The 72089-nt window shown below is 39.1% G+C and overlaps 1 pseudogene; it reads left to right on the top strand.

Annotated features, from left to right (window-relative positions):
• Window positions 1-31173: 31173 nt before the first annotated feature.
• LOC131489142 (nuclear receptor coactivator 7-like) lies at window positions 31174-56624 on the top strand (annotated as a pseudogene).
• The last annotated feature ends 15465 nt before the right edge of the window (window positions 56625-72089 follow it).

Raw genomic sequence — 72089 nt, 5'->3', positions numbered from 1 at the left:
TTTCCTACCAGTTCTTCAAGATTCCTTTTCCATGAACTTATTCATTTGGGTATTTATTTGAGTTAAGATCTGAAGGGAGTCAAGAGGAAATGATGAGGGAACAGATCAGTCCATGAGAAATGAGTTCAAAGGTGGGCTGAAACCAGAGAAATTAATGCGGGCAATGTCAGCAAAGCAAGAGAATGTACTGCAACTTAGATAATATCACACACACACGCACAAAGGTGTACGGAGAGAACAGAACGGGCCCAAGGATGGAGTCTTGATACTTAAACATTTAGAAATCTCAGAAAAGAAGACGTAGCCAGCAGAGAGATTGAGGAACAGCCACAACAACAACAACAACAACAAATGAAAAGAAACAAAGAGCAAGTAGCAGAAAAATGTGAATTTGGTCTGCAGGAAGGCAAGAAAGCGATTCAAACATGAGGGGGCAATCTCTTCGGTAGAAAAGACTCACTACTTTTGACGGGGTGAGAATGAAGAAGAGGTCCACTGACCACTGGAGCCGGTGTTTTGAAAATCACTGGCTGAGTGCAGACAGTTGAGTGAGCAGGGACCATGCTTTTGAATCAGGCACAAGTTACGCGTAACTTCCCCTCTGCTTTGCCTTTCCTGTTTCGTGGGTCTTGGTCTTCGATTATCCACAGCTGCCACCGCCAGTGGTCACGGTCCTCTGGCTCATTTTCCAGGGGTAAGTGCCATGGGCAGCAAAGGTTCCCTTCAGTCCTGACGCAGAGCGAGCCAAAGTGAGGCTGTCACCCTGACCCTACCTGAGAGCTGAACTGAAGGGAGTGACCTGGGCTCTTGCCATTGCTTTGGATTCAGATGAAGTCTCACACTTCAGGGCATGACATCTGCCTCCCCAGTAGCTTTCCAAAGGTCCAGGTAATGGAATACAACATATGGAATTAATGACCTGCGATACCAATCTTGCCCCGTGAGACAAGGGACATGTGAGGGAACCCCGTAGATAAATTCATCCCCCATGGTTCCCAGATAGGGTCTTTCTTTTTGGCCCGCTGGAGACAGAGCATGCAACTAAGCAAGCAGCTATGTTTCTGCATTAAGTGGCTTGATAATACATAATCTTATACCTGGTTTCCCTCCTCATCCTTGCCTGAGATTGCACGCTCCACGAAAGACTAGCCCTTTAGCTTTGCTTCAGTTTCCATTTTCTAGAAGGTTGTGACATCTTCCAAAGAGAGCAGAGAAGTGAATCATTAGCTTGGCAGGGACATGGAGGCTTTTGTGTATTCGCACGCTGTGATTGTGAAGGGTATTGAGCCCTATGTGTTCACACATGTAATGATCCAGCAGATACGTGAGAATATTCACTCGCAGAAGCAACCTTTCTGAGTGGGTATGACAGGAGCGCCAGGGTGGCTTAGTCGGTTGAGCGTCCGACTTCGGCCTAGGTCATGATCTCGAGGTCCGTGAGTTCCGGCCCCGCGTCAGGCTCTGTGCTGACAGCTCGGAGTCTGGAGCCCGCTTCGGATTCTGTGTCCCCCTCTCCCTCTGCCCCACCCCTGCTTGTTCTCTGTTTCTGTCTTTCAAAAATGAATAAACATAATTTTTTTAATTAAAAAAATATAACTAAAATTCTCTTAGATAAGAATTGGCCTTATTCCTAATACACTTGGTGGGTTATACAGACATTTTCCTTCTCAACAGGAACCTGCCACTGTTTCACTGGTAAAAATTAAGAATTGATTAAAAATATAAGAAGAAAGAAAGAATTGAATACTGACATTATTACAGATGAATCATATGTGCTGATATATACTGATCAGAGCTTAACAGTGGAAACAGAATTGTTTTCATTTTAAGTGTCTTCCCCAATCCCCCCCCCGCCCCCCAAACTCCCACAGAAACGTAACTCTTGTTTCCTAAGCTAATAAGACATCTTTGGAATCTCGTGATTATTCAGGGTTAATAATCAGACACATTTTTTTTTTCTGAGGCAGAACCAATATCATAATGGGGAGTGTATGTAGTTATGTTCCGATTATCAATTGTTTGTTACCGTGTTGAAAATAATTATTTTCAAAATATTTTTTTCTGGCATGTATATTTTTGCAAATGAATATACCAGTGCCAATGAGGGAGGGATACAGAAGTCCAGTAATTACTTTCAGCGGCTTCTGGGTATATTGGAGTCTCCGTTCCTCTCTGCCAACAGCCCTGACATAACCTTGCTTAATGAATGGCTACAGATACAAAGACACTATATTCTTGCAACATCAGCCCTCTGCTGACATACCTTATCATTGCAATTTGTCTCACCTTTCCTTGTGTGTACTATCTTTCTGAAGTTTTATCTAGTCGACTGCCATAAGCTGCTGTTCTCAAACACATTTTTCAAATCTAATGAGAAAGGTGATTTTGGGAAAGAAAGTTAATGGCCTCTGGTGCTGTCGGCTTCCCGGCCTCCAATCTGCACCGCTGTAACATCAATTGTCTTGAGATAGATGTAGCTGATCTCATGTTTGCTGGGGAACCTCGGAGCTAGTGCAAAGTGCGAGCCAGGCTCGGAGCGGAACAGAAAAGGTAGAAGTATCATTTGGAAATTTGGAGAGAAGGAAGGACTAACGTCACCACTGAGAGTATACATAACTTGCACTTAGGTCCTACATGTGGAGGGTAGTGATCTTTAAAGATGTTTGGCGGAAGGGGAAAAGTGTGGGGGACGGTCCGATAGGAGGAAACTACAAATCCCCGTGCTTTGAGCGCAAAGGGTGCACGGACAGACCAAGGGACAAACACGTGCGTCCTGGCTGTCTTATCCGTGTCTCCTCCCTTCCTTACGAGCAGGCAAAGGTGGAAGGTTTAACAACAGAGACCTGGAGCGCCTGGGTGGCTCAGTTGGTTAAGCATCTGACTCTTGGTTTCTGGTCAGGTCATGATCTCCTGGTTTGAGTTCGAGCCCCCCATCGGGCTCTGTGCTGACAGTGCGGAGCCTGCTTGGGATTCTCTCTCTCCCTCTCTCTCTGCTCCACCCTGTTCGTTCTCTCTTTCTCAAAATAAAGAAACTTAAAAAAAGTAAAAACAGAGACCCATTTTGGCAGCATTCGGTTCCTAGACCCGATAATACATACACCTTGTCATTCATCAGAATTCTTTGCGGCCCCGAATTTCTACTTCGTGATGCTGAAGAAGCCACTGTGCTTATGTGGTCAACACCCAGAAGCCTTCAGAGGGCATGGCCACCCCGGCAGGAAGGCGATCCCACTCCCCCACCTCAGCAAAGACTCAGCCATGGGTTCCCCTCTTCTTGTCCTGCCTGCCATGGTGAGGCACAGCCTCGTGTCCCGACTTAATGAGCCCTTCACGCTGAGAATTCCTCAGTGAGATATAGTATTGGAGCCTTCGTCTCCGATGTTTTATCCCCATGCCTTTATGCTATCTCTGTCACTTATCTTTAATATTCTGACTAAGCCCAAGGAAAAATTAATGGCTTTATTTGGCCTTAAGAGTGCTCCCAAGGGGCGCCTGGGTGGCGCAGTCGGTTAAGCGTCCGACTTCAGCCAGGTCACGATCTCGCGGTCCGTGAGTTCGAGCCCCGCGTCAGGCTCTGGGCTGATGGCTCGGAGCCTGGAGCCTGTTTCCGATTCCGTGTCTCCCTCTCTCTCTGCCCCTCCCCCGTTCATGCTCTGTCTCTCTCTGTCCCAAAAATAAATAAATAAACGTTGAAAAAAAATTAAAAAAAAAAAAAAAAAAAAAAAAAGAGTGCTCCCAAGGGTCATGTAAACAGTGAATGAGCCATCACACAAAGTAGCAAAGTAGATATCGGAGTGTGGTTTAGTTTCTCGAAGTGCATCATTTTTTCCAGAGAAAGCAGGATCTCTGTTAATCATGGTTTAAGTGTCTGTCCACCGGGTTTTGATCTTGTCAATTTTCTTCCTGGGACATGAACGTGACCTTGGCTGTGAGGAGAAGTTTGGGGCATAGTTTTTGTTTGTTTGTGTGTCGTTTAGATTAATTAAATGATTAAGTGTTTAATCGTATCCCTGCAGGAATCCAGTAGCACAATTTAAGGAGTGTTTTTAATGCTTGACAAATGGTAATCGACTCTATAAGACAACCTGGTCAATTACTATATAAATGAGCTACTGCTGAAGACTCTGTGGGAGACATTCTTTTCCAAGGCTGGGGAGAGTCACCAGCTTACGTGGGTTTTTATCCATTCTGCCACCACCAGGCAGCAAAGTTTTCTCACCATAGGGCAGAAGGATCAAACCACGTAGTCAGAAGAATATCCATAAAAAATAGAGACTCTAAAGTCTTAGAAATGGCTATCATTTCAAATAGGTACTGTGATAAAATAGATATTTTATTGAGTATTAACAATAAATTGATAATAATTTATAGAGTAATAAAATAGAGTATTTTACCTTGAAGTAGTATTTCTTTCTTCATTTCTCTCTCTTTCTTTCTTCCTTTCTCTTCCTTCCTTCCTTCCTTCTTTCCTTCCTTCCTTCCTTCCTTCCTTCCTTCCTTCCTTCCTTCCTTTTTCTTTTCTTTCACATCTAAAGATAAAACATGCACAAAGAGTAAGTTCTGTTGGCTCTGGTAGTATAGTTGGCTCTGGTAGGGTAGTATCTACTCTTTTTTAACCTGATTTCCTAATCTCTCAATGGTGTTTTTCAATTTAAGCTTCTCGACTCTCTAAATTTGGTGAATTTGCTATTGTTCCACGCATATGCATTGAGATAATTCATTTTAATTAGTGATCCAACGGCTCCACATAGAAGTTTGAAGAATAATCAGAAATTCCTTACTTCTTCTTGAGAAACTGCATCCTGCGTTCCAAATGCCTGCTACATATTCCATCTGAGTACCAGGCAAATGCCCCAAGTTCACTGTGCCTCAGATAAAAAAAAAAAAAAACCATGAGGTTCTGAGAAGAAAAATGTGTCCATCTCGTGACTTAACACTTTTGTCAATAATTTCCCTCAGCCAGAGGTGTTCTGTGTTTTAATGTTTACATTTTGGATACTTTTACTTTTGTTATTGATATGAGTGTAGACAGCCAGGAGGGACTTAGTTAGGGGGTGTTATGGGGTTAGGTGAGGCAGTGTTGAAGGCTCATCCACCCTCGCACATTTACCAGATTGCATTACTGAGTTAGGAGCAGAGGTTTGGAGTGAAATGACCCTGAGCTCGTTTGGTTCCAGCACTTTCATTTTCTTATTTATTTATTTATTTATTTATTTATTTATGAGAGAGAGACAGAGAGACAGAGCGCGAGCTGGGAAGGAGCAGAGAGAGAGAGGGAGACACAGAACCTGAAGCAGGCTCCAGGCTCTGAGCTGTCAGCACAGAGCCAGATGCGGGGCTCAAACCCATGAACTGAGAGATCACAGCCTGAGCCGAAGTCAGACCCTCAACCCGACTGAGTCACCCAGGCACTCTGGTTCCAGCACTTTCTTAAGTCAAGTTACCCAGAAGAGGCCCTGTGTTGACAGTTCGTGAGGAAGTGACTTATTGAGGAATTTCTCCCAAGTAAACTAGCAAAGGAGAGAGGCAGAAATGAAGGGAGGAGGGGAGAAAAAGATGGCCGCCACCATGGCTCTGTGCTCAGGTAAAAGTATTGGTTCAGTTATTTCATTAATTTTCTTCTCAGATTTCAAAGTAAACCAAAAGCACATAGCACCATTCCTGGCACACGGTAAGTGATAACTTTTGTTAAGGAGCAGAGGTTACCAAAAAGAGTCTTAGTTTGGTCTTTTCCCGCTCCTTTCTTGATATACTTCTTCCCTGGTTAACGCCTTGGGAGTTTTCCTTTATAATGTTGTCAGACCCATCCTTCCTTCCCATTGCCATAGTCTCTCAGGCTGAGGTACAATCTTGACCTCCTGCTTCGATGGACTTAGAACCTTCCTATCCCATCTCCATGTGTCTGATACCTGCTTCTCGAATCCATCTTCGGATCCGTCATACGGCCAATCTTATACCCCGTAACCATCCATTTCAGTGATTAATTTCCACATTAACTTCCCAAGTCACACAGTCCCTTACAGCCCTTGGTGTTGAACATCAGTCTTTTCCCAAGTCTGGATGGACTAAAAGTATGCAAAGTATTTCAAGTTTTCAGCCTCAATTTTCCTCAGCACTAAATCGATGTTCATCTCTTGCCTACACCCAGGATCTTTGTTGTCTAAGACTCTCTCTGCTCTCTTTGGCAAATGGCTCTGTATTCTTTTCATCTCAGCTCTCCATTTTTGATCTAGAGATGTGTCTTGGAACCCTTGTTTTGTGTCTGGAGGTCTGCTACCTGCATGATAGCTTTCCTGACTTATCTGTGCAGTGACAGGATCAAGTTGAACTTCACATAAAATGAGTATCTCATGGATGTTGTCTATTCTTAGATATGGCTCATGAGCTGCCCTGCTTCACCCATCAATGCCATCCCGTGCTCCACTTCTTCAGCTTCCTACACCATCCTGATTGCTCCTTCTTCTGCAGTCTGCTTATCTTGCTAATTTGGCTTAAATCATGTTTTCTCTTGACTTTATTCTTTAATTTGGGACCTTTCCGGACTGCATTGCCTAAGCAGGCATGTGTGATTGATGAGGACTCATGTCTCTTCCTTAACCGGATATTCTACAACCGGTCTTCAGAACCCTAATGGGCAAGGCCAAGAAATAAAATGATCACTGCATTGCCTTTGCCCTCTTGGCGTCCGCAATTGCCCCCATGCTTAGAAGACAAGGAGGAAATGAGCTTCGAAAACTGTATTTGGATTTGGTGGGAAAGAATGACTGTCACTCTAACATAACTCTTCTTTCCGCCAATCCACAGTCCCACTTACCTGCCTGCCTGCCTCGCCCATTGCTTAGTTCCCAGAGGTCAGATGGCACATGGTAGGATCTCAATAAATATTAATCCTACTAATAATTGATTAGTTTCTCCATACTGCATGGTCCCCAATCCTGATAGCGCTCTACTTCATGGACTGCTCGGACATCTACCTCTTCATGTTTGGAAGCCACTTAGCTCCCCACCATCTGACTGGGGTGCTCTGTTTCCGTTACTATAGCGTTTTCCAATGATCATTCTTGTGTGTTTGAGGGAGGCATCTTCATTACCTTAAACCTAAGCCAGGGGAAGCTCTTATGGCTTTAGGTCCTTATGAACCCTTGAACATATGAAGATTCTGGCCTCTTTTGATGTATTCTGTAGATACCAACCAGTGCTCTGAACCTAATAGGACCTCATTCTTGGCTTTTATTTTACGTGTTTTTTTTTTTTAATTTTTACTTTATTGGTCACTTTTATCCGGAATAAACCTTCACTGCAGCCAAATTTGCTTTGTCACAACTACCTCGACATGCACATACGTCCATCTCCACAGTTTTGGACCAGGCACTGTATCAGCATAAAAAGGTTTTCTGTTCTTCATGCAACCAACTCATATCAAGTTCTTTTTTCAAGGGTCAAATAAAAATGTGCTTCCTCTGTGACAAGTTCCCTTACCCCTGAATCGTACAACGATGTTTCCTGCCTCCTGCTTTGCAATTCTATCTTGTTTTCTAACATTAAACTTACCCTTGGACACTTCTTCTTTATTCACTGGTTTATACTTTCATTTAAGAGCAGGACCCATGGAGTTACTTTTTTTTTAATTTATTTTTTAATCATTCACTTGTTCAGTGCATGTTGGTAGGTCCTCAATAAATATCACTGTGTGAATGAATAAATTAATGAGTTATCTCCAAATATGCTAGCAATGCAAAATATGGGAAGGATCTTATCCTTGAGATTAGAGGTAATAATATATTTCTTTTTTCATTAATTCTTTTTTTAATGTTTATTTGTTTTTGAGGCAGAGAGAGAAAGAGCATGAACGGGGGAGGGGCAGAGAGAGAGGGAGACACAGCATCCAAAGCAAGCTCCAGGCTCTGAGCTGTCAGCACAGAGCCCGACGCGGGGCCCAAACCCACGGACGGTGAGATCATGACCTGAGCCGAAGTCGGACGCTCAACCGACTGAGCCACCCAGGTGCCCCGGTAATAATATATTTCTTGACTAAAAGGTACCAGAGTTTTGAGGCAAAACTTGCAGTCCAGCCAAAGGGATCAAGATCCACTTTGCCTGGCTGTGTCGCAGTTTTGAAAATTTTGGTAGGACCAACAAGAGTGATGATCTTACCCTGAGAGAGGTGTCAAGATCCTGGGTGGCTCAGGTAGCAAAGCGGATTCAGGTGATAGAAGAGTGTTGCCATTTGTGTAAGAGAAGTGGATTTGCATCCTTCAATGAAGAGTCGTCTGCTCTTACGGTTTTGCCCTTCTCCTGCTCCTTCACGGGATTCAGCCTAGTTGAATGGACTACTCAGTTTCATCCCATGCTCTGCCTAACAAATGTCATAGCCATTTTGTCAGGTTTAGGAAAAACGTGAGTAGTCCATTTGTGAGCAGTAGCAGGGATGTAGGTATAAATATCAGTATGAACCTAGGGAACCAGGCAACTCTGCAGGGGGTGTTTTTACCACACAGCTGAACCGTTGGTTTATGTGTTTGTTTGTTGTCAAGAATTATAGTCTATTGACACATACAACAGCTCAGCACACTGATTTCAAGTTTCATTCAGCCTAGTTTTATTACTTTAATCAATTCTTACTTAACCCTGTTGCTCTAATTTTCTTTTCTTTTTTTTTCTTGTTTCAGTGATCGCATGGTCTCACGCTTTGTGAACATCTTCTTGAATTCTGTTCTCGTTTCGGATTTACCACATTTTTCCTTAGTCATTGACTCAACTATTAATTAGCTATGGCTGCAATGATGCTGTGTAACAACCATCATGAATCTGAATGATTTTGGATGGTGAATATTTGCTTCCTAATCATGGACCTGCAAGTGGGGTGTTGTTTAGCTGACCTAGGCTGGGGTCTGTTTATTGGCTCTGCTATAGGTTATAGGTCACCTGAGCTTGCTTACAAGCTTCCCCTGGGTTCAAATTATATATATACGTATATATAATATACATATATATATATGTAATATGATATATATATAATTATATTGTATATTATATACATACATATGTATGTATACATATAATATATATTATAAACATGTACAAAATATATATACATAATATATTATACCCACACCTTAAATGTATATAGACCTCGTCAGAGGTCTTGCCTATTTCCAACTCTCTCTTTATCCTGTGAGCCTCACATGGACATGACAGATGGCTTTACTGTCTTTGATGAGCTTATTTACATATATGAAAAGATTAGCAGCCACTCTGCAGGCTTTTAATGCCTACTAGATATTAAAGGGGGAAAGAACCACAATAGCACTATATTTGTTTCCGGTGTTAAGAATGGGAGATGTGTCAACATAAATTTAAACTACTGATCCTACAGCCACCTGTTGCCAGCACTTTTGACGCACTGTTTCACTTTTGAGTGGAACAGTTCTTAACATTTATTTTAAGACAGCATTGGATGTAGTTTCCAAGATTTTGTCAGCAGAATATCCTGCAGAGTAAGCCTGAACTGTTTGCTTGTTTATCCTGATGATTAAAATTTATTAAAGAAATAAACACATTGTTTCTTTCAGAGGTAAACCTACAAGCTCTTGGAACAGCCCTGTGACACATTGTCCCGAGGGTATATTGCCCTATTACTACTAAGTTCTACTCTCTTCTGGACCATGTACCCAATACAGCACTGACTCTCATGACACTTGTGAGAAATTTATGCTTCTAAATCCCACAATTCCGACACTGGAGTCAGTTAGACAGAGGCCAACTGAGTTGACTCCTTAGGTATCGATAAGATGTAGCAACTTCTCAGTATATTCATCTTTTGGGAAATGTCTTATGTAGAGTTTGACTACATAATATTATGTTCTAGAAAAGGTCAGTTTTATTTTTAATAACATTTTAATGTATATGTATTTATTTTGAGAGAGGGTGAGAGGGAGAGAGGCAGAGAGAGAGAGGGAGAGAGAGAGAATTCCAAGCAGACGCCTCACTGTCAGCCCACAGCCTGACGTGGGACTCGATCTCACAACCTCAAGATCATTACCTGAGCTGAAATCAAGAGTCAGACTCTTAACAGTCTGAGCCGCCCAGGCACCCCTAGCCAATGTCAGTTTAAATCGAATGTTTTGACAACAGTCACAATCACTGGCCCGTACAGTATTATTTCAAGAAAATATGACCATATTTACCTGTGGACCATTGCCATTTATTTTCACATCATACATAATAAAATTCCTGTTTAGCAGAGAGTAAATAAGACAGAAGGCTACATTTGTGTTCTTTCCAAGTCCACACATCCTGAGCTAAGAAGGGGGCTCTGTGGTCTCAATCATCCTGCAGCTACTTATTGTGTATAATTTCTCTTGGGAAAATTCTTCTAACTTTAAATTGTTCACAGTCTCTCCCAAACCATATTTCCTATTTCTTCTTGGCATTAAAACTTCATGATGGCCTCCTGGGATATCCTCTCCTGCTCTCTAGGTGTTTTATTTTCTATGCCTAACCAAATACTATCCGCATTCAAATTCATGTGAATTGCATCCTAATCTTTGAGATTTTCTCCGTTCATAATAGTCTGCCATGACTACTGCTCCTTTGATGTTTCCTGGCAATACATCTCTCTCTCTCTCTCTCTCTCTCTCTGGTCATTTCTGTGACTTTACTGTATTTATGTCATTGTGGTTGCCTTGTTTTGTTTTTGTTACTCCTAGGGCAAAGCTTCATTTAGTTTAGTGTGTGTGTGTGTGTGTGTGTGTGTGTGTGTGTGTGTTCATCATAGCATTTAACGTAGTTGTTGATTTTGGTTTGGATTTTGGTTATCAACCAAACTATTCCAAAAAGAAGATTTTTATCTAAACTCTAAAAGTGATAATGACACAATTTCTGGAAAACATGTTTTTTCCTCTGGCAGAATGAGAACATGGTATACAATTTTTTTCTTGAAACATTCTTCTAAATATTCATGAGTGACCACAGTCCTGTATTTATAGCAGACTGTCTTCATTTCAAACTACAAGCTCCATTGACAAATTCTTACTGGAGATTACAAGTCCTTACTGGACATCTCCTTTAGATGGTCACTTGATACTTCAACTAAAGTCAATCCTTATATGACATCTTGCAGTTTTCTCCCCTCTGGCCCAGTTAAGTTAATTTTCCTTAATCTACTTGGAAAAGATAAGTCATTGCTCACGAAAAAATCTCAGGGGTCATAAAGTCTGTTTAATTCCAGTTTCTGAATACTTCATAAATCAATTCTCTCTTTTCCTTCTCTGATACCACCGTACTGACTCAGACCCAACTATTTTAACCTTAATCCAAACGAAATCTCCATTTCTGGGGCTCCTTATTTCTAGAACATTTCCCAGTGACCATCACATTTTTTAATATAAATCAGATCGAATTGTGTGTATCACCAGCTTTAATTTTTAAAATAAATATTTAGGCAAATCTTGTTTCACCTGTTGGTAAAGCACTTTGGAACCTACATTAGTTTGCTAGACCAACTGTAATGAAACACCAGAGACTGGGTGACCTAAGCAACACATTTTTTTTCTCCGTACTATTAGAGGTTAGAAGTCCCAGATCAAGATGCCAGTAGGGTCAGTTCCCTCTGAGGCCTCTCTGTGCCTTCCTCAGGCAACTCAGGCAACTGTGGCTTTCTCAGTCCAACTGACACTTCCTCAGTTCCTTGGATGACCACACATTTAATCCCCAAAGGCTCCCCATTTGGTCTTTGCTCTCCAAGGAACATCCTTCCAGTCACCCTTCACTTAACCAGATCTGATCTTGTATATATATGATCCCTTCTTCAATACAATCTTTTCTATGGTCCCAATGTAAATTAATGTCCTTATTTTGTTAACTAACAGCAACCTAGACTTTTCTACCATATTTTAATGGTTTTCTAACATTTTTAAAATTTTCTACCATCGCGCTCATCGTATTTATGAAAGTAGTTGTGTAAAGTTTATTTTTTTTCCATTAGATTGGTAGATCTAGAGGGAAAGCATGTTCTTTTTTTCTAAACTCCGTATCACAGCACAGAGCATGCACAAAACACTCAACGGATATTGTGGAATAAAAGAAAGTATGGTCTCCCTCCCATCACTTCTTGGTGAATTAACAAATAATCTCCAAGACTCAGACTAAATGACTCCTGCATGATGCATTTCCTGATTTGTCAAGGTGAGTTAGATGCTTCCTCCCCTACTCCTGACCACTTGCATCCCGGTCCTCCTCATACATCAGTTGTGTGGGAAAGAAAAGCCTTCCAAATGGATGGGAGAATCACATTCAGGCAAAACAGACCTTTAATCACCTCATTTTGTAGAATAAGTGTCCATTCCCTAGATGTGCATTTGGTCATTGTTCTGTTGTTGTTCCCAATTCCAATGCCCAGCTCAGGAAGAAGATAGGACACAATCTCACTGGGCCTTTAGGAATAACCAAAATGTCTATGAAAGTGCATGGTAGACACTGTCCTGGGCATTATACTTCCTCTTCCCATCTCATTCCATACCCTCTATGGAGCTGTTTGGGAAGATTCTTTGGGACTGGGTTTCTGTAAATTTGAAATGTATGCAATGAGAAAATCGTTTTTCAAAGTCTTTGCTGTCATCTCAGTCTCAGCCCTATGATAAAATGGCCTAGAAGACACAAGTTGTAAAGGAATTTCTTTGTCGTGAGTATTACGGAGATGACATCCATCTTAGCTGCTTGGTGTTCTTTAGAATGCCTGCAAAATGGGGCTTCCATGTTTCTTTCATATCTGAAGGCAAACACTAAGCCCTGCATTCCAAATATTGTGGAGAACCTGGCTCCACTCCTGCAATAATAATAATCATAATAATAGTTTTGAGAAATCTCACATATTTCCTGGTCAGTCTTGACTTTGATCTCTTTCCCATGGTGACTTATTGATCTCTGTTAATAATGAATCTACCTTTCCTCCATAGCATCTATCGGCACAGAGAGTTTTCCCAATATCTTGGCTCTATATAGCATGGTGTGACAGCGAGAGGGAAATTGGATAGAAGTGTGATTATGTGGTGACCCCATGTTAAATTTCAGAATTAGGTATCCTCTCTCTGAAGAGTCCCTTGATTATTTTTTTTTACTATAAATTTCCTGCAGGAAATTTCTCTCTCTCTCTCTCTCTCTCTCTCTCTCTCTCTCTCTCTCTCTCTTTCTCTCTCTCCCTCTTTTTTTCTCTTCCCCAGCTCTCCTGTACCCCAGGAGAAGATCATAAACTCTTTTACTGTCATTCCTCAAACATATATCTTTCTCTTTTTCTTACCTCTAATAAAAGTATATGCTTCCCTTGGTGCACCAAACTCGCATTAACACATACGGCTAAAGAAAACTCAATTGTTTGGTACCACAAAAGATGTGGTCACTAATTCAAACTTAGGTCCTATGTTTGTTTTAAAACCATCATATTATCAGTCATGGCCTCAATACTAGCCAGGCTTCTTAGTTGGGAGCAATGAAACAGTTTAGGTTGATTGAAGAAAATGATCTTTGGACAGCACTCTATCACAAGAAATAGCTGGAGAAGCAGGTTCAAAACCAAGTAGGAGCCCAGGGAAGCTTTGCAGGCAGAGGCACCGCCAAAGTCAAGCCCCGAAATTAGTTCAGTGAGATAATGGTTGCTTTTTCTGCCCAACTCTGGGTATCATAGGTTAACTACCATTGCCATCGCCACAGGGCACTGGACCTCATCTCCACACAGATTTTGTGACAACATTTCGGCTGACTACATCCCCATTTCTGTCATCATGGCTGCTGTAGTGTATCACTAGATTCTTCTTTGACATCCTGGGCAGAAGTGCCTGCATGGCTGAGCTTAAGTCATCGTCTGGCGCCTTTTCTCGTGGGAGCTGGCTCTGCACCCCCAAATACTCAAAGTAGGGAAGTTCTCCAGTGAAGGAACAGGACTCCAAGTCCAGGGACAGAATACTAATAATAATACAACTACTACTAATAATAATGGTAATAATACTAAACATCTATCTCCTCATTCACACATTCGCTGTAAGCAGACTTAAGCCAGATGGAGATTTCTTCTCCAACATGTCTGAACCCTGTCAAGCCCCTTAAAGGGAAGGAGGGGCTGCTGCCATGAACATTTTGTGTCTTCATTGGCTTTAAACAGAAAATGTCCTTCATTTCCCTGTCACTGTCATTATCAGACATTTGGGGGTAAAACAGAACTACTGTTTTTAGGCAATGACTTTTTTGAGTGATCCTCATGCATCATTTTATAGCTTCCATTTTGTTTTCTCTGTTCTCTGACTTTTTGTATTAAATAGGCTAAAAATGTGGCAACCAATTAATAATGATTTTATGAAAAATGTCTCGATTCTTTTAGATCTTCAGGGAGTGGGAATGATGGGGAGTGGGCGAGAGAGATTACATATTTATCTCCATGAGTGTTACTGCTTTTAAAAGAAACAAAAATTTAAAAAAAAAGATCCAATTTTGTATTTATATTATTTAATTTAAATTATATTCATCTATGTTATATTATGTATTTATATTTATGCTAGGTAGGTGGATTTGGAGACGTTTTCTCACACAAGAAATATGCAATAAATACATTGTTTTGGTTGCCATCAGAAAGTTTGGTAAATTACTATTTGGTTGACATTTTCAAAGGGGTTATGAAATTTTTTTTCTTTTTTTAATGTTTATTTATTTATTTTGAGGAAGAAAAGAGCATGCACCAGTGGGGAGGGGCAGAAAGGGGGAAAGAGAATCCCAAGCAGGCTTCCTGCTGTGAGTCCAGAGCCTGATGCAGGGCTCGATCCCACAAACTTCAGGGTCATGACCTGAGATGAAATCAAGAGTGGGAGGTTTCACCAACTGAGTCACCCAGGTGCCCCAGAATTTTTTTCTAATAATACTAGACTAAGTCATTTATGATTTTATATTGTCAGGCCTGAAAGAACCAATAATATATAAATATTAAGCTCTAGAGTTAAGAAATAATTTATAATTTTATTCTTCAAAATAAAGAAAATATTTTACTATATAATATTTATATTTAAATTTGAACTCAGCCACCTTAATCCTGAAAATAGTGACAGTATAGGTTGGGTAAAATTCAAACACCTAAATTTGCAATGATGACAGTCAACCAGATGAAATTATGCCATTCTCTAAAATCCAAATCAAATTACCTGAAAGACGAAAAAAAAAAAAGCTTTAATAATAACTTTACTGAGACTTCCAATTTCAGCTCTGATGTGTGAAGAGATTGACCTGACCTTATAACAAAGAAAAGAAGCTGCAAAACTCTGAAGTGACCTTTCTTGGTCTATCAAAGGGGTGAGTTCCGAGGGCAAGGCACCACTCTAGACTCTGAATAAACAGTGAATCCAGCTTCCCAGCTGGATTGAAGTTGCCCCTGGAGTGCTAAACTGGTAGGAACATTTCAGTGGCACTTATGACTCATTTCTGGAGGCTAGATGTCGTCTGACATGAAGAGGGTCTCTTTGAGGGACTCCTATATTTGCACGAGTTTTACATTCTGGGATCCCACCAGGCACTTGTGGTTAAGAGCCAAGAGAGATACCATCAGTGTTCTGCCATTAAATGTGGGAAGGAACCAGTAGGAAATATGCCCCGAATAGTCTCCAAGACAAAGGACAGTCCTCTAGGAGAAACACTAGTTGTGCCTTGTGTCTTCAGGGAAGGGTGTTCCCTCTCCTAGCCACCTCCCCATCACCAGCACCCTTTAGCCTTTTTAGCTCACCTAAGGGAGGAAGGAAGTACAAGCAATGACCCTTAAACAGAAAACATGTGTCCATCTCATCAAAAATGGCTCCAGTCGACAGCATGAACAATAATGATACTTAGATCTAGGTTTATAGTAAGTAATATTTTCCTGATTAAAGTAACCACTACATTTGATCTTAACATCTCCAAAAGATATATTTGTAGTGAGAACATAAAATACTTTCAACTGTTCATTTAAAAAAAAGAGAGAGAGAGATTTGAAACAAATCCAAATTTTCTTTTTCGCAAATTCCACTTGTAGAGCCATCTGAGACAGAGTCATGTTTCTTGTCTAGGTCCCAAAATTCATGGAGGTGTTTGCAGTGAAGGTTTTTCTGTGGAGCAGAAGAGTATATCTGTTGGAAAGTCAAGACATTCTAATTCTAGGCTTAGTGGGGACTTTAGTGTCCATAAAATACACATTCTGCACGTGTTGATGTTGATAGTGATTTACCCTGCTAGAAGAGTCCATAGTGAAATGCACCTTCTCTTTGAGGCTCTGGAGAAGAATGTAAATGCTAATTTTCTTACAGAAATAACAGCTTCACTTTATTGGAGCTTGCCCTGTGCTGGTCCCTGTGCTGAGTCCTGAGCACATTCCATGCACAATTTTATAAAAACTTCACAAAATACACATGAGGCATATACAAGTTTTATTTCCAATTCACAGGTGAGAAAACCATCTCATTTACACAGATTGTAAAGGAATATTCTGCTTTAGGAGGAGGAGCCCAGGTTCAGCCCTGGTCTTTGGACATACTCAAAATTTATGTAAGTAAAATAATGCAACCCAGGAAAGAGTTTAGAAAAGTCTCTGCATTGATTTGAGCTTGGTAGAAACAAGGTATGTGTAACTTTGAATTTGCCTGCTAATTAGAATTTGGGCAATTTTACATGTAGAGAGACATTTTTAGGTCTAGGATTCTCATTATGAATTGCTTACAATTCATATCCCAATGATTTTATATGCAAAGAGAAGCTGTCTATTGATCAAATGAAAAGAACCCAGAGATGCATTTTAATTACAAAAGCTGATTGTTAATATTGGAATTTTAATGGACTTCTGGACTGCTGAAAAAAATAATCAGAAAGATTTACACTCTTTTAATGTAACTGGATATGATGGAAGTATAGCCCTCCTTAGGATACAGGGGTGTAAAAACCAGTGTTTTACAATTGATAAGAAGGTTATAGAAACTACAAAACAGGATAACATTCTTTCCAAGACGAAAATGTCAGTGTGTGTGTGTGGGTGTGTGTGCGTGTGTGTGTGTATTTAGATATTCCTAATTCTGATTTATAGTATTAATGGTAGTAGAAAGAAATGTAGTTCTTCTCTTAGCAGCAAAGTTAATCTACCCATAAATATCTAATATCAGTTTTCAATATCTTAAGAATCACACTAAAATATAATTTGAACCTGTCTCCCGTTTTGAGCGAGTGGAATTAATTGCCCTGTGGCAGTTTTAAGAAGAGCTGGTTAGATTTCTAGATGGGTGAATTTGAAAAGACAGGGACTCTGTACTTAATATTGTATTAGCAAAATCTGTATTGCATTAAAATAAAATCTGTCCAATGGCCAAGCACATTTTTAAAAATGCTTTAAATATTTATTGTTACCTCCCAAAAGATCACAGACAAATAAAGAAATTTTAATTAAAAATCTTACAAGTCCTCTCCTGGCCTCCATTTTGTTACTTGCTGTCTTCAGCAAGGCTGTGTTGTCTCTCAACCCCCCACCCCCACCCCCACCCCCACCCCTGCATTGCCTCTCTAAAGCACAACATTGCTGGCTTTTACGCTTATCACCGGTTCCACTTTCCATACGTTTTATTTTCCAGGGGTAATTCTCTGCCTTTTCCAACAAAATCAATCAATGTGTGTTTGGCTTCCTTAATTTCTACCCTTCCAACCTCCCTTCGCCCCAGTTTGGCCAATGCACACATAACACCCTGAATAAAACTGGCAAAAATAGAATTATCTTTAATGGGGAATGAAAGAGAGAGGCTATGAAACTCATATGTGAATGTTTTTCCTGTCACACTAGATTTCATTTTCAAACCTTTGTAGCGCTGCCCTCTTAAATGGCTGACTTGGTGTCTGTCTGCCTTCTGGGCCAAAACACGGAGCCCTGAAAAGTCAGGGCCCTGCATCATGTGCACACACAGCAGGGCTCTCCCTAACCACAGGACTGAGAATGGAGCCTTCCTTTGAAGTTTCTGTTAAACTGAGCTCAGGTACTCTCTTAAGTCCTTACTTAGTCTTGATTCCCACTACGCCATAGAGAAGGGAATTAATTCGACTATCTGTGTTTCATAACAAAACCGGTGGGCTAGAGTTTGCTCATTTGAAAGTTATCATCTCTTTTTGCTTGTTTCCACTAACCTCGACTTTTCTCTAAATACAGAAAAAAACATGGCGTGGATTTCTCTTACAGTCCAGCAGATCAGGCCTAATACCGTCGGTTCTCCTCTTACTTGCTGTTTTATGCTATATGTGCAATCTCCAAGAGATGGGGATTCGCGGAGAGGGTTGAGCACAGGCATACGGACCCACTTACGAAGTTTCACACTAAATTCGTTCAGTGCTTGATCTTTCATTTCTGTAATGACATTTCTAAAAAAATTTTTTTGTCACCAACAGAATCACGGACTACAGCTGACTGCTTTTATTGCTTTTAATTAAAGCCTAAAATAGAAAGTGTCTATTAATCAGCGTGTGAAGCCATTCGGGGGGGGAGAGCTTTATGGACACCTTACAAGATGGATAGTAGTTACGTAAAGTGTCCCACCTTTGTCATCGTGGCAGGAAGACAGCCGTTTAAGTTAATTATATCATGGAGAAACACCTGTAATCTGGAAATTTGGAACGCCACACCTATTTTGACAGGCCAGCTACCTTCTTTTTTTTTTTTTAAAGGAGCAAAAGATATATTTAAAAATTCATCATTTTACGATCACCGTATTCATTTCACAGCACAGTCGGAGAGAGAATGGGGAATGATTTTTGCGTGTGTGCTTCTGAAATCAGGATATAATCAGCTAATCACTGACAATGAATTGAACAGGTCAACTGTTCTCTCCTCCTCCTTCTTCTAATATATTTTAAATTGGCTTGATTTTTTTTTCACATTTCCCAATTCAGATTTACAGAATAGGAGCTTCTGATGAGAAAACTCTCAGCAACCTGCTCCCTTAGGTTTCGGAGATGGAGAGAAATGAGCCATTTTCCCTTGTCTTTCTTTTTATGGGCTGGAAAGTCTTTTCAAATTCAATTTCCATGTAATTCAGGGAAGATACATCACAGTTCGTTGGGATGATGAGAGCGCCCAATCTCGCCAATATACATAGTTGTGTGGATTGAGGTGAAAACATTGAATTACAATTCAGTGAAATTTATCTGAATCCCTTGAGAGGCTCCACAGGGCTCAACTCATTTTCAGTTGTTCCAGTGAAACAGGGCGACTGGGGCAGGTGGTAGATTAGCTTTCCAAGTTGTATACTTCTAATAATAGCATAAACAAACGCATCCCAGAGAGAGAGATGTGTGTGTCATTCTTCAGTGAAAATCACTACTCTTTAGAAATGTGGACAGCAAGAGTCTCTGGTCACACTCTATGTGGGTGGGCGGGCGGGGTGGGCTGCTTGTTGGCTGAAAGAACTCAGGAATCCAAAGACCCAGCATCAAAATGTGAAACTGCCAGGGTCTGTACAACGGATTTCTGTGCCTTTCATCCCTTTTTGCTTTGTCATGTATGTCCTCGTTGAAATACATTCTCCAAAATTCCATTCTGCCTGTCAAATCCATCAAATCATTTTGATGACTGTTTTTACTATTTTTTCTTCTTCTTCTTCTTCTTCTTCTTCTTCTTCTTCTTCTTCTTCGGCCCTTCTTTCTCTTCCCCTTCTCCATCTTCTTCACCTTCTTCTACATCTCCTCCTTGTCCCCCTTCTTCTCCTCTTTCTTCTCCTCCTCCTTCTTCTTTCTTCTCTCTCTTACTGGACCCCATCTCCAGCACCCATAGGCCATCAAGAGTTGTGGGAAGTGGGCTCCCCATGATAAAGAAGTAGGAAGACTGTGTATGAGACATGATGTTTAGGAATAGCCTCCAGCCTCACAGTGAGAGCCAGACTAGTTGTCACCACTTTGAAATCCCTCTGCAGCCTTGCACCACCTTGCCTGAGCTTAGCCACCCCCAGGACGCCCCCTGCAGTTAGAATGTACTCCTTGTCCTCTGCCAACCACTGTCTCGCAATCTATTCTTCCCAGTAGAACATGACACTATCACATCTATGCCAGGATTTTAATGTAGTTTGCTCTTGTCCTCTGCCATACAAGTTAATGCCCAGGATGGATGCTCCTCTTTTAATCTGGGTCAATGAAAGAGAAGAATTAGGGAACTGAATTACCGCATGAGGGGCAGACCCAGGCAACCCACAACTACACATAGGGTACGAGAGACACGAAGTCTGCTTCTTGTAAAACTCTGAGATTTGGGGGTTGTTCATTAGCGCCTAAGCTGACTATTACAAGTCTGTGTTTTCCACAGGGTTTTCCTTATTAAATTTGTCATATCTCTATCCATGGCCCTGGTAGTGGCCAAAAGATATCAATGATCCGGGAACTCATCAGGATATATGATCTTTTTAGCCCATTGCCCAAGCAATCTAAATCCACCCCTAGTCCCTGGAAATGCGCAGTCAAAATATGAAGTCATCAGTTTCACAGCAACTTGTGACAGCAGTGACGGTCACATCACAGAGTGCCCCGGTAACACAGAGTGTGTTTAGTTCTCATTTCAAGACAATGGGTCATTAGGCAATGGGTTCCTCTTTGAAGTTGGGCTCAACTCCTATTTGCTCTCAGTTTCATTACTTCTGGCTCATAAATTTTTGAAATATTTGAGAAGAAATGGGTCATAGAGATCACCTTATCTGGCACCCAAACTACCCAAACATCCATGCATCTCGCCTCCCCAGCGGTCACCTCCTAAATAAACAAGGAAGTGGAAACCTGGCAAATTATAGTGGACCAAGTTAGGCATGAAAGTGATAGCAGAGGCAAGATTAAGATTATGTCTTACCATCCGTTATGTGGCCAATCTCCCCCCCGCCCCGCTATAATTCTTGCTTCTTTAAAACAGTTCACACATCAACATCACCTGCAACGTTCTTTTAAAAATACACCTACCTGAGCATCATCTGATTCATTTTGTCCAATTGTATACACTGCCTCTTCATGAAAGCCGCTGTGATATGAAATGAGGAGTTACTGAATGAACCAGATTCTCTTTGTTATTCGTGATTGACGTAACCACTGCCCAGGCTCTCGATATTACCAACATGGAGTCTGCTGCTTCCTACATGATGTAATTTCAGGAAAAATCGTGCACGGACCTGGCATCAAACCATCATGTCCCCACAACATGCCGTCATATGCAACATTTCTGGTATTTTATTCATGTTTCTTGCTTCAGATATTTTACACATCTTGCTTAAATATCTTCTGTGCCCTCTATTAGTCAACTAATTAATTAGATTTGACAAGATTTTATAGACTGACCGAATGCCAGTTTCTTTCCTAGGGATAGCCCCTGCATAGATATGGGTGAATAAGTCCACTGCCTTCCCTCAAGGAGCAGAAAAACACAAAAACTTGTTTGTAGGTTGTGTGTACTCCATCTCCTTCTCCCCGGAGGATTTTCCATGCGGAAGTCCTGGCAGCCAGGACAGGTGCAGTAAGAAAAGGCCCCCGGAACATGTACCTCCTTCACAGTCACTAACTAAGGTTAGCAGGTTCAGGCCAGCGCAGCTGACCTCCTGAGAAGTTTCTAGGCATGCATCCTCAATGTTCCTGTGAGCCATGTCCAACCACGCAAGCCCTTTCTCCTTCCCTCCGTCTTAGTTTTTACTTCTGTGCAGTCCTCTGCCTAACCAATTCTTGGTACTCTGTGAGAGGACCTATCTAGACAACAAAGTACTTCTTTGATACTGTTTACCTCACCTGGGTGGCTCCCCTGCCTTCAATACCATCATTGTGAGGACAAAGACTGTCTATCAGGAGCAGGACATGTGCATCTCGTATGAACTGTGGCCACTGCGGTATTTGAGCAAACTAGCCACATGCTCAGTTCACTGGGGTGCTGGTTATTGACAGGAATTTAGATATCCTTCAGTCCCTGCGATCCTTTGCTTTTTCTTATACCTGACATCTTGATGACTGGTATACGTTTTTATGAGTTTTCTCATTTCACATATTCTAGTTTTCCTCAGGGAATGGGAGAGAAAGGTAACCCTGATGTACTTTAATTTCCTAAGGTAATAGATTATCTTGGGGTACATGGATGGCTCAGTCAGTTAAGCATCTGTTTTCAGCTCAGGTCATGATCTCACAGTTCGTGGGTCTGAGCCCTGCATCGGGCTCTGTGCTGACAGCTCAGAGTCTGGAGGCTGCTTTGGATTCTGTGTCTCCCTCTCTCTCTGCCCCTGCCCCTACTCATGCTCGCTCTCTCTCTCTCTCTCTCTCTTAAAAATAAACATTAACAAGTATTTTTAAAAACTGTAATAGATTATCTTTTTAACCATTATTACCAGGTGTTCCCAACATGTCTTTCAAAATCTTTCAATGAGAAAAACCCATTGCTGGTGTATGAGATATTCTTCTGGCCCTGATCACAAAGAAGGAAAAGTAACCAGCGGAACTACATCTGATTTTATCAGATAGAGCAGGTCAGTCATTTCCTAGCAGGACTCCAAGACAAGGGGGCAGAGTAGAGGGGGCACCTGGGTGGCTCAGTTGGTTAAACGTCTGACTCTTGATTTGGACTCAAGTCATGATCTCAGGGTCATAGGATTGAGACCCACATCGGACTCCATGATAAGCATGGAGTCTGCATAAAATTCTTTCTCTCCCATTCTCTCTGCCCCTTCTGCACTCTCTCTCAAAGAAAAACAAATTTTTTTTAAAAAAGTTTAAAAAAAGACAAGGGGCATAGTGGAGGCTAAGGATTAGAGATATAGAATAATAGTGTTAAGAGAATGACGGGTTTATGGTGGGAGGGGGTGGGGTGAACTGATCATCCTCGTGTATTGGTCAGAATGAACAGATGGACAGTCATAGATGTTAGATTTTCACAGAACAGTTTCTTTCCTGTCCAGTTGAAACACCATGTAGAATTACCTACTGCTTCTTGTGTCCTGATATAGGGACACAGAGATCTAGATATAGACAAAATGGTGGCTTTTTTCCCTCCTTTTGCTAAAGAATAATGACAATCAGTTGTGGATAATCTGTGGATAAGCACTGGGGTAACTGTTTGGACGGAATACTCAGGATGAGGCAATAAGGTATTAAAGGCCAACATCTAAACATAAATATCTAGACAAAGATCCAAATGACATATCCGGTTTGTGAATGAAAATACTTAGCACATGCAGAAGAAAACTATTTGTAAACTAGGTCTTGTCTACATAAATCTCTCCTGAATGAAGCCCTGTAGTCAATCATTTCTAAATTCTTTAAGTCAGTCTGCTGATTGGGAAATTAAGCTCAATTTAGTCACACCAGTCTATGCATCTCAAGGCTTTGTTTTTACTAGCAAAATGCAGGTAATGCTCCTCAAATCAAAGCTATTCTCTTCTCAAACAATAGCAGAGAGAAGTTGTTCTTTTTTTATTATACCAAACTCAAAAAGGGTGTTTGAAAACCCAGAGTGGTCATTCATTTGCCAATAAGACCAGAGTCCTTGCAGGGATTGTTTTCAATGAGAAAACTGGGAAGTATATGTCTGTATTTGCTGTGTCCCCCTCTTTTATTTTACAACATATTTCTCTTATAAATATCTTTCATTTCCTTTGATATATTTTGGACCATTTCAAAGGGAACATTATTACCTTGGTAAGTCCATAAAACAAGAAATAGAATGACCAGTAGAATTGACCTGGTGAATGAGTCTGATACACCAATATCTGCAAGTGTCTTAGTCATAGATATGCTATTCATTCATTCATTCATTCATTCATTCATTCATTCATTCATTCACCTGTCCACAGAATTGGCTTACTAAGTGCTAATTACTGTTCTAGACACTGGGGATGTTAATTTGAACACAACTCCTGCCCCCATGTTACTTGTGTAAGCTATGATACCCTAAAAAGATAAAGATTAAAGACACTGTCATGTTGTTTTAGAGCCCTGGGAGAGTATGCCTATGTATTGCAAATAAATAATATGACATTTACTAAGGAAACTAAATGTACCCCAATCACGGTACTAAATGCCGGAGAAAAAAAGATGGCACATTAAGGTGCTATTCTCAATAGGGCTTACAATCTATTCAGTTTAACAAACTATAATCATAGTCCAATGCGGTGGGCACAGTAATTCACCCATGTGTGTACTCAGTCCAGAGGCAGCATAAAGCGAGGAAGAAACGCAGAGGGTGTTAAGGATAGAGTCTGTTTCAGGGAAGGCTTTTCAGAAATAGACTTTTTAACATTTGAAGGATTGCTTTCCTTTAAAAAAAAATAATTATGTAATATATCTTCCTAGCTGCAACATCACAAGCAACGAACGAGTCACTTTAGAAGAATATAACTTTCACCCTGCCGCCCACTCTCATGCATAGAATTGAACTTATAAACCAAATCTGAAGAAAGTATAATACTGCTTCCTCAGACACAGTCTGAGGTGTCGTTAATATTCAGACATCTGGGTCCAGCACACACTTGCTGAACACCTGGTTGTGAGAGCTTGGAATCTGCATTTCAAACAAGTGTCCTATTTGTAAGCACAGTGGAGTCTACAACCCCTTGTCTTCCGGTTTTAGTAAGATGACCTGGGCAAAGGAGTTACGTAGCTGCATAGGGGTAGAGAGTGGTTAAGAAGACAGGCGTTCTGTGAGCTCACTTGAGTTCGGTATTTGGACGGCAGACATGCTTTGGGGAGGCAGGAAACGGTAGGGAGAAAAGAGAATGAAGCCAGCTTGCATTCTGACATCTTAGGGAGATAATTCTGGATGTTTTACGGAGCACAAATGAAGTGATTCTCTAAGTGTGAACGAAAGGGGATGAGATAAAGAGCACCCTAAAGCGGTCCAGAGGAGAGAGAGGAAGGTCTGACTCAGGGCAAAATAGGTTCCAGGCACATCACCTCCTTGACTTGTCACCAGGCCACAAAAAGTTGCCTCGACTGGAAATTGGCTGCTGGCACATCCCAACTTAAATGAAACTGTCAGAAAGCATTTAAAATTTTGGTATATGGACAGTTCTTGCAAGTCTTCTCTTCATCTACTTTTCAAAGATTAATTCATTGCTTCAAATGGCATTTTCAAAAGGCAGAAAGTGAATTATCAATCAGTAACTGTAAAATAAGCTTTTTCTTGGAAATAAGCAACTAGCATGTAGTTTCCTTTCACTCGCTGGTTCTCTCAGTAGAGAGATATGTTGTGGTTGTAATTAGGTGTCTGGAACGTGCATTTAATAATGATAACAGGTGAATATGTATTCCATAATTATATTTTTGAAAATATTATAGTATCTGCTAATATATATTAAGCTCTTTGGGCATAGAGACGTGTCTAATTTGGTATAAACTGGGTCAGTGTCCCTTTCACTTTAGACAGATTTCTTTTTTTTTAACGTTTATTTATTTTTGAGACAGAGAGAGACAGAGTGTGAATGGGGGAGGGTCAGAGAGAGAGGGAGACACAGAATCTGAAGCAGGCTCCAGGCTCCGAGCCGTCGGCAGAGCCGGACGCGGGGCTCAAACTCACGGACCGGGAGATCATGACCTGAGCCGAAGTCAGATGCTTAACCGACTGAGCCACCCAGGCGCCCCTAGACAGATTTCTTTCTAACTATAGTCTCCTGACTTCCCTTTTCTTCAAGCATTTACTTTTGAAGACTTGCAATTGCACACACTTCTCTGTCCCTCTGAGATGTGGATCTTCTACACCCCAAGGATGTCTTTCTTAAGAACTTGGAGGCCACCTCTTTGAAATGACCTCATCAAGAATGATGGTGCCGCCAGCACCCAGACTCTGTGGGTTCCAAACGTCCATAAGCTCCAGTCCGCAAACATAGCCCACCTCTCACGTCAACCAACCTTCCCTGATATCTTCCAGGACTCGTTCAGGAGATCAGCCCAGAACTTAAAACTCTCTCTCCTTTTATGTCAGTGACGCTGAGTTTGTTCCTTTTCTTCTATTCGACTAATCTTGAGTAAATCTTCCTTGCCTATGTAATTGCTCTGGGGCAATTTTTCTTGTTACAATTATGTGTGAGCACGTAGTAACAGGTACTGTAGCTAACCCACACAAGCCCCTTATGAAAAGAAACACAGGTCACTAGTTCATCTGTTTTAGAAAGGAGAAGAAATTGCACCTAAGAATCGTATTTTTCATGCTTTTTTGAATTGCAATTCATTCATTCATTCATTCATTCATTCATTCATCATCCATTGAACATTTATAGGAAATGCTATCAGGGGAAACTCAGTATACCACACACAAATGGAAATCAGTAATAAGAATATTTGTTCTGGGCATCTGGGTGGCTCAGTCGGTGAAACGTCTGACTTTGGCTCAGGTCATGACCTCGAGGTCCCTGAGTTTGAGCCCTGCATTTGAACTCTGCATTGGGCTCTGTGCTGACAGCTCAGAGCCTGGAGCCTACTTCAGATTCTGTGTCTCCCTCTCTCTCTGTACCTTTCCTGCTCATGCTCTGTTCCTCTCTCTCTCTCTCTCTCTCTCCCCCTGTCTTTCTCTCTCTCTCTCAAAAATAAATAAATATTAAAAAATAAAAAGAATGTTCTATCTTTAACATCCTTAGCCCTCACACCCCCCCCCCCCATCCTGCCACAGTTGGGAAAAGTGGAGTTGCTGTGTTATTGCCCTTTTTCCACGCCTGTTCTGGATGGAGAAGTAAAAGAGGAACCGGTCTCTTTAAATATTTCCTTCTCTTCAGGTACAGGTATCTAGGACATGTTTTTCTTATTACATGTGATTTTACTTCTATGATTTGAGGTCTTCAAATATCATCTTTAACAGTAAAACAACAACGAAAAGTCTCCAAGACATTTTAGTGGGGTATTTTTTTCTGTAGTTGCATTTGTGGATTTTTGCCCCCCCAAAGGAGGCAGGGATGCATTTTTTTTTTTTGTAAGCAATTTAGGGCCTGTTCAAAACTGAGTACAAAATTGTGCACAGGCACTGACACCCTCACCTTGAAGATGTTGACCCTCTGGTAATCTAACCCCTGATAAAAGTGAGAATTTTTATTTTGGTTTCTAATTCCTCATGATTTAAAAACAAGTCCAAGGCAAGTAGTTAAGCTATAATGGCTTCTAATGACGGTGACTTTTAAGAACAATGACCCTCTGAGATGAAACTATTTGGTCATTCATAGGTTAGTTAACCTTTTGGAAGCTCAAAGCCTCAATTCTAGCAGGGAAGGAACTTCAGAGTACAAACAGGTCTGTGCCTTTGGTGATAATTGGCACAAGATAATTTAACTGGTGACTTTCTGAAGGAAGGATATTTACTCAAGTGTGGAGTGAATATTATATCAATAAACAATGGAAATGTGTATTGCTAATTAATTGAGAATACTGGGATCTAGCTAATTTTTTATCAATAAGTGTTAACAATGACAATATCAAGGGGATTTCTTTAAATGGCTAAAAAGATCAGTCTATCCAAAGTCCATCAATTATTTACTTAAGGAAATAATTTTTTTTCTCTCTATGTTCTTTAGTAAAAAGAAATATCTGTTTTCAGTTTAGTGTCCAGTAAGTTTGACTTGAATGTATAGTGATATAACAAGAAAATACTTGGCTAACATTGAGGTCATTTAATTTGTGTTTTATAGATAGATACCTAAATCTTTGTGTTCTATGTAGGAGAATTTATCTTAGCATTTCGTGTGTGTGTGTGGTGGGAAGTGGCTTATGCTAGAAATGTATGACCCTGGAACATAATCATTTAACTATTTTAAGCTACTGAATGTCTTTACTTTTCATTACTTTTAATTTTTCATGGACTACCCATTATTAAAAAAATCTTTGGATCATAGTAGTCTTAATATTCAAGGTAGATAGGCAAAGAAAGGCATATGAGTTATAACATCAGGAAAGGGGCTTGCCTTTTTCTACACTGATCATTAGTATAGTCTATGTCTTAAATTGACATCAAAGATTAGTTGATTTAAAAATTTGATGTTATCACTATATAATAATTCCCTATATTCTGTGGAGCACAGCACTTGACACAATAGAGGAAAAAAAAGCCTTAAGAGCTTTTTCTGTTTTTTGTTTTTTTTTTTTAATTTTCATGTTGGGGCGCCTGGGTGGCTCAGTCGGTTAAACGGCCGACTTCGGCTCAGGTCATGATCTCGCGGTCCATGAGTTCAAGCCCCACGTCGGGCTCTGTGCTGACAGCTCAGAGCCTGGAGCCTGTTTCGGATTCTGTGTCTCCCTCTCTCTCTGACCCTCCCCCATTCAGGCTCTGTCTCTCTCTGTCTCAAAAATAAATAAATGTTAAAATTTTTTTTTTTAATTTTCATGTTTATGTATTTTTAAGAGAGAGAGAGACAGAGCCTGAGCTGGGGAGTGACAGAGAGAGAGGGGGACACAGAATCTGAAATGGGCTCCAGGCTCCGAGCCATCAGCACAGAGCCGGACGCGGGGCTTGAACTCACAAACCACGAGAACATGACCTGAGCCGAAGTCAGACGCTTATCTGACTGAGCCACCAGGTGCCTTGAGAGCTTTTCCTTTTCTACCAGATGCTGACTTCTAAGTGATTATGGCTATCATTGATTTTTATGCAAAAAGTTGGTCACGCTAACTAAATTCTGCCACTCCCTCCTTTGCCTCAAAATACGTTTGATATTTACAATTTTTTACACCTTCATTTCCTTTTCAATTGTCGTTGGAAGCTGTTACATTGGTAGGTCAAGTGTTGCTTCTTTATGCCACCGTGGTGTTGTTTCTTTGCTGCTCTGTTGAAATCATTCATCAGACAGCGATTGTTCTATATAAGCGATGAGGTATGTGTAGGATGAACAGCGGTGCCGCCAGGAGTAGTCTCTGTATAATTGCTCAGAATACGCTACTCGAATTCCATTTGTCTTCCCCACATGGGTGATAAGAGAGACGGTTGTTTATGCATCACTCACCTAGATCGTATTGCGAGAACTAGAAATTGTATTTGCAAGTACAATTTCAGAGTTCCTGGCGAGACTCACCATAGCCCTGGAATGACAAGGATGTTTTCAGGATGCATGGATAATGCGTGTTGTACATCCTGTTATAAAACACTGGCAAGTGTGCTCTATTATCTCTGATGTAGAAAATCACTCCTCCTCTCCTTTGCCTCCTCTCTGTCTGACTTCATCAGGGCTTTGCTGGATTTGTGGAGCCTGTATGAGGGGCACCTGGCAGAAATTGGGAGAGACGGCAAACTTCCTTGGGGACTTCGGAGAGAGAAGAGCTGCGCATGAAGTATATAAAAGAGTTGGTGGGAAATGGAATGCCTTCTAGATGGAAATCACATGTGCATCTCAATGCCACAATATTTTCGCCATGTGACTGAAATCACATTAACCTTTTGCAAATTGCAATGTCGTTCCTAGGACTGTCTAACACGATTCAGGGTTCATCTTATGAACACTGTGGCCGTCAAGGTTAACAAGGCGATGTGGTATAGAAGACAAAGGGCCTAAATAATTCTAGTGTTATTTTTGGACATCCAGGTGGACATACAGGCAATGATGATGTGAGATGTCTGGAGTTCATTTTAAGGTACAAAACCTGCGATAGGAAAACCTAGCAATGCGGGACGACTTAAGAGGAAGCTCAGTTTTAGATATAGGCTCAAAAAACTGAAATCTAGGTGAGTTTGTCCGAAAGGACAAGGAACTAAGTGAAGAGAAAAAGTGGGAATAAAGTATGCTGGTTAAAAAGACAAGATTTTAGATTTGATTAATCATGTTGCCGTAAGTCATTTCGTTAATCTCACGTAATGTAAACGGACGCGTTGGTAAAATCCTATAAATGGACAAAAAGGGCCGAAGCAGTTGATATTGCCAGAAACATGTAAGATAGCTCATTTATGGTGCCAGGTAGAGAATATCCAGAGTGAACCTGAGCCTACATAAACAAGCAGAGAGACAAATCAATGGACGGAAATATATTACGACTGAAAAAAGAGTTTGCCATTGTGTATACGGACTTGCCAAGGACTGTTACCCAAGACATGTCATTTGGAAAACCATTCATACTAAGCACACTTCAGCATGACTGCAGTATTTTTTCCATTTTAAATGTCTTGAAATATACTCTATATTTTATCTAAACTATGTGATATATTTTAATACAAACAAACGGAAACAGTTACTGACTTGACCTAGTCTCGTTTACACACCATTCATTCACTTAGATCATCTTGTATTTGTAAATACACAATCCCTGTATGGCAAAACATAAAGAAAAAAAAAAACAAAAAGTTAAATATTCACGTAAAAGCCTTGGACAAGGGAGTGAATGTTTTCCTGGCTGTTTAGTTAGAAATGATGGTTTCCACTACAGTTTTGAAATGAAAAAAAAAATAGATTTTTAAATTGGGTGTCTGGAGTAGAGTCCTAAGTGCCGTGGACCCTCACTCAAGCTCTGCCATAAATAGAACCAAGTAAAGAACTTCAGATTTGGCTGGAAGTGATGTATTTGAATTTCCCAAAGCAGATACTGTCGGAGCATCTGAGAATCAGGAGGAGGTCAAGGTCACGTCTGCGGATTCACTCACTGTCACTCTTTCTCTCTCTTCGCCCCCTGGCTTCTTCATCCCTCCCACTCTCCCTTCCCTTCCTGGCATGTGGACACAGCTCTTACTTGCTAGGTAGGACTGGCAAGTTACATAACCCCTTTGTGCATCAGTTTCCATGAAAAATAGACATAAAAAGCCTACCTACCTGGCAGGGTTGCCTCCAGGGTTAACACACATGTAGCAGACGCTACTGGCTCAGGTTCAGATGCCTGGGTCCTTGGCTGGCCCCTTTGGTCTGCTCTTCCTCTCCGTGCAGCGGGACTTCTGCATTTCCCTCTCATCCATTCTTTCTCTGTGCCTTGCCCTTGTGGTGGTGGAAGCCTCTCTAGAAGGGGGGACCTAGAAGTTTCCTCCAAGCCCTACAAAACCCAAATACTTTGCATGAAGGCAAGACAGCTTGGAGGAGCCTCGGCTGGAGTCTGGCTACATACCGGACTCTACCTGACCCCACATCATTGAGTAGCTGGTTTCCTTTCCCTAGCTTGCTTCTCGCAATCATTATGGGTCTTTCCTGAGACTTTCCATCATAAATGGACTCTTGAAGAGTCCAGAGAAGTTGATTCTTGAACAACATGGAGGTTGGGCTGCTGGCCCCCGCGCACTCGAAAAATCTGTATGTAACTTTCCCCCCCAAACCTAACAACGGATAGCCTACTATTGACCAGAAGCCTCCCTGACAACAGAGTTAATGAACACATCGCTTGTATATCTATTATGCATTGTATTCTTATAAGAAAGTAAGCTAGAGAACAGAAGTTAGTAAGGAAGTCAAAAGAAATGAAAATATATGTACATTACTTTTCCATATTTACCAGCCAAAATTCTCCCGTAAGTGGACCCAGGTGGTTCAAACCCATATGGTTCAAGGGTCACCTATATGTGGAAAACACTGAACATTCAGGGGCATTGCAAGTGCTTAGTAAAAAAGTGCTTAATGTTGTTACTCTTATTATTACTTCCTTCATCGAGTATGTATGGGGCACTACTATTTAACAGGCATTTTGCTGGCCTGAGCCTCTTCCCCAGACAGTAGTAACAAAGCCCAATGCATTGATAGAAGCCTGCAGGGGCTACACGATAGGTGGGATTGGAGATTAAGTGGAAAATGTAGCAAATCTGTAGCCCGAGGAAACACATCAATCAGGAAAATTGCTGCTAACTGCATTTTTCTTTCATTTTGTAAAATACCTGGTGAGATAGGCAGTGATCTTTTGCAAGTCATTTTAATATTACATTTAATAATAAATGTATTGTGTGTGGTATTTCCCGGTTTGTGTATTTTATTTCCCTATCAAAAACGAGTATTTGTATTTACTCCGGTTAGGCCTTATTTCCATGGCATTTTCAAGCCAGCTTCTTATCACAAAACTGTAGCCTTCCTTAATGTCTTCCCCAATTAACCAGTTGGCAGGATTCGTTTTTTGCTCTAATGGTTATGGCTTTTGGTTATGGCTTTGTCAACATGTTATCTTTTCCAGAAAGAACCACAATAAACTGAATGAAAAGTGAAGCATCCCAATTCGAGGCTCCCTCCCCATTTTCTTCTCAAAGACATACTCAGAACAACTACTTGCGATTCATGAATTTTCTGGAATCTAGATATTTGCATTATCAAGATTTCAAAGATATGAATGAAGTCTATTTAAACTCGGTGTACTGCGATTCATTTTAGTAGAGATGTTGGCATAATATATATAGTATTCCCTCAAGCAGAGGGCAGGATAAAAACGCTTATTGAGCTGAGCTGCAGGAAAGTACACAAGGATTTATCTAAAGGTCAGTGAATGTCCTAAGAAATGTTGTTCATAACTAAAAGTAGTTACTATAATGAAGTTAAAGGTTTATACCTAAACTCAGATTTGAAAAATACTTTGTTTCTCTATAAAATCTTCTTCATTCTTGACTTCCTCCTCTAGGAGAAAACACAGAGTGGGGTGGGGGTGAGTGAGGGTGGGAAGGTTGTGAAGCTTAAATTCACCTGTTTATAGAGCTCTTTGCTTCCTCTATGTCCAAAGGGTCCACATTCTCATTTGTCTTAGGCACCTAGAGACTCAAGTTTACCCGGAAGTGACCTGGCTAAATCAGGGTATGATTACGGTTTTACAAAATGGCGGAACTGGTTTTCCAAGCTTTTGTACCATTTGCAGCCCTCATTTGTTGTGCTTGAGAGTTCCAGATCCCTCCCATCCTCCTCAATATTTCCTACCGTCTGACTTTTTAATTCTAATAGCTGTTTAGTGGTACCCCATTTTGGTTCTAATATGCATGTCCTTAATGATTGATAATATTGAGCACCTTTGTATATCTACTTTGGAGAAATACTTCAATCATTTTTAAACTAAGCTGTTTGTTGTCTGATCAGTGAGGTTTGAGAGTTCTTTATGTATTCCGGACCCAAGTGCTTTATCAGATATATGATCTGCGAATATTTTTATTCCTAGTCTGTGGGTTTTTTTCTCTTCGTTTAAACAACTATTTTTCAAAAGTAGACTTTTTTTTTTAGCTGTGATAAAGAACAATTTATTGATTTGTTATTTTACAGGTAGGACTTTTGGTGTCATATCTGGAAATAACTTTTCCTAACTGAAAAACACTAAAATAGGCCTCTATGTTTTCTTCCAGAGGATGTAGAGTTTTAGAGTTTATATTTGTGTCTCTCATCCATTTTGAGTACATTTTTAAATGGCCCAATGTGTGGATTCAAACTCAGGTTTTCTGCATATAGATACTCAAGTGTTCCAGTGCTGCTCCTGAACAGTTCCCTTTCTCCACTCCATTGTCTTTGCATCTTTGTGGAAAGTCACTATATGTTGCCCTTGTAGATATGTGTCTATTTCTGAACTCTATTCCCATCCAGTGGTCTATTTGTATGCCCATGCACTGATCCCACACTAACTTGATCACGTCTCCTTCAGCTCAGGTCATGGCAGTGTCACCGGGAAACCAAGCTGGTGCAGACCTGAGCCCAGGCTGCGTGGTTGCTTTCTGATCTCTTTCCTCGCCCCCCCCCCCCCCCCACAGCCCCGGATGCTGCTGGGTGCCCCCTTAGTATAAGGAAGCATCCCGGAGCAGCCTGGGCCCAAGGTGGTTCCTGCAGAGGGAGGTCTCTCCCGCTCCTGGTCGCCATGACACCTGCAGTAGCACGCTGGCACCCTCTGAGTCCTTGTCCATCAATAGCAGCTGGCCTATGTCCCAGAGCTCTGCCACTTGCCCGGGAACTCAGGAGAAGCCTCCGCCCGGGCAACCCAGCGAACTTCCATTGAATTAGCGGCACCTCCACCTTCCACACCAAGAGGTGAGTCTTCCTTCTAAGTGTGCTCTTCTGTACGCGGTATCCTCCAGACTTGTAAGACCTTCTGGAGTTCTCTCTTCGTGCCTTTTTTTTTTTTTAAAGTTTATTTATTTATTTTGAGAAAGACAGGCTGTCAGAGAGAGAGAGAGAGAGAGAGAGAGAAGAGAGCGAGAGAGAGAGAGAGAGAGAGAGAGAGAGAGAGAGAGAGAATGCAAAGCAGCCTTACACCATCAGTACATAGCCCGATGCGGGACTTGAACGCACAAACTGTGAGATCATGACCTGAGCTGAAATCAAGAGCTGGACACTTAACCAATTGAACCCACCCAGGCGCCCCTCTGTCTCCAAGTTTTGGCTTCCCCTCCTATGGTTGCTTTATATTAATATTCTTTATATTATATAAATAATATATATTACTATATATAAAATTACTTGTGTTAAAATCCTCTTTACCTTGTGGTTTCTGTCTCCAGATTGGATACAGACTGATCCGAGCTTTTCCTATCCTTCTACTTTTATCCAATATTTGCCTTTATATTTGCAGCACATCACTTGCATTCATTGTATAGTCAGGTCTTGCATTTTTATAATTGACAAATTTGGGGGTGTTTAGACCACTTACATTTAATATGACTAGTGATATTATCAGGTTTAAATCTGCCTTCTTGTTACTTATTTAATATCAGTTTTCCTTGTTCTTCCTTACCTTTTTTTCTTTTTTTGACTATTTTTAATGAACTGAGTATTTTTAAATTATCCCACATTATCTCATTTGTTGGTTTATTAACCAGCCATAACTTTTTGTTTTTTTGTTTTATTTTGTTTTAGTGGTTGCTTTGGGTTTTAGAATATCCACATTTAACTCATCACAGTCTATCATTACATGACGATGTATGATTTCAGGGACAGACAATAAGCTTAAACAGTAGATTTCCATCCCTCCCCTATCCAGCTTTGTGCTATTTTGTGATACATCTCACTACTTTTACATTTTTACAAACCTTAGTCTACATGGTTAGTATGTTTGCTTAAATAATAAATCACCTTTCAAAAATTTAAACAATAAGGAATATTTAATAGCTTTGTATCCATAGTTACCATTGCAGGGATTCTGCATTCCTTTGTGTAGATTCAGATTTCCATGTGGTGTGATTTTTCTTCTTCCTGAAGACCCAGCTTTTACTTTCCTTATAGTGGAGATTTATTAGATATGGAGTCTTCTGGATTTTGTCTGTCTGAAAGTATTTTGCCTTTGCTCTTTGAGAGATTTTTCACTGAATATGGCATTCTATAATATAGAATTCATTGAGCATAGAATTTAAAGAGATGATCTCACTGTCTTCCCACTTTCTCTCTGATAAAATATCCACTGTCAACCTTATTTTGTTTTGTTTTTGTTTTTCCAATTTCCCTTTAAGATCATCTCTTAATCTTTGGTTTTAACTAATTCAGTTATGCAGATGTATTTAGTATTCCTCATGTTTATGAAGTTTGACTCCTTTGAACTACTTGGATTTGTGAGTTTATAATTTTAATCAAATTTGGAAAAAATAAGCCTTTTTTTTCCCAAATATATTTTTTTCTGTCTTGCTTTCCTCCTTTGAGAACTCCAATTACACGTGTATTAGACTTCTTTTCTTATTTTTTTTTAAGTTTATTTATTTATCTTATCTCTCTCCGTCTTTCTGTCTTTCTCTCTCCCTCTCTCTGGGAGAGAGAATTCCAAGAATGCTCCACACTTTCAATATGGAGCCCAATGTGGTGCTCAAACTCACAAACCATGAGCTCATGATCTGAGCTGAAACCAAGAGTTGTATGCTTAACTGACTGAGCCACCCAGGCATCAGTATTAAGCTTCTTGAGGTTGATCTCACAATTAATGGATATTGTCTGTTCATATATTCTTTCCTCTCTCTGTTATTCATTTTAGATACGATGCATTGTTACATCTTTAAATTCCTTAACCTTCTTCTGCAGTATCTAGTCTATCATTAATCTCATCCAGTGTATCGTTCATCTTAAACACTACAGTTTTCATTGCTGGAAATTCAATTTGAGTCTCTTTTATATTTTCTTTGTGTATATTTTATGAGCATGTAGGATACAGCTATAATAATTGTCAGTGTTCTTACATTGTGATTCTAACAGATGGGAGTTCTGGGTTGGGTTTCATCAATTACTCTCCAGTTCAAGTCACGTTTTCTTGCTTCTTTACATACATATCTCACCCATATCGATGCAAGACTTTGTGAACTTTACCCTCGTAGAGACTAGATCTCCTTGAATTCCTCGAAATATTATTGAATATAGTTCTGGGCTTCCGTTTACTTGGAAAGAGTTTGATACTTTCATGTTTTCCTTTAAAATTCGTTATGGGAACCAGAGCAGTTTTTGGTGTAGAGCTAATCGTTTCCCACTAATGAGTCAGGACGCTTCTCCGTACTCTATGGATGCCTTGTAAATATGAGTTTTCTGGTCTCTCTGGTAGGAGCAGGCACTGTTGCCAGCCTTGCGTGAGCTCCTAATCCTGTTCTTTCTAATCACGTTGAGTGATCCTTTCCACGGCTGCAGGGAGTTTCTTCACATACAGATGCTGATCAGACCTGTGCTGATGCTTTATGGGAAGCCTTGGAGTTCTCTCTGCACACCTCTCCCCTGTGCCCTGTGAATTGTCTCTGCTTTGGTCTCTCCTGACTCTCAGTTCTGTCTGCTCAAACAAGGGAGTGTACCCAGCTCTGTCTGGGTTTTTCCTCCCAGAGCCATGGTCTTCTCACTCCTTCAAGGCAGTAAAACAGGACAATTGTAGGGCTCAACTTACCTGTTTCCTGTCCTTCCGTGTGTTCAGTTTCAATTGCTGCCATAACAAATTAGTATAAACTTAAAGACTTACAGCAAAACTACTTCTTTTCCACAGTTCTGTAGATCAGATGTCCAGACTTAGTGTGGCTCAGCCGATTCTCTGCCTACAGTCTCACAAAGCTGCAATAAAGATTCTGGCAACACTGAATTCCCTTCTCGAAGCTCCAGAGTACAACCTGTTATTTGGCCTAGTCATTTATTGCTGGCAGAGTTCATTTTCGTGTGGCTGTAGGACACGGGCTTTTCTCAGTTTCTAGATATCTGCTCATATATCCCGGCCAGTATCAACTTCAAAGCCAAGTTTGGTGTGTCAAGACCTTCCAGGCTTCTCCTGTCTGTGATCTCGCCTCTGGCCTCATCTCCTGCCTCTTCTCTTCTTTTGCAGCCGTACTCTTATTGACTCTTCTGCCTTCCTCTTCCATGATTACTTTGGGATCCCCTTGATGGTCCAGGATGACTGCTCTGTCTCCAAGTCAGCTGATTAGTAACCATAATGCAATTCACAGAGTTCTTCGCAGCAGGGCTTGCTTACATCATCTGAATGGATATCCAGAGGGTGGTATTCTCAGAGCGTCCTCCTTAGAACTCCGGCTATTGCACTTAGAATCACTGACGTGTTTTGGTCCGATATCCAGTGCCTTGGAAATCATTGTGTTTTAAAATTGAGCTGGTGTTTTGTTTGTTGCGGATGGGATTGAAAATCTATTTCCTGCTACTCCATTTTGGACAGAAGGTAATAATATCAATGTTCAAGCTTTCAGTGTTTCTCTTACCTCTGCCTCTCCACGAGGCTGTCTATGTGCTACTGTAATAGGTAGAGAAGGGGCTGTTGGCATGACAGAAGGACCTTGTTTTGTTCTTGAACTTCTACTTATTTCTAACACACAGCACCTGGGTGAGTCTGATCCCTGCCATCTTGGTGCCTGTGAATACACAGCTGGGCTTATTGATTGGGCTGCCATCATAACACCTGCCATGAAGTGCACCTGGGTGGCTCAGTCGGATAAACATCTGACTCTTGATTTCAGCTCAAGTCATGATCTCAGAGTTCATGAATTTGAGCCCCACCTTATCGGGCTCTGCACTGATGGTGTGGGGCCTGCTTAGAATTCTCCCTCTGTCCCTGCCCTGCTCTCTCTCTCTCTTTCTCTCTCTCTCTCCCTCTCTCAAAATAAATAAACATTAATAAATAACATCTACAGTGGAAATCCATAGGCCTGGCCCTCAACTCTAATGCAGAATTTGCCACACACTCTGTTTTCTATGTCCTAATCCTGGTTTTCTGCCGGAGAGCAGTAACTCGGAATAGACACAAGCCCCATCCCTCTTCTCCCACCACAGAATTCTACAATTCTACCTCTCCACTTGGAAGAAGAAACTTCTGGCTATCCTGAAAGCCACCCAATGGCTATGGATAATCAAGATGGCTACCTTACAAAATCTATACTTGAACTTCACTTTCCCAGTGCTGGGCTTAGTTCCTACATTATTTTTCTAGAACATCAGATTGCACGTTTTCTCTTGGATGCTTGCAACCTGCCCCAGGCAACATCTGCAGAAGACAGACACACCCAGATCTTGGGATTATGGTGTCATGTTCCTAGTCTGTGGGTGCTGCCTTCAGAATTCTTCACCTTTTTCACCAGTCCTAAAATCTTACCTTGCTCCTAACCTGAACAGAGAAAGAAGACTTTCTGCTTTGTCCTGAGTAGATTTCCTGGAAAAGTCTTTTTTCTCTAGTACTTCTTAATGATAATTTAGGTTTGCTAGGCTTTTCTTCTGATGTGGAAAGAGAAACCGAAATAAAAATATGCTGGTTAACTTATTTTTATTATTATTTTTTTTTGTTTATTTTTGAGAGAGACAGGGACAGAGAGTGAGTGGTAGAGGGGCAGAGAGAGAGGGAGACACAGAACCGAAGCAGGCTCCAAGCTCCGAGCTGTCAACACAGAGCCCAACGTGAGGCTCAAACTCATGAACCATGAGATCATGACCTGAGCGGAAGTCGGACTCTTAACCGACTGAGCCACCCAGGTGACCCAAAAGTATGTTGATTAATTTCAAATGCACTTAATAGAATGTCACAAAATAAAATATATAAAATTATAGTCACATGTCAGCAGATCGATGCCTTTCTGTCCTCTCAAAAAATATCTAAGGCAGTTCTCCAAGTAGATCAAGGCTTGTAAACTAAATACAGACAATGGCTAAAATGTCAGAAAGTTCATGGAAATAAAGGGGCACAGGGGATGAGTTGACCTGTTCCATCCTGAATTACCGATTTGAGACAGCAATAGAAAGGAGAGAAAATAAGGAGCCCCCAGGGGCAGAGGTTTCTGGCAGAGAGTTTTCAGAGGAAAGTGTAGAGATCAGAGAAGTAGGCTCCAAAGCAGGTATTATGGTCATTTAGAAGACAAATGAATGAAAACAACTATTTTTTTAAGTCAAACAAAGTACACTCTCATTGTATCATGGATACAGTTCCCTAAATGTTTCTATACTTTTCAACACTTCTTGGGAATGTAACCTTGCCACAGATGAATTACAACATAGGAGCAGGAACCCAATGTTATTTTGATTATGTATTTATAGCTAGATCTAGTTGATAGTATTAACATAAAGTTAGCTATCTTCCCTCCAAAGAGGCTCCACTGAAATGCATGTGAATTTTTAAAATTCCATTTATTCAAAATAATTAATATGAATTTACCAAAATCTGATACATATACATACACACATACATGCATACACATTAAATAATTTCAGGTCACACACAAAAAGAGAAATGGAAAATAGCAGTAAATTAATGGGGAGAAATTCCTAGCACACAGCAATAGTGTGGTGCTTTATTCTAACTGAATGGAGCCAGGTGAACAATCTAAAGAATGGTGTCATGACCAAATTGATCCACATTGAAGAAAAGAGAAATTTATTAGAGCTCAGGGAAGTCGATGCTAGACTTTATATTCTTCCCTATTTTTAAATTCCAAAGCCAGCAAAGGGGGATTTAGAAGCAGGCATCTTGGAGACTTTTTCCCTCCTATTATCAGTGGAGTATGGTTAATCCCTTAGAACAACACAAATAAGTTTGAAAGAACTACTTGGTTTTCTAACTCTTTCTGTGACAGTAGACATTCTATTGTCTATTGGCAAAAGTCTTTAATAACATTTATCTTTTGACCTTTTATCCATTTGCCCTTTGAGTTTCTTCGCACCAGCCCTGTGAATCCATGTGCTACAGAACGATCTAGTAGGTATTTTCTCTGTAAATCAAAGCCACCGCGAAACAAATCAAAAGTACAAGACTTTACTTTTTCTGCAAGCTTCTACAGACAACAGGCAAGCATAAAGATGTAAGTGTGCATTGTAGAGTCAGGGTATTTCTTCTTCATTATTTCCCTTTTTAGTCACTTATATTTGAAGAACATCCACATCATCTCAGAACACAGAGCTGTGTATCGAATCACTAGGTATGCAATTTACATTTATGCTCAAGAAGGTGGGAGAAATTTACTCTTTCACTTAACTACCAAGCAAATTTGAAAGAGACTGTATTAAGTGGAATGAGCATAAACTGTTAATATGTTCCTCTTTTTCTTTTTATTATTCTGTCAAAAGGATAGAAAAAACCCAGATGCAGTACTGGCTTATTTCCAAACTCTGTCATCAGATTAGTATTCAACTTAATGTTCAGGGGTTTAGCCATTATAATTAATCATCCCCTAAGTGCAGAAAGATACTTAATACTCTGTCCCTACTCATTATTTAGATTTTTAGTTCTGTAGTGAAGGGCCTCAGAAAAAGATTAATTAAGTCAAACACTTTGGGGTTATTCTTCCATCATTGTGCAGAGGATTTACATACATAACTGGCATTAGTTTTGGTGAATATTCCTCCCATAATTCCCTAGAATATCAATGACTGCCTAAGTGAGTTTGTCTAGCAACAAAATACACGCCCGAATTACCCTAATGAGTGTTTCTGATATTCTGCTTTTATTATTTACCTTTTTTTTTTGTACTGAAGTAATAACCAAACAGTTTTCACAATTAAGGCAGAATTTCATTTTAGGAACACTGAGAACATATTTTAGCTTGGAAAATGACTAACTCTATAACCAAGTTACTTCCATATATCGCTGAATCTCAATTTGCTCAGCTAAAAAAAAATGATGGGTTAAAATTATAATCTCTAAAATTGTTTGTAATTTAAAAATACCATATTTTGCTATGTAATGTATTTAGATCTAAAATGAACCTTATATATTAGAAATTCAGAAATCAGGAATTTGTTACTTGGCATGAAACAAACAGATTACCGATTTTAATTTTGCAAGTGCAGATTGCAAAAACATAAAATCTGTCCTTCCACATGAAAAGGCAAATCTTTTGTCAATATTTCGTATTCCATTTATGAAATGTAGCCTTACATTGAAATGACACAGAGACCGTCTCACCAAGAAGGGAAGGATCCATGCTATGATTTGAGACCTCAAATTTTCAAAGCAAACTTGAGAAAGAAGAACAAAGCTGGGAATATCACACTTTCTGATTTCAAATATATTAAAAAGCTGTAGTAATTAAAACAGTATAGCACTGACATAAAAACAGATACATAGATCAATGGAAGAGAATAGACGGCCCAGAAATAAACTTCACATATAGTGATCAATTCACATAATATCAATTATTTTCAACTAAAGTGCCAAGAATACTCAATGGGAAAAGGATAGTCTCTTCAACAAATGATGTACAGAAAATTGGATATCCACATGCAAAATAATGAAATTAGACCTTTGTCTTACACCATACACAAAAATAAACTGAAAGTGGGTCAAAGGCCTAAAGATAACTAGAACTTAAACTGTAAAACTATTAGGAAAAAACATAGGGGGGAAAGCTTCATGACATTGGTCTTAGCAAGGACTTCTTGGATGTGGCATCAAAGGAAAAGCAAAAGTAGACCAAAGGGATCACATCAAACAAACAAAGAAAAACTTGTGCACAGCACAGGAAATAATCAACAAGTTGAAAAAAACAACATAGGATTGGAAAAATATTTGTAAACCATATATCTGCTAAGCAGTTAATTTGCAAAATATATAAGGAATCCTACAGTAGCAAATAAAGAACTCTGTTAAAATGGGCAGAAGACTTGAATAGACATTTCTCTAACACAGATATACACATAGCCAAAGGTATATGAAAAGATGCTCAACATCACTAATCCACAGGGAAATGTTCACTTCACTGCCAACAGCTGTGGCAATTTTCCAAAATCCAAAATATGTATATGTATGTTATAAATATACATATATGTATAAGTATGTTATAAATATACATATATGTATAAATCTGTATATGTATATTTATCTATACCTGATATATATAAAATATATATATATATATATATATATATATATATATATATATATCTCAGGAGGAGGATGTCGAAAAATTAGAACACATGTGCATTGTTGGTGGGACTGCAAAATGGTGCAGCCACCATTTAGAATATATATATATATATAGTGTAGAGGTCACTCAAAAATTAAAAACAGATCTAGCATATAATCCAGAAATCCCACTTTTGGGTATATATACAAAATAATTGAAATCAGTTCCAAAGAGATATCTTCACTACGATGTTTATTACTCCCACGCAAATAATGCTGTAATAAACATGGAAATGCGGATATCTCTTTGACATTCCGATTTCAATTCTTGTATATGTGTATGTGTGTGTATAAATATGTGTATATTTTATTATGTGTAAATATATATTATATATTTATTATATATACATTTTATTATATATATTATATGTATTTATATACACATGTATATATGCATATAATCACATTTGTACACATATGCACACACACACACACACTGGAATATTATTTGGGCTTTAAAAAGACAGAAATCCTGTCATATGCAACAGCAGGGACAAATCTGGAGGACATTATGTGAAGTAAAATAAGCCAGTTACAAAATGGTAAGTATTGCATGGTCCCACTTACAAGGGATATCTAAAACAGTCAACCTCATAGAAAGAGAGCAAAATGGCGGTTGTCAGGGGAGGAGAAGTGGGGAGTAGTTCAATGCATGTAAAGTTTCAATTATATGAGATGAATAAATTCTATTGATCTGCTCCATGACAGTTGCTGTTGTCTTGTGTATTGGGAAATGCGTTCAGAGGGTCGATCTTGTGTTAACTATCCTTACCACAATAATAAAAAAAAAAAAATCACAAATAAGAGAGGCACAAACAGCTTAACTAACATTCTAACATTCTAGTTCTATATTCCTAATGTTTCTCTGTTATCATGTTATTTTTTTCAATGTAGTTCTTCATCCAGAATAGTAATTCTCCTTATACTCTAGGACTTATATCGAGTCACTCAATGAAACAAAATCAGTCTGCAAAACCCATACCATAAGAGAAGCTGACCCTCACATATATTTCTCCTTCTATACCTTTATTCACCTCTATGGACACCATTTATCAAAGCATAAAACATACATGGGATTGAAAATGTTTAGATTTTACAGCTGTGTCTGTATTTTCAACCAGATGCATGCCTTTTTTTAAGCTTCTAAAGGGAATTCCAGCTATGGTTCACTCTTGAGTTGTTAAATCAAAAATCAAAATATAAATCAATATTATGTTAAATATGTTAACTTTTAAGCTGTACATAGATGAAATAAAATGTTATTTTTGTCTTCAACTCAAATTTGTATTTTTTAATGTTTATTTATACTGAGAGAGAGAGAGAACGGGGAAGGAGTAGAGAGAGAGGGAGAGAGAGAATCCGAAGCAGACTTTGTGCTGTCAGTGCAGAGTCCGATGAGGGGCTCGAACTATGAACTGTGAAATCATAACCTGAGCTGAAAGAAATCAAGGGTTCGATGCTTAACTGAATGAGCCACACAGGCACTCCTCAATTCAATTTTTTAAATGTTAGTCTCTTAATTCACCCTAGTCTGTCTAGAAACATCACTTTTGCCTATGTCACTAAAGATCCTGGATAACTCTCTCAAATGGAGTTTTTCCCAAGTAGAAAATCACGGTTAAGGAACTTATTAGACAAACTGCAGGTATTGGTGGTTATGTATTTAGTGTATATTTTTCTTTCCCTTTTTTTAAAATTTATTTTTAACATTTATTTATTTTTGAGAGACAGAGAGAGACAGAGAACAAGCAGGGGAGGGGAAGAGAGAGAGGGAGACACAGAATCCGAAGCAGGCTCCAGGCTCTGAGCTGTCAGCACAGAGCCTGATGTGGGGCTCGAACTCATAAGCCAGGAGATCATGACCTGAGCCAAAGTCGGACACCTAACCAACTGAGCCAGCCAGGGGCCCCAAATGTGCATATTTTCCTACTTACCTACAGCGTAAGCATTTGGATGCTGTGACCAAATGTTACATTTCTTAGATATTCTACTGCAGGAGTTGGCCAATGTTTTTTTAGTATGGGCATCAATAATTAATATTTCCATATCATCTCTGCCGCAATAACTGTTTCTGCCATTTTAGAGCAAAAGCACTACAGACCACATACATTAACAAGTGAATGTGGCCATGTTCCAGTAAAGTTTTATCTACAAAAGGAAGTCACTTTGGTCTGTGAACAATTGTTTATTGATTCTTTCTTATGAGCATACAGTAATTCATGACAGAAATGGACTTAACCACAAAATCAGCATAAAGTCTTTTATTTAAACATTTTAAATATTTATTTCTATTTCAAGGAGAGAGAAACAGAGCGTGAATGGGGAAGGGCAGAGAGAGAGAGAGAGAGAGAGAGAGAGAGACACAGAATCCGAAGCGGGCTTCAGGTTCCAAACAGTCAGCAGGACTTGAACTCTAGAGCCGTGAGATCGCGACCTGAGCCGAAGTCAGACACCCAAACAACTGAGACACCCAGGCGCCCTGAAAATCAGCATAAGGTCTTGCGTTCTGACATTTTTTTCTGCAACATTGTTTTTCTACCTTGTTATCATTGATAATCTAAGCAGTACTATTGGCATTTAAAGCCATGCAGACCCTGTCAACAAAATTTTATATATAAGCTAATGTCTGTCATACAAAAATACAAACCTGTAGGATAAAAACCCAGAAAGCCTATGGTAGTAGCAGAATCTTGGAGCGCAATACTTCCAATTTGTTTGTTTCCGTTTTCCCAAACTACTCTTATCTATATTACGTTTCACTTGATAACAAAAATCCTCATTTTAATAATACAATAGATGAGATTGTACTACATGGATCAGTTATGCATGAAAGTTAATACAGATATTCATGGTTCGTACTCGGAAAACCTTAAAAATACGCAAAAGAATAAGAAAAAATACTGGCTGTGTTCAAAAATGATGCACCGTGCAATTATTTTAGCTGATCTCATTCCAGTCTGTGGTATCATATCACAATAATCCTAGGACTTTAATCATTTTTATCAGTTGAAAACTTGTTCCGATTTTCAGCATGCCTGAAACACTATTTGAAGATATTTGTAAGATCACACAGTAGCTTGTGCTTCTGGGTCCTTAATTCTATAGCTTGAAAGGTGTTTTTATTGTTCTTATTGTGCAAAACAGCCTCTATGGAATACTGATTTGGCCTTCATTTATGAATTATTTGGTTAGATCAATTGGAACACAAAAAGTTACATCAGAAAATATTACTGTAAAATAATATAAACAATAAGCTGAAATACATTTTTAAATGTTTTTCTATACCATTATAATTTTCAGTGTATTAGAGATATAATTATGTAGTGAGGAGTCTGTGCTTTGAAAAAAAATACATCTACATGTTCTTATTTTTATTTTTGGATGTTTACTCGTATATGTATGCCATCATTTCAAAATATTTGTACTGGATATTGATTGCTTGCTTGGAATTCAAATTTTTAGGAAGAATGTCATAAGGAAACTTCCTGATTCTAAGAAAAGCATTTCTTTCTTTAATGGAAGGAGGATGGGTCTACGTATCTCTTTTCATTCTCCAAGATTTTTTTTTCAGGACACTAGAAAATAAATCTAGGAATTAACATAATCTACTACCTATGGTCATTTCAGCACTTGAGCCTTACGTAAGAATTCAACCTGTGCGGATTTCAATGGCAAAATGAATTATAAGAATATAGCAATACAAATTTGATTAGCATAAAAGGGTTGAAATATTACTGAGAATTCGGATGCTGCTCTCACTTTACCTCTTGCCTGTGTTTGTTTTTCCTCCTGCATGTGTCTCCAGCCACTGCCTTCTCCTTGTTCACTGGCAATCTGAGATCTCTTCTGTTTGTTGTTTAAATGATAAACGTGGTTACCAAGAGGGACCGTATTTACCTGTCCTCAGTTTCAGCCGCTCAGAAGGATACTGATTCAGAATCTCAGGTACACATGCAGATGATCTCAGCTTGTGTCACTTCTGTACTAATCAGCTGTAGACTGTGTGGGGACGTGACAAAGGTCACCTGCTTCTCATATACACATGGATCAACGAAGGTGGCTAGTCACCAGATACGGTGCGTGGCAAAAGAATGGTTTGTGCAAACAGATAAAAACACAACAGAAGAAATGACAGGTGTTCCCTCACACAGCATGCATTCTTTTTTTTAAAAAAAAAGACATTTTAAATCTTTGAAAACTCACAAACAAAAATATAAGTTAAAAATCATAATTGCCTCCTGGAAGTACATCCCGATAGTTTATGTATTGGGTAAAGAAACAGCCTGTTTCACCATAAAATTTACTGAGGAATTTCATGACGATCTTTGCAGACTCCTGAAAAATGATGGTATAGCTTTTCTCATCTGACTTTCTAGTGTTATGGATGATGTTACTGCATTTCTGAGCATGAGAAAACGTCTTTTCATTTCTGTGCGAAATCTCATTTGTTAATAATACACATTTCTTTTAGTAACCAAGTAGATATTTTTGTCATTGTTTTACTCACGTTTCTGTAATCATGTGTGCAAGTCGGGTTACTGTTTCCTTCATCTCAAATCAGTGACAGGAGAGTATTTCCTAAAGGATTTCACTGGAATATCGGACTCCTTGGGTCCGAGGTCGGTTTTAGTCATCATCTTATGTAATAGCATTTGTTTCAGATAAACAGCTCCACTCCTGCCCCGCTTTTCTCACTTTGCTTTCGAGGTACAATTTTCACCTGTTTTTCCTCTGGCTTAATGGCCCCTTCTACCTCCATCCCCTGGTAACCTAGTTCCATCAGACACGGGATGTGGCTCCTGGGTTCTCATGTTTCTCTGCACTCGTCTTTGGTAAGACCACCCAGACTTTTGGTTTCAGCTCATTTAGATGTAGAAAATTCCAGAATTTGTGTGTCCCACCTGGTCCTTCCTTATGAACTGCCCACTATATCTAAGACATCTGCTAGTATATAATGACAGTATATATTTTCTCTTTTCTTTAATCCCTCTGCATCTCCCAGAGGAATAGTGATGCTGAGCAATTTTTCAAATACCTGTTGGGCATTTGTATATCTTCGCTGAGAAAATGTCTACTTGTGTGCTTTGGCTATTTGTTTAGCTGAGTTATTTTCCTCCCTTGAGTTGTAGGAGTTCCTTACGTGATTTGAATATTAACCCCTTATTAGATGTACGCTTTAGAATAGTTTCTCTCATTCCACTGGTTGTCTCTTCACTCCGTTAATTGTTTCCTTGGCTGTGCAGATGCTTTTTAGTTTAACGTAATCATATTTGTCTACTTTTTGCGTTTATTGCCTGTATTTTTGGGGTCATGGCCAAAAAAAACCATTGACCTGACCATCGTTAAGACGAATCAACATGTTTTCCCCTGTGTTGTCTTCTAGTGGTTTTTTGGTTTTGATCCAACAGGGATGGCTCACATTTCCATTTCTTGTGTTATTCCATTGATTAAACTTTCAGACAATGATAAGGAATAATGCCAATGACAGGAATATTGACTTCCTCCTGGTATGTCACAGACAAGGAAATAGAGGGACAGACAGCTGAATTAGTTTTTCATGACCACACTGCCTGTTTGTCACCAGCCAAGAATGAAATCTTGCTTATTGAGCTCCAAACTACTCTAACTGTAACAAACTCTTTTTTTCCTTCTTTTGTACAATGCGCTTCTTGTAACGGGTTACAGACTATGAAACTCACAAGAATTCCTGTTTCATTTTCAAGAAAGAGTAAAGGAGCTTTTGGTAAAATTATGTGACAGTTTCACATTTTCATATGATCGTGAACTTCCAGGCAAGTATAGAATTCCTCTCACAGTCGACGTGTACATTATCTCTGTTTATTTGGTTTAAGCTCCTATTTTTAAATGAAACAAATGGTAACAAACATGTATCCCTTATGCAAGTAAGTGTTACAATCCTAGCTCCATTCTGCCTTTGAAATGTGATTTCAGATAAAAAAAATAGATTATTATTTTGCAGGGAGCAATTACCCACGTGAATGGCTTCTCTAACCCCGGTGAGCCTGCCTTACACAACATGAGGAGGAAAATGAGAAAACTCACCATTTGAGCCTGTGAAGCTTCTATACAAACATCTTACTTACTGATGGTTAAGTTGTGGTTTTGATCTCATCGTTTCTTCCCATGTCAGATAAGACAATAGAACCTATTTTATTTTTGAGGCTTTAACATATCACGAAGACACGGACATCTATTTCATTTATAAGACAATATAATCTAGTTTTCATGATACTTTAAAAGTAAGTAAATTAAGTGGAAGTCAATATGATTAAGCACAAGTCCCAGCATAGTGGCTGACAAATATTCGACTTCCAATAAATTTTAATTCCTTTATTTCCTTTCTTTTGAAACTTATACAAGATTTTTAAAAGAAGAAAATCATTTTTTTTTAAATCATTCTGTATCCTGAAAGGTAACAGATATTTAAGATTTCCACTTGGCTGGAAGTTTTTGAAGATGGAGAATTGAACAAACTTATGTTTTCAGTTTGTATCTATAGGTCCAAAGAGCTTGGGAAGATTTACTTTCTAAATAGTTTTAATCTCTGATTGAGGAATACAAATCACAATGAAGATGCAGAGGATAAACTGCCCTTTACTTCAAATCCCTCAAGCTCTCAGTAAGCACTGTTCTCAGGGGAAAATGTGGAATTATTCACGTGAAAATCGATTTAGTAACGCCCGTGTGAGACTTTTTTTTTTCCAGAAAATAAGAGTCATATTTGAAAATATAAGTTAGGTTTGAGCTCCAGGAAATTTGTTTATTTGTTTATTTATTGAAGTATAGATGACACACAGTTTTATATCCGTTTCTGATTTACAACATAGTGACTTGATAATTTTGTACATTACACATTGCTCACGGCCACATGTATAGTGACCGTCACCATACAAAGTTATTAGAGTGTTACTGGCTACATTCCCTGTGCTGTGTTTTTCGTGCCCATGACTTATTTATTTTATAACTAGAAGTTTATACCGCTTAATCCCCTTCACCTGTTTTTTTCCAGCAAAGCAGTCACTATGGAAAACCACATGAAGGTTCTTCAAAAAATTAACAATAGAAATACCATATGACCCAGTACTGTCACTGCTAGGTATATACCCAAAGAATATAGAAGCACTAATTCAAAAATATATACAAACCTCTAGGTGTATCGCAAGATTATTCACAATACCCAAGATATGGAAGCGACCTGAGTGTCCAAAGATGAATGGGTAAAGAAGATGTGTGTGTGTGTGTGTGTGTGTGTGTGTGTGTGTGTATGTGTGTGCATGCGAGTCTATAATGGAATTTCACTCAGGAAAAATGTTTTAAACCACTTTATGAAAATATTTAGCTAAAAGCATGTTATATTTATTACTAGAACTCTTGTGTTGAATGCTACATGAATTACTTTACATACACACACACACACACACACACACACACACACATACTAAGTATATATATCATATGAGTAAAGAGAAACCGTAAGTGAGTTTGTAAATTGCCATATACTGTGCCAGAAATTATGGAGTGTACAAATTACTGTAGTAAAACCAAAATTACTTTTCATAAAACTGGGCACATTTTGAAATAGATCCTATTAATTAGTTAAACCAAACAAACAATTAGCTAGATGCACAGAGCTGTGTTTCACATTTTAATCATATATCCTATTTGACTGCATTAACTACTAAATTAAGTTAACAATGGATAGTTAGGAACACTATGAAGATGTTGCAGTCCTCGATAACTTGTTCAGGAGACTATGAGCCTGTATGGCCACGGGCTGTGGGGTGTCCTTGTAAAGGTTCAGAGGAAGGCCTCAGTGAGATAACGCATCTCACTAATGGTCTGGCTTCAGGAGACGTCAAATATAACCAGGTAGAATATAAGGCATTAGAGCTACATTGACAGTTAAAAATCGTTTCCAGCAGGTAAAGATTTCCTTGGCTGAGTATTTATCATAGTATTTACTGCCACTCAAAGATGATTGTTTACTTCTTAGTTTATCACCAGTTAAGAAATGTAGAAATGGTTTGTAAATATTTGACATCTGGTAACATTCTTAATGAAATCCACACATAAACTTGAGTGTTCAAGAAAAACATGGGTTTAGTTTTTTTAAATTGCAAAAAAAAACAAAAAAACAAAAAAAACAAACATTCCTATCTCATCACTACAGGTGTTTGTTTTCAGTTTGCTAAGATATTTTCTTTATTTGTCACTGGGATAGGAGGGGTGACTGGGAATTTTCTCTCTTAAAGAAAAAAAAAAGGCACCATTCTACAGTAAAATCAAACCAGTGGAACAGCTCTGTGGTTCACTCTGATAATGAGGACAGACACGTCAATCTGATAACAATTATAAAGCGGAAAAGAGAATATATGAGGTAATTTGGTGATAAAGAATATGCTGTGTCATTTAGAATGTTTTGTGGAGATCAAGGTAAGTTTTCAATTATGAGGGGTTAGTGTATGTGTTTGAGTATGTGCACAAACTTTTACAGAAGGATATGAAGATTTAAGTTTCAGAAAATAAGGCATCTAAAATATAGATGCTTATAAGAGACTCTTAAAAACTGAGAACAAACTGAGGGTTGATGCGGGGTGGGAGGGAGGAGAGGGTGGGTGATGGGTATTGAGGAGGGCACCTGTTGGGATGAGCACTGGGTGTTGTATGGAAACCAATTTGACAATAAATTTCATATATTGAAAAAATAAATAAATAAATAAAATATAGATGCTTATTCTCTTTTGTTAAATTAAGAAATATGTATTTTTAATTTTTTAATGTTTCTTTGTTTTTGAGAGAGACAGAGCATGAATAGGGGGAGGGGCAGAGAGAGAGGGAGACACAGAATCTGAATCAGGCTCCAGGCTCTGAGCTGTCAGGACAAAGCCCGACACGGGGCTCAAACTCACAAGCTGTGAGATCATGACCTGAGCGGAAGTCAGATGCTTAACCGACTGAGCCACCCAGGAGTCCCAAGAAATATGTATTTTTATTTTATTTTTTTTTTTTTTAAATTTTTTTTTTTTCAACATTTTTTATTTATTTTTGGGACAGAGAGAGACAGAGCATGAACGGGGGAGGGGCAGAGAGAGAGGGAGACACAGAATCGGAAACAGGCTCCAGGCTCCGAGCCATCAGCCCAGAGCCTGACGCGGGGCTCGAACTCACGGACCGCGAGATCGTGACCTGGCTGAAGTCGGACGCTTAACCGACTGCGCCACCCAGGCGCCCCAAGAAATATGTATTTTTAAAGCACTCAAGTCCAAAATCCAAGCAGTTATACCAGTTAACTGAAGCAGGCTTCAGTTAAAGCCTGAAGGCTGAGCTTTGTGCTCTCACCTTGAGGGCAGGTGAAGAGCTATGAAAACAGTGGCTGGAACAGAGTCATGTTGGAATTTCTCCTCAAAAACCATAATAGCAAAACCAACACCTCACGGTGACACTCACGACACGAAACCAGGAAATGAGAGGAGAGGGTACAAATGCCTGGCAACACAAGACTTGAATGGTACCAGCATCTCTTCAGGAGGAAAGAGGGACAAGCTGACACGTGATGGATGCGAGCAGTGGAGATGCCCCAACTTGCCACCAGGCGTGCGCTGGAACATGGGCAGGACAATTTGAAAAACTCTACTGAAACTATACGTATTTTTTTCATATGCTAAATTGTGGCTAAAGAACGTGAGTCCATGATTTAAGATGATGTCACGTGAACAATCTGATGTCTATGAAGTCTGCAAAATCCCTCTACGACAGAACCCTACATCAAGGAGAGACTATCTGAAAGAAAACCTAAATTTATTAGAAGAACGACAGGGGCAAAAGCAGGGGTTGGGTGTGTTTAAAATAAACAAAGGAAACTATTAGAAGATTTCAAATGGTAAGGGACCATAACATTAAAGAACTGATGGAAATTACAGGGAAGGCATTAGAGCCACGAGCCTAGAAAAACTCTTTGCACTCTTTCTTCCTCAAATACCATGAAACGAATTTAATGTAGAGAAAGAAAAAGTAGCACAACGCAAATGATCACAATTAAATACCATGCGCTTCCTTTTTTAAAAAAGATATATTGAGGGGCGCCTGGGTGGCTCAGTCGGTTAAGCGGCTGACTTTGGCTCAGGTCATGATCTCACGGTCCATGGGTTCGAGCCCCGCGTCGGGCTCTGTGCTGACAGCTCAGAGCCTGGAGCCTGTTTCAGATTCTGTGTCTCCCTCTCTCTGACCCTCCCCCGTTCATGCTCTGTCTCTCTCTGTCTCAAAAATAAATGTTAAAAAAAATTAAAAAAAAAAAAGATATATTGACATAGAATAATGACCGTCTAGGAAATGGAAGCCCTCCAATGGAAGAACAGATGTTCCAAACAAGCTAAAATAAATTAGGAAAATGATAGAAGATAGAAAGCAATACCATAAGCCCAAAATAAAAACTCAGAAAGGAGATGGTAACATATGGAAAAAGGATATGAAATAAACAAATAACAGTATTAACTGGGCACACAGATAATTTCTTTAGATTAAAAAAAATTAAGCAAAAGGAGACAAGCCTTTTAAAATCAAAATGAAATAAAGAAAGAGCTAAAAGGGATCCAACTGAAAGTGACTGGTATAGAATGGATGTAGGGACTGTCCAATAGACCTATAAAAAATGACCTCAAACAAAAACCAATGCAAAAAAACAAAAGTGATTTCTCAAAAAGTTCTCAAAAGCAATCTAATCGATCAGCAAAACCCCACTCAGCTGTCTTCTTCCAGCACATTCTGGGGAATCATTGACTCAGTAAGTACAGCACTGAGTTTCCTTCCGTGTTGGTCACACTGCAGTGAAAAAAAAAAAAATAGCGTTCCATCCTTTGTGAGTCTCTTGCCTACTGCTGATGTGCTCTCATTTTTAACTCTCTCTGTAAATATTTGTGTCTTTCCAAGCATGATGATTTCCTCAGATGTGTCTGAGATAGCCAGCTACGGGCGGCCAAAGCTACTGCTACTTGGAACACTCCACAGTATGAGAAAGAGCCCAGGTTTGGGTTTCAAAAACACTTGGGCTTAAACCTCATCTCTGGCTCATACTCAACATATAACTTAAGTAAGGAACTTAATCTTTCTAAGCCCCATTTCCTCAGCTATAAGAGGGCTTTAATGATATTTTACTCCATGGTTTATTGTGGGGATTAATGGGGCAGCATATGAAAGTGCTTTGTAAAGTAAGAGTGCCCCACAGGTTTAAGGTTACAGGACCACAGAAAACGTCCACATCAAATTCAGTGTGTCTGGTATGGAATTCATCTAACAGTCATTCAAAAAGCATTTATGAGATGCCTGTGAGCCCCCGGGCCAGTGCTGGTGGCTGCACTGCCTCTGACGACCCCAGTACATCTCCTCTCCCATCCTGAGACTCATAATTTTGCCCAGAGTGCTTCATGCCCCCATCTATGTATTTGCAAAATCTCAGTGACACTTGGAGTCATTTCTTCTTCCTAATTGTCAATATCCAGTCAATGTCCTTCTGGCTTTCTGATGTTTGCTTCCTAAAGTTTCTGAATCTCTTCCAACATTTCCTTTCTTATACTTAGATCTGTTTAAGGAAACCAAAAATCTGGAACTTGGGCAATGTGCAATTATATTTGAAAATTGCCCCACTGTGTTCAAAATTAAGCAAACATACTGTAAGTCTCTATTTTCACCAAAAAGATGCTAGAGATTATAGAGTGACTTACTTCAATGTACTTAAAGAAAATAAGCAGTAGAACAAGCTTACAGTGCTTTTAAGGTCAAAAGTCTATGGCACAATGAGCTGGCTAAGAAGCCCATATATATATATGCTATATATATATATAGCAAGAGGATAAACCAAACATTAATACAGACAACTTTACTTGATGAGCTAAAAGAGAATCCTTTATTTATTTATTTATTTATTTACTTACTTATTTTCATGCAGAAGGTGAAAACTGATTCAGGGAAAATAGAAGGAAATAGATACTTCACTTTTTCTGTGCTTGACAGATATACCAAAGTTAAATAAGACTTCTCTGTGGCATAGAGCTTTCATGAGATTCAAAAACTGAGGAAGATGGGTGAGAAGAAGTTCTCTTTAAAATCAAGCAGAGTTGTCAGGGCGCCTGGGAGCTCCGTCCAATAAGTGTCCGACTCTTGATTTTGGCTCAGGTCACGATCTCAAGGTTTGTGGGTTCGAGCCCCGCACTGGACTATGCGCGGACAGTGAGGAGCCTCCTGGAGATTCTCGCTCCCCTCTCTCTCTTTCCCTCTCCTACACTCTCTCTCAAAATAAATAAATACACTAAAAATAATTGAACCAAGTTGTTAAACATCTCTTATCAGAACTTAGTGGAAAAAGGGAAATTAGTCTGGTCACATACACAAATGCACACATGCATGCTATCTTTTGCACTAGTGGACATAAGTCATCCTAGAGATTTGTTGGGGGTGGATACAAAGACCATACTGCCTCCCACCTGCTTTTGCCTGAAGGGAATGAGTCCCAAAAGAACCATTCAGAGATGGTTGGAATAGCTCCTACTAGAATGGTTCCCAGGGTATCTTCATTCTCTGTATAGATCACATTCTGGAGTTAATAGGAGTGACAGGATTAATAACAATAACAATAACAATAACAATAACAATAATAATATTAAAACAGCAGCATCGGGAATAATCTACAGTTTTCCACTTAATGCAACAAAGTTGTTGAGTTCCCTCTGACTGAAAAGTGGAAGTTTGCTTGATTCAAGCCACCTTGAAAAGGTCACAGTCTGGGAAAATATAAATTAACCAGACCGACCTCTGGGAGTAATAGAGAAAGTCATCAAGAACTATAGCCAGCTAAGTAGCAGGCCTAGATAATTTCACAGCTTATTCTACCAATTATTTAAGAAATATAATAAAATGTAATTCATTTACTATGGCGAGTGAATTATCTAGGAGTAAACATACCAAGAGATGTGATATATTTAAATAAAAATACTTTAAAATCTCGCTCTTCCTGCCATGAAGAACTGAAACAGAAAAAAAAATAAAACAAAAAAATAAAAAATAAAAAAGGAACTTCGTTGTTTAAAAAATGAAGTTAAGATTACATTGCTATCACAAATAGCTCAAAAACTTACTGAATAGATTGATACCCTTTTCTGAAGCCAGACCTTCCCAATCTCCAAGTGATGGCAGGTCACCTTGCTCTTCATGTGGGAAATGTCATAGTAGAAGGCAATGGAAACGATCTCTTCCATGGGTCAGTGACTTCAAAGATGTCAACAAGGAAAAAAACCCCAAAAACCAGCGGGATGGAGAGAGAACCATCGCTTCGAGCTCCAAAACAACAGGGCCTTTGGAGAAGTCAACAAAATACACACATACAAAGCCCTCAGACCACTCGCTCTGTGTCAAGGAAGTTAAAGATACTAGAATCTTCTGGGGAGGCAACCAATGGATCTATAAATGTGACTTAAGTTCAGCAAGGAACCTTCTGACATTCGTGCTACATCTGAACTATAGCCAAAGAAAATTTCCTTTGAGGGGAGATTTTAACTCCGTTGACTTGGAAGAAGTTTCTTCTCCAACTGATAGCGGAATGGACAAAAGAGACACCTCAACAGAGTGCCTTTCTCTTGACCCAGAAGAGCTAAGGAAGGCTAAGTCATAAACAATACTCCTGCTACAGAAATGTAGGTGGAGCCAGCCCTGAGCTTTTCAGGAACAGACAATAATGCTGAACTGAAGAGAGCCTTAGCTTTAGAAACCTGTGAGAAGCAAGATATAGTGCCAGACATGGACAAGTAGTTGGGTTCCCCAGAAATCCAAGTAGAAAACATTGAATGCACATGGAAATCTAGATAAAGTTAAATTCATTGAATATTACCTTCATAAGAAGAAAGAAGGGTCACAGTTATAAAGTTGCAGAAGCCAGAATTAATGATGGCAAAAGTATTGAGCTAGTGGGGGCAGACATCACCCTTAGTAATTCTGTTTCCCAGGTAGGTGATTCATCAGCTGACAGCAATAAAGAGCCAGATAAAAGCTGGGTGAAAGAGTGTCCCTCCCACAGCACATGGCCTTCTTCTGCCTACAGAAGCAAATAGGAATAGTGTCCAGGCACCTCTTTAGAATCTCTTCTGGATCACAACTGTCAAGGTGCACAAATGGATAGTAAGTCTGAAATTCAGTTTTGGCTACCAGAAAGAATTCAGGTACCTACTGAAGATATACTTCTTTCAAAAGAAGAGAAAAGCAAGACTCCACTCACCTCTCTGTGCATTAAAGTAGGAAAGCCAATGGGAAAATTCCTTGTCACGCACACTGCAGCCGTAGTCCAGCAGTATGGCAAACGAAGAAAGTAGCCAGAGTATTGGTTTGCTGTTTCTCTGGAGAGCCTGTGTTAACAGCTGTCTGAAATATAAGAAGGTATCCTGTGCCCTGCTCCAGGAAGAGATGTGTAGTCTTGGGCTGCCCTGCTCTGGTCAGTGGAATAAGGAGTCAGAGAATCAAGTGGTGACGAATGAGAATTCCTAGAAATAGTGCGCCCTGGACTGAGATTCTTTATCCATTTGAAACATAAGTTTTTAATTTGAAAAATGAGTCATTGTGGGTACTAATTGATGAGATTCCAAATGAACAAACACTTAATGAACGCATACATCCTGGCATGTGCTGGGCCAGTTCTAGGTAAATAAGACTGGGACTCTGCCTGGAAAAGCTTATGAAATCTGATGAAACAGTTTCTACCACTTTCTTGAGACTTAATAGGATTCTATTTCATAGATTTGGATAATGTTCTATGTAAAAAGAACAGTCATCTTATTGTTCTTAATACTAAGAGATTATTTCCTAATTTAGAAAAAACCAATAATTGCTGTTCATATGAAAACTTTTCTCTTTTTTATAATTAAAAAATAGCTCAAAAACATAGCACAAATAAATCACAGATGAATCATTCTTTTCAGTATCAATGAAAAATATCTCAAAAAAATATTAGGAAACTGCATCCAACTTCAACATGGTATTGATACATCATGACCCATTAGTATTTAAGGTATAATGTCAAAATGATTTGGTGTTAGAATATTTTACTCATTTTATTAAGAAATGAAAGTAAAACAAAAAAAACTTATGATCTTCTCGTATATTCAATAGGCGGTTTAAAATGCATAATATATTCTTTATAAAAATTCTTAATTAAACAAGAATAGATAATTACTTTCATAACAGATAAAATGAATTCCTATTTCCTTAATGGATAAAATAAAAGTTCCTATATTAACATTCTCTTAATGTTCTGAAAGCATATGAACCTTTAGAGGAAGCATTATCTTTAAAGTAAGAATAATAACAAGAGTACTTCCTTCCTTTCTTCTCCTCTCCTTCCCCTTCTTCATCTTCTTTTCCTTCCACTTCTCCTTCCCCTTCTTCTCCTCCTTCTTCTCTTCTTCTTCTTTTCTTCTTCTTCTTCTTCTTCTTCTTCTTCTTCTTCTTCTTCTTCTTCTTCAACATTGTTCTGATATACAGTTTACTCCAGCTAGATAAGAATAAAAGTGAAAGATAAAAATCTTAATGGAGACTTTTGCTTCCATAAAGAAAGGTGGAGTAAATGTACTCTTCCTAACTCCTTCTTTTAAATAAAACAACAACAACAAAAAACATGGACATTACACATAATGTGTAATTACACAGCAGCAAAATGTGGGTGAGGAGCTCAGAGTTCCACCTTTGCAAGGCTGTCATAAGGTGCCTCAATAACCTGACCACAGGGTATTAGAGCAGGTCAAATAGGGAGATGGAATTTTTGTCATCACCAGCCAGTGAAGATCTCCTTATAGGCAACACTTCTCTCCCCTATGGAGTCCCTGGAGGCTACATGGAGAGCCTAGACTTCCACCCCCATCCCTTCCTTACTAGATGGTGTTAGGACAGGCCTAGTGGAGAATCTGGACATCCATCGTCACCCCTCATTGATGTAGTGACACAGTGACAAGGCCACTTCCACAGTAGTATCAGTCAAGACAACCTGGGAAGCTAGAACATCCTCTTGCTCAGCAGTAATACGTCTCCCTCCTGCTTTGAGGTGTCAGCAGAGGCCACGGGGAGCTAGACTTTACCTCTATCTGCCAAAGACAAGAGAGTGTCCCTCCTCCACTGTCATTGTGATATCAGAGAAAGCCACCTAAAACTGAAGGCTTAAATAAGATCCACAGTCTCATAACACAACATAGAAATGTTAGGTCTTCGAAAAGAAAAATCACTACATACCAAGGACCAACACAGTCTCAAGATCAATGTTAAAAAAAAAATCTCAATTTCCACACTGAGATGACAAAGATATTAGAATTACCTGACAAGTATTTTAAAAGTAGTTATGATACAAAAGCTTCAGTGAGCAATTATGAACACACTTGAAACAAATGAAGAAATAAAAAGCCTCAACAAAGAAGTAGAAGACATAAAGAAGAGCCACATGGAATTTTAGGACTGAAAAATACAATAACCAAAATACAATTTTAGTATTTTCAGTTCAGCATCACAATGGAGAAAATACAGAAGAATCAGTGAACTAGAGACAAACAGTAAAAACCACCTCGTCTAAAAGAGAGAGGGAGTTGACTGAAAACAAAATTAACAGAGCCTCAGAGACCCGTAGGACTACTGAGAAAGACTTAATATACATGTTTTAGAGTCCCAGAGGAAAAGAAAAAACGTAGTACTGAAAAAGTACTCAAGGAAATAACGGGTATAAACTCCTCAAATTTGTAAAACAAAAACAAAAACAAAAACAAAAACAAAAAAGAAAACAAAACAAACAAACAAACAAAAAACAACCCCATAAACTTACAGATTTAAGGAACTGAGCAAACCTCAAATAGAATAAACCCAAAGAAATCTAAGCCAATGGGCATCACTATTAGTTTATTCTAAAATTTATATAGAGAAGGAAAGGACTTCGAATACTTACAACAGTCTTGATGTGCAAGAACAAAATGGGAGGAATCACTCTATTTAATGTTAAGGTTTACTATACAATTGCAGGGCTCAGGTCATGTGGTACTGGCTGAGGGATAGACACATAGATCCAGAACCAAAATAGCAAAACTATTAATAGACACATTCTTGTTGCATCTGATTTTTTTACAAAGTTGTAAAACCAATTCAATGGGGGTAAACTTACCAACATATAGTGCTTGAAGGAATTGGATATTTGTAGCCACCCCCCCAAAAAAAATGAACCTTAACCCTACACAAAATTAATACCTTATACAAAAATTAACTCAAACTGAATCATGGAATTAAATACAAAACTAAAACTTGTATGCAAAAATAGGAGGAAGTCTCTGCGACATGGGGCTAGGCAAAGAAAGACTCCTTAGACTTGGTGGCAGGATGAAAGAAAATACAACCTATAGAGTAGGGGAAATATTTGTAAATTGCTTCCCTAACAAAGAACAAGGCATGTAGAATATAAAAAAGAACTCTCAAAACTCCACTGTAAAAAGGCAAACAATCCAGTTAGAACAAGTCAAAAGTCATGAAGGGACATTTCACTGAAGAAGATTCTTGGGCTGGAAATGAGCACAAGAGAAGAGTTCAATGTCATTTACTGTTAGGGAAAGGTGAATTAGAAACACAATGAGATATCACTGCACACCTATTCGAAAGGCTAATGTAAAAATAAAATTGTGATATCACCAAAAGCTGAGGAGGATGGAGAAGAACTGAATCACTCCTACATTACCAGCAAAAATGGAAAATGATCCAGCCAGTCTGGAAAATAGTATATCTGCTACTTAAAATGCTCAATATAAAACCTTGCAATTACACTTCCAGGCTGTTATTCCAAGGCAATGAAGACAAAGACCTGTACACAAATGTTCACAGAAGCTCTACCCATAATAATCATAAACCAGAATCAACCCAGATGTCTCGCGATGGGGGATACAAACTGGTATATCCACACTATGGAATCCTACTCCACATTCTAAAGGAATAGACTGTTGGTACACCCAACAATTGGGATGGATCTCCAGAGAATTATGCTGAGTGAAAAAGCCAGTGGCAAAAGGCTTTTTACACTGATTCTATTTTTATAATATTCCTAAAATGACAAAAGTACAGAAATGGACAAAAGATTAGCATCTCAGTGGAGTTAAGGAGAAAGTAGAGGTAAGAGAAAAGTGGGCGTGTCTATAAAAGGGTACCTGGGGGATTCTGGTGTGATGGAAATCTTGTGTAGTTTGACTGTGTCAATGTCAATATCCTGGTTGTGATACTGTGTTATATTTGTGTTGGGTTTTTCATGATGTCACCATTTGGAGAAACTACAGGGTACACAGGATCTCTCTGTCTCTCTGTATTATTTTTTCCAGCTGCATGGGAATCTACCATTATTTCCCCCCAGAAAGTTTTCAAAAGTCTGTTAAAAAACAGCTTATGATTATTTTAAGATATTGTACTTTGCCTGGAAAACTATGATAAACAAGAAAAGATAAAAATGAATCTCAGCTCAAAATACAATTCCTATGGATAAAAGTTTATCTACGCATGTAGAAAAACAACAGGAAAATAGAAGATGAAATTCATATAATTAAATAATAGACATCACATCAAGAAACTTTTAAAAACGCTCTGTAGGGACACAAAAGAGTACTAAGTAAAAAGTATATACTTGAAAATGAGGTGTCAGTAGATCTTAAAAAACTATTGCTTAAGTCAACCTCTATGTTTTATGTAATTCCAATGAAACTGACATTTGAAATATTTTTGAAAATACTAATGTGATTTTGTCATCCTTGGAGACAATACATAAGGATACTTCTCAAAATGAAGAAAACGAAGAAAATAGATATAACACATACTAAAGGGATGAATAAAGAGTTGCTAATGACATTTGTTTATTTTTTACATTTGTGTTTATTTTTTGTAATCCCAGTATAGCTAGCATACAGTGTTATATTGGTTGCACGTGTACATCATAGTGATTTACATTACTCAGTGCTCATCACAATAAGTGTATTCTTAATCGCCTTCACCTATTTTGCCCATTTCCCTGCCCAGCTCCTCTCTGTCAACAACAAGTTTGTTATATATAATTGAGTCTGTTTATTTTGTTGTTTTTCTCTTTTCTTATTTCTTTTTAAAACTTTTTTAAATGTTTAGTTTATTTTTGAGAGACAGAGAGAAACAGAGTGTGAGCAGGGGAGGGGCAGAGAGAAAGGGAGACACAGAATCCAAAGCAGGCTTCAGCTTCAAGCTGTCAGCCCGAGATCATGACCCGAGCAGAAGTTGGACGCTTAACCAACTAAGCCACCCAGCTACCCTTGTTTTGTTTCTTAAATTCCACATATGAGTGAAGTCATAAGGTATTTGTCTTTCCCTGACTGACTTGTTTCACTTAGCATTATAGCCTCTAGATCCATCCATGTTGTTGTAAATAGCAAGATTTCATTCTTTTGTCATTTACCTGTGGGTGCACACTTAGGTTCCTTCCATATCTTACCTACTGTAAATAATGCTGCAATAAACATAAGGGTGCATATATCCTTTTGAATTAGTGTTTTCATCTTTGCGGGGGGAGGAGGGAAATACTTAGTACTGGAATTACTGGATCCTATGGTAATTCTATTTTTAATTTCTTGAAGAACTGCCATAGTGTTTCCACAGTGGCTGTACCAGTTTGCATTCCCATCAACAGGGCACGAGGGCTCCTTTTTCTCCATATCCTTGCTAACACTTGTTGCTTCTTGGGGTTTTGATTTCAGCCATTCTGACAGGTGTGAGGTGATGTCTCACTTTGATTTTCATTTGCATTTCTCTGATGATGACTGATGTTGAGCATCTTTTCATGTGTCTGTTGGCGTTCAGTATGTCTTCTTGGAGAAATGTCTGTTCATATCTTCTGCCATCTTTTAATGGAATTATTTGTTTGTTTGTTTTGCTTTTATTTTTGTTTTTTTGGTGTTGAGTTGTGTAAGTTCTTTATATACTTTGGATATTAACCCCTTCATGGGTATATCATTTGCAAATGTATTCTCTTAATCAGTGGGTTCTTTTGGTTTTGTCCACAGTCTCCCTTGCTGTGCAAAAGCTTTATATTCTGGTGTAGTCCTAATAGTTTAATTTTACTTTTGTTTCCCTTGCCAAAGGAGATAATATCTAGGAAAATGTTTCTATGGCTGATGTCAAAGAGATTATTGCCTATGTTTTTAGGTCTTATCTTTAGGTCTTTAATTCATTTTGAATTTATTTTTGTGTATGGTTTAAGAACATGGTCTAGTTTCATTCTTTTGCATGTAGCTGTCCAGTTTTCCAAACACCATTTGTTGGAGAAACTGTCTTTCTCTCATTGTATCGTCTTGCCTCTTTTGTGGAGGATTGATTGACCACGTGTTTCTTTCTGAGCTCCCTATTCTGTTCCATTGATCGTTGTGTCTGTTTTTGTGCCAGTACCATACTGTTTTGACTGCTACAGATATTTATTACATCTTGAAATCTGGGATTGTGGTAGCCCCAATTTTGTTCTTCTTTTTCAAGCTTTCTTTGACTATCCAAGGTCTTTGTGGTTCCATACAAAGTTTAAGATTATTTGCTCTAGTTCTGTGAAAAACTGCTGTTGATATTTTGATAGGGATTGTATTAAATCTGTGGGTTGCTTTGCATTATGTATGCAATATGGGAATTTTAATATTAGCTCTTCCAATCCATGAACATGGACTATCGTTCCATCTGTTTGTATCATCTTCCATTTCTTTCATTAATATTTTATACTCTTTCACCTTCTTGGTTGTTTATTCCTAATACATTTTATTATTTTTGACACAATCATAAAGGGAATTGTTTTCTTAATTCCTTTTTCTGCTACTTCATTATTAGTTCATAGAAATGCAAAAACTTTATGGACACTGATTTTCTATGCTGTGACTTCACTGAATTCATTTATCCATTCTAGTAGGTTTTTGGTGGAATCCTTAGGGTTTTCTATAGATAGTATCATGTCATCTGCAAATAGAGCAAGTTTTACTTCTTCTTTGCCGATTTGAATGCCTTTTATTTCTTTTTCTTGTATGATTGCTGTGGGTAGGACTTCCAGTATTTTGTTGAATAAAAGTGGTGACAGTGGTCATTTTTGTCTTGTTTCTGAACTTTGAGGAAAAGCTCTCTACTTTTCTCCCATTGAGTACGCCAGCTGTTGGTTTTCATACATGGCCTTTAAGGGTGTTATATGTCCATTTAAATGGATATATAGAGAGAATGTCAAGAAACTTCAGAAATAAACCATAATTCATTGTGAAATTCAATATATTTAATGGCAACATCTCAAGTTGGTAAATAAAACATAGATTACTAAATAAATTGTAGTTTTTGACATTATTTGAGTTGAAAAATGTATTTTAATGTCTAATCTAAAATACACATTAAATAAGTCCTAAAGCTACTATATAATTAAAGGGAAAGAAAACTAACATTAAAAAGCAAGGAAATAAATGTAGAATATCTTATTTTAATTTGTGTTTTCAGCACATAGGCCTTTCTCGACAGCATATAAATCCTACAAGTATACATGAAAATAATTAATAAATTCAAGCTATAAAAATAAAAATTTGAATTAACAAAATCATGGCAGTGAGAGACAACTGATCATTTAATGCTTGTGTCAGTTATTGCTGTATAACAAACTATCCCCAAATCTCAGAGGCTCACCGCAGTAAGAATTTCTGTTTATGCACATGAGCCCCAGGGTCCCTCTGGATAAACAAATTTTGACTGGGATGCCGGGGCGCTCTGCTTTGTCCTGTGTCACCAGCTGTGCTTGAATGTTGGACATGGTTGAGCTCAGGTCTTTGCATGTGTCCACTGTGGTGACCAGGCTAAAAAGGACAATAGTAAATGGGAAGAACCTTCTCTAATTGTGGATCACAAAATGCCAGGATTTAAGACCAATCTTGTAAGCAAATTTAAATTCTCCACTCCTGCCACAGCTATGAACTCATCCTTGGCCAAAACAAGTCACACTGACAAGAACAAAGTCAAGGGGTGGAGAAGTACACTGTCTTATAATGCATCAAGGGCCAGGATTTTAATGTATAATACTATCAAAGAGAAGTGAAAAGTTGGGACTAATAATTCAATTTTTGACAGTGAGGTTGATATTTGCAATTCATATTACATACAAAGGGAAATTTTCTTGTACATAAAGAGCTTCTACAGATCCATTAGAATTAAGTTGAAATGCAAAAGAAAAATTAATGGATGGGAATAGACAATTTTCAGAAAATAAAGAGATACGCTTTGGTTTGGGGAAAGATAGTCTACCTCATTCATTATAAAATAAATATAAATTAAATTTGGCAAAGATTGGCAAAAGTTAAAACAAAATCACATTGTGTTAGTGAGGCATTCTTATACATTACTTATGGTCGTGAAAGGGCACATCTACAGGGTGGGGATTGCTATTTACGTATATATTTGAATGCCTATATTTTAGCTATATATTTTACACATATATGCTTAAAATGCACACCATGTTTGGGGCACCTGGGTGGCTCAGCCGGTTAAACATCCGATTTCAGCTCAGGTCCTGATCTTGCGGCTGGTGAGGTCGAGCCCCGCGTTGAGCTCTGTGCTGACAGCTCAGAGCCTGGAGCCCGCTTCCCATTCTGTGTCTCCCTCTCTGTCTGCCCCTCCCCCACTTGCGCTCTGTGTCTTTCTGTCTTAAAAATAAATAAACATGAAAAATAAATAAAATAAAATCTATGGTCTAACAATTCCATTTTTTTATATATATTTGTCCTATAGGTAAGTAATGGTGCCCGAGGTCATTCATGGCAATACTTTAAACATTAGAAGCTTGAAAACATCTAACGGCTGGCAGTGTTGGACTAGTGACATAAATGATGTTACATCTATACAACCCTACTCAGCCTTTAGAAGGGGTGGCCAGCTTTATGTGTACTGATGTGAATGATATCATCCACGGCACCTTAAGAGTGAAAAAAGCAAGAGGGAGGAGAGGTTATGATAGGCTCACATTCTTGTGGGAAAACAAAAATATAAAAGGGATTCCGTGTGGGGGAAAGTTGACGAATATTCAGAATGGTCTGAAGAATAGATAAGAAGTTAAGAGTCGGCTCAGGAAAGGGAAACTTGGATGCAATTAGCAGCTGTCATTGAGACGGAAAGGTGAAAAGCCCAGGATGGCATTGGTACCTATCCAGAGAGCAGAGACAGTGTTCGGAAACATTCGGGAGAAATGCATCGGTGTAATTCACTGCTCAAGATTGAACTCTGGAACATGCGGTAGCTTCCTGTTTCCTGCCTGCTTAAGCATGATCGCGCGGGAGGGGGGGGGGGGGTGCCTTTCATACATTTCCTAACATATGGATTCACTAATGAGAATATCAGTTTTTAGGAGGAAGATTTCTGCAGGACAATCATCCTCCTCTTTCATTTTCTTTGAAATTACCCGGAACTATTTCACTGATGTTTTCGATAATGATGACAATCCAGATTATAATAATTTCCTTGTTATCTTTCAGCTTCAGAAAATTATCTGCTCAAAAATTGTGTAATACTCTAATTCCTTCGTTATAAATGTTATCTTCTAAGATGTCAAATAGAGCAATAGAAAGGAAGCCTTCCGAAGGATAATGTTTTTCTTGGAGAATTTCCCCTCTTCAGAGGTACTGACCAATTCTGGAAGAGGAGGGATGTGATAAACTAAATTATCTGGTATTTTAAAACTATAGTTTTTCATTGGTGTGCTGAAATATAAAATACATTTCACCCAAGCACTGGCTTTCTCTGAAGAAGTCATGTTTTTGAACACAATTTTGTCCTTATAATCTGACGTGAGCTCCTTTGGGGGGGGGGTGTCTTTTACTTTGGGAAATCTGAAGCAAGTTAAAGCAATTTGGTCTGGTTACTGCTGTAACGGTCTCTTACAGAAAAGCTTAAGGAACACAGTTAATGTAGAAATAACGGCAAGTGGATGGTCTCAATTTTCCTGTGCATTCCGTGATAAGTCAACTTTTTGACCTTGAGAGATTTATTTATTGAAGCTTCTTACGCCTTAGTTTCCGCGTCTACAGGATGTGAATCGCCATCATTTCGTTGTAGGCCTTTGGGAGGGGGGTGGGTGCAAAATGAAAATCCTTGCCGCAGTGCCTGAGGAGAAAATAATCTCTAGATACTTTTAGTACTTTTACTAAAATCCCTATTGAATATTACCAGGGAACTGTTACGCTGTCACGTCATCCTTATCTCGAGAGAAAGGTTTGTAAATTTCGACATACTGAGTTTTGTAAGTCGTGCTGGTCGTAACAAGCGACTAATGGACTCTGCTTTTGTAACATTCACACACTCTCAGTTTGGATGGATGGATCCATGGATGGGAAGACAGATACTACCTATTAAATCGGTAAACTAGTACCCACTGTAATGTTTATATTGTATCTCCCCAGCTATCCTTTCCAATATTTCCTCTTCTGCTAATACGCTGATCCATTATCTGAATTAAACCCCTACTGGAAGTGAACACGGGTAAGAACAGGATGTCCACCTTACAGCTTTCCACGAAAGAAATAAAAACGGTTTATCTTCTTTCGCTTTCTTTGAAAATGACGATTTATTTGATTTTCAGTCCACTCGTGATTTTGAGCAACAAACGGTCTTACAAGCAATTTCGTCAAATGACCGAATGCGGTTAATGGAGAATTCTGGCTTTAAAAAGAGGCAAGAGGGGTGCCTGGGTGGCTCAGTCGGTTAAGCGTCCGACGTCGGCTCAGGTCATGATCTCCAGGTTTGGGAGTTCGAGCCCCGCCTCGGGCTCTGTGCTGACAGCTCAGAGCCTGGAGCCTGCTTCAGATTCCGCCTCTCCTCCTCTCTGTGCCCCTCCCGTGCTCATGCTCTGTGTCTGTCTCTCAAAATAAAGAAACGTTAAAAAAATTAAAAAAAAAAAAAAAGAGGCAAGATGTTTTAGAAAGAGCATCGACATGAAGGGATATATATAATAAGAAAGTTAACACTGCACTAGCTGCAATTATCAGCCAGTAGCAAAGGGAGACATTTCTGTTCAGGTAATTCCGTAATCCATCTAACTGTAAGAATGCATCCAAAGCAGAACAATGTGTTTCAGCGTTGTGATGTACATTCCTTTTTATGCCTGTTATTATATCTAAGACTTATTAAAAAAATTAGTGGCCATTATTATGCATTCAACGGGAAACTGAATTTGATGAAATTTCAGGGTTAAAAGTTTGCTCAGTTTCCTGAAAGGAAGTTACAACTGAACAGAATATGGAGATTTTTATTTGCATCTGAATAATTAAATGATGAAAATTAGGTGGGTATTAATTAATTAATTAATTGGAGGAAAATTGTTTTAGTTTATTTTTTTTAATTTTTTTAATGTTTATTTATTTTTGAGAAAGACAGAGACAGAATGCAAGTGGGTTAGGGGCAGAGAGAGAGGGAGATACAGAATCCTAAGCAGGCTCCAGGCTCTGAGCTGTCAGCACAGAGCCTGACACGGGGCTTGAACTCACGAGCTGTGAGACCATGACCTGAGCCAAAGTCGGACGCTCAACCGACTGAGCCACCCAGGCACCCCAATAGTTGTAGTTTAAACCATATTCAAAACCACCTTGAAAAACGATCATAATATATAAGAACTTTAATCATAATCTGAACTCCAGAAGCGCCAAGAGGAAAAGCATTTTATTTGCTCCAGAGTTTACTAGTAAATGCAAAAAGCTATTATAATGTCACTTAAATCTTTTTTTCTATATGATCCAGAACAGATGACATTACATTTATACGATCTTCTTTTTTTTTAAAAATGTGCATTTACTCATGCCAGTCAGAGTGGCTAAAATGAACAAATCAGGAGACTATAGACACTGGAGACGATGTGGAGAAATGGGAACCGTCTTGCACTGTTGGTGGGAAAGCAAACTGGTGCAGCCGCTCTGGAAAACAGTGTGGAGGTTCCTCAAAAAATGAAAAATAGACCTACCCTATGACCCAGCAATAGCACTGCTAGGAATTTACCCAAGGGGTACAGGAGTACTGATGCATAGGGGCACTTGTACCCCAATGTTTATAGCAGCACTTTCAACAATAGCCAAATTATGGAAAGAGCCTAACTGTCCATCAACTGACGAATGGATACAGAAATTGTGGTTTATATACACAATGGAATACTACATGGCCATGAGAAAGAATGAAATATGACCTTTTGTAGCAAAGTGGATGGAACTGGAGAGTGTGATGCTAAGTGAAATAAGTCATACAGAGAACAGACAGATACCATGTTTTCACTCTTATGTGGATCCTGAGAAACTTACCAGAAGACCATGGGGGAGGGGAAGGAAAAAAAAAAGGTTAGAGAGGGAGGGAGGCAAACCATAAGAGACTCTTAAAAACTGAGAACAACCTGAGGGTTGATGGGGGGTGGGAGGGAGGGAAGGAGGGTGGGTGATGGGTATTAAGGAAGGCACCTGTTGGGATGAGCACTGGGTGTTGTATGGAAACTAATTTGACAATAAATTTCATAATGAAAATAAATAAATAAAGTGCATTTATTTATTTTTTTGGGAGGAAGGGGCAGAGAGAGAGGGAGAGAATCCCAACGAGGCTCTGCTCTGTCAGTGCAGAGCCTGACAGGGGGCTCAATCTTATGAACCTGAGATCATAACCTGAGCCAAAATCAAGAGTCTGGCTGGGGCACCTGGGTGGCTTAGTCGATTAAGCGTCTGACTTCAGTTCAGGTCATGATCTCACAGTTCGTGGGTTTGAGCCCTGTGTTGGGCTCTGTGCTGACAACTCAGAGCCTGGAGCCTGCTTCGGATTCTGTGTCTCCCTCTCTCTCTGCCCCTCCCCTATTCATCCTCTCTCTCTCTCTCTCTCTCTCCCTCAAAAATAAATAAATTTAAAAAAGAGAAGAGTCAGGCTTAACTGACTGAACCACCCAGAAGCCTCTCTCTAATATGATCTTAACATATAATTGATAATGAAGATAAATGAGTATATGTTAATGTATAAACATTCATTAACAAGATTTTATATGTATATATTTATATTTTTATATTATTCATATATACTTATATTTATAAACATCTTATATAAACAGAATAATTTTGTCTCTCAGTTGAAATATTACTTTGCTTCTCAGTAAAAGAAAATTATCTTTAGTATTTTTTAAAAGCTCCCTTCTTTTTCCCCTCAGGAATATCATCGCATTAGGAGCTCATTGTCACTAAGTACCCAGATAGAAAGTTAATTTCTCTTACAAAACACAGGGTGGCCTCCACAGGATCACTTGAAATGAGAGGAATCAGAATATTTGGATCACTGTAGATGCCCCACAGGAAGCCCAGCCTCTCTGCATCATGAAGAATTCAGAATTGACAGTTCATAGTCTACAGATCAGAATAAATATTATGACAAAGTTGGAATCAAGCACCAAAGGCTAACACTACTGGCCTTGAAACTCAGTGTCAATGGGGCGCCTGGGTGGCTTGGTCGGTTAAGTGTCCGACTTTGGCTCAGGTCATGATCTCGCGGTCCGTGAGTTCGAGCCCCGCGTCGGGCTCTGTGCTGACAGCTCAGAGCCTGGAGCCTGTTTCAGATTCTGTGTCTCCCTCTCTCTCTGACCCTCCCCAGTTCATGCTCTGTCTCTCTCTGCCTCAAAAATAAATAAACGTTAAAAAAAAATTTTTTTTTAATAAAAAAAATTAAAAAAAAAGAAACTCAGTGTCAAGAAATACAACAGCAAAGTTCAAACAAAGCTTGTTAGGAATTTGGCTAAGCAGTTTCAAATTAAATAAAGGAAACAGAAGTGGAGAAAATGGTCCTATTTACAAGAAAGTTGATTAGAAACTAAATATAGAACGCAGATTGAAGTACTCACTAACAAATTTAGCGCTGGATTCTAAATACAGGCTCATGTTCTCAGGGGGAAACCAAGAAGCTATTAAATTAACTTAAGGCAAGTTTTATAGTGTCAATTATTGAGTTTCTACAACATTTCCATCCTGGCTTATTTCATAATTTCTTGTCCAATAATGCAAGAGCAATTGCCTAAAAACAATAGTTGTGATAGTAAAAAAAAAATCATTTTATTAACGAACAAATCTTTAAAATAAAGCAGTTTACACGCTTAACTGGAAGCTGATATATTTCCCAGAGTCTCCACCACCAATTACCATCAACCAGCCAGTCCACACCATGCCTCCCAGCTCTGGAGGGCTCCTCTTGACCCGGAGCGGTACTAATTAGATGACACTCTGGGTCCATGACTTGGGATAACTGGGTTGTCACAGTGGCTGTGAATTAATGTTTCTGGTCTCTTTCTTGAAGCAAACATCAGGACATTGACCAAAGGAGTCATGGGCTTTGCCTTAAGAAATCTAACATCCTCTCTATTTGTTCTCATCTTAAAACACGACCTTGTTCCTTTAAGAAGTATCACTTTCTAAAAAAATGCTTTCCCTGAGATTGAAAGGGTGTCTTTACCTTTTTTCTTAGAGTCCCATTTTATCCGCTCATCTTATCTTCTAAAGAAGACAATGATCTTCCATTTGATGACGAACATGTTTCCTTTTTTCCCCTTAAAATTACCAATGCAGGGGAAAATGGTGCAATATGGGATCTTTTTTTTTTTTTTTTTTTTTTAAATTTTTTTTTTTTTCAACGTTTTTTTTTTTATTTATTTTTGGGACAGAGAGAGACAGAGCATGAACGGGGGAGGGGCAGAGAGAGAGGGAGACACAGAATCGGAAACAGGCTCCAGGCTCCGAGCCATCGGCCCAGAGCCTGACGCGGGGCTCGAACTCACAGACCGCGAGATCGTGACCTGGCTGAAGTCGGACGCTTAACCGACTGCGCCACCCAGGCGCCCCTGGGATCTTTGACTAGCATATTAAAATTCACTTACTCGTTTCTTTGAAATGAGCTCTTACTGGTGCTCAGCACTTGGGAGAATGAAAATGTAGCTAACCAGGTGCAGATTCTTATAGGGTTCTATGGAGGCATCATTTTGCGTGCTTCCAGGAAGCTGGGGAAACTCTCATGGCCGTTGAACCTTCAAGCACAGACCCAGAGACTTTAGAACCTGGATGGTGTCCCTTGGTGTCCCCTGGTGCTTTAGAATTTCATTAGCTTTGGTCACAAGAAGAAATTAGCAGGCAACCTTTGTCCCTTTCTTTTTTCCAAAACAAAGTTCCCTATTTCAAATGGCACAGGATCCTTGAAGCAATTGTTGATGAAACCACGTTAGCATCTGACACGTAGATGAACATGATTCAATGTGATTACAGTTTGGGACTTGGAGTCTGATTCCTGTTAAGAAACCGAGATGGAGAAAGTATCAAAGTGTCCCCACTTTTAGCTATAATGTCCCACAACTTTTCTTTTAGTGTCTGATTTGCAAAGTATTCCAGAGAAAGGAGAATTTCACATAAAATATATTTATTATCAAATCCGATAGTTTTTGGAAATGTAGCTATGCAAGTCACATTTGTGAGTTTGTGGAAGAGAGAGAGAGGGAGAGAGAAAGAGAGAGAGAGGAGAAAGAGACCTCAAGTTTTGAAAATTAAAGGTCGGGAACAAATGTTCATATCCCTTTCCAATTCAGTACTGGGAACATTTGTTAATACTTAGTTCTAATCACACCATTCAAATAATCAACAAATATTTTTCCCTTGGAGATCATTTTACTTAAAATCCCATTTTAACATATTACATTTAATTTTCCCGTTTTTTGGCTTAAGTAAGACAGAGCAGAGAAGTTTTTAATAAGGACTTTAGACTCTGACTATTTAATTTGGAGATAAAGATGTTAACGCTTATTTTCTTGTTTAGGC

Source organism: Neofelis nebulosa, chromosome 1 (assembly GCF_028018385.1).
Source record: "Neofelis nebulosa isolate mNeoNeb1 chromosome 1, mNeoNeb1.pri, whole genome shotgun sequence".
Classification (NCBI taxonomy): domain Eukaryota; kingdom Metazoa; phylum Chordata; class Mammalia; order Carnivora; family Felidae; genus Neofelis; species Neofelis nebulosa.
Note: the sequence above shows the minus strand (reverse complement) of the source record. Positions and strands in the feature narration are given on the sequence as shown.